This window comes from Hibiscus syriacus, unplaced genomic scaffold, assembly GCF_006381635.1.
Source record: "Hibiscus syriacus cultivar Baekdansim isolate YM2019G1 unplaced genomic scaffold, ASM638163v2 tig00110482_pilon, whole genome shotgun sequence".
Lineage (NCBI taxonomy): Eukaryota > Viridiplantae > Streptophyta > Magnoliopsida > Malvales > Malvaceae > Hibiscus > Hibiscus syriacus.
In genome coordinates, this window is record NW_024062758.1 from 2,530,376 (window position 1) to 2,602,464 (window position 72,089).

The 72,089-nt window shown below is 31.9% G+C and overlaps 6 protein-coding genes, 1 non-coding gene and 2 pseudogenes across 9 annotated transcripts; 4 read left to right on the forward strand and 5 right to left on the reverse strand.

Moving 5' to 3' along the window:
* Positions 1–586: 586 nt before the first annotated feature.
* Positions 587–4,932, reverse strand: LOC120128741 (annotated as a pseudogene).
* A 3,229-nt stretch (positions 4,933–8,161) lies between these two features.
* TRNAH-GUG lies at positions 8,162–8,233 on the forward strand. The gene has a single exon. It is a non-coding gene; the product is annotated as a tRNA-His (tRNA).
* A 2,264-nt stretch (positions 8,234–10,497) lies between these two features.
* LOC120128768 lies at positions 10,498–11,216 on the reverse strand. The gene has a single exon (XM_039146401.1). It carries the CDS (start codon positions 11,182–11,184, stop codon positions 10,690–10,692), a length of 495 nt encoding a protein of 164 aa, XP_039002332.1. The 5' UTR covers positions 11,185–11,216; the 3' UTR covers positions 10,498–10,689.
* Positions 11,217–16,417: 5,201 nt separating this feature from the next.
* On the reverse strand, positions 16,418–33,888 carry LOC120128818 (expansin-A4-like). Of its 3 annotated transcripts, none has more exons than XM_039146442.1 (4): positions 33,658–33,888; positions 33,251–33,569; positions 32,837–33,151; positions 16,418–16,432 (listed from the first exon to the last, which is right to left on the reverse strand). In XM_039146442.1, exons 1-3 carry the CDS (start codon positions 33,803–33,805, stop codon positions 32,842–32,844), a joined length of 777 nt encoding a protein of 258 aa, XP_039002373.1. In that variant the 5' UTR covers positions 33,806–33,888; the 3' UTR covers positions 16,418–16,432; positions 32,837–32,841. The 3 variants fall into 3 exon arrangements, with proteins under 3 accessions (XP_039002373.1, XP_039002374.1, XP_039002372.1); XM_039146443.1 differs by lacking the exon at positions 16,418–16,432 and adding an exon at positions 18,706–18,716; XM_039146441.1 differs by lacking the exon at positions 16,418–16,432 and having other exon boundaries at positions 32,560–33,151.
* Positions 33,889–35,459: 1,571 nt separating this feature from the next.
* Positions 35,460–36,035, forward strand: LOC120128655. The gene is made up of 2 exons (XM_039146299.1): positions 35,460–35,546; positions 35,643–36,035. The coding sequence occupies exons 1-2, from the start codon at positions 35,460–35,462 to the stop codon at positions 36,033–36,035; spliced, it is 480 nt and encodes a 159-aa protein (XP_039002230.1).
* A 9,179-nt stretch (positions 36,036–45,214) lies between these two features.
* Positions 45,215–48,181, reverse strand: LOC120128656. The gene is made up of 3 exons (XM_039146300.1): positions 48,175–48,181; positions 47,396–47,492; positions 45,215–45,869 (listed from the first exon to the last, which is right to left on the reverse strand). Exons 1-3 carry the CDS (start codon positions 48,179–48,181, stop codon positions 45,215–45,217), a joined length of 759 nt encoding a protein of 252 aa, XP_039002231.1.
* Positions 48,182–48,397: 216 nt separating this feature from the next.
* LOC120128920 (telomere repeat-binding protein 3-like) lies at positions 48,398–52,329 on the forward strand. Its single transcript, XM_039146530.1, has 10 exons — positions 48,398–48,544; positions 49,137–49,277; positions 49,406–50,246; positions 50,360–50,569; positions 50,661–50,723; positions 50,817–50,896; positions 50,982–51,226; positions 51,347–51,664; positions 51,840–51,903; positions 52,108–52,329. The coding sequence occupies exons 2-10, from the start codon at positions 49,197–49,199 to the stop codon at positions 52,318–52,320; spliced, it is 2,115 nt and encodes a 704-aa protein (XP_039002461.1). The 5' UTR covers positions 48,398–48,544; positions 49,137–49,196; the 3' UTR covers positions 52,321–52,329.
* A 6,104-nt stretch (positions 52,330–58,433) lies between these two features.
* On the forward strand, positions 58,434–59,127 carry LOC120128998. Its single transcript, XM_039146602.1, has one exon. It carries the CDS (start codon positions 58,589–58,591, stop codon positions 58,853–58,855), a length of 267 nt encoding a protein of 88 aa, XP_039002533.1. The 5' UTR covers positions 58,434–58,588; the 3' UTR covers positions 58,856–59,127.
* A 9,245-nt stretch (positions 59,128–68,372) lies between these two features.
* Positions 68,373–70,118, reverse strand: LOC120128997 (annotated as a pseudogene).
* Between the last annotated feature and the right edge of the window lie 1,971 nt (positions 70,119–72,089).

Genomic DNA, 72,089 nt, shown 5'->3' on the forward strand with positions numbered 1-72,089 from the left:
AAAAAAATCTAACAGAACTAGTCACCTCGACGTGACGAGTTCCTTTTTATTTTTTTCTTTCTAACTTTAAATTCACATAATAATATGATAAAAACTAATTTTTAATAAAACGTGTCATCTCGAGGTGACGAGTTTCACAGGAAATATTAAAATATTGGACTCGGAATATAAAAAATTATATTAAATAAAACTCGTCACCTCGATGTGACAAGGTCATCCAGGACTATAGAAAATACCGTAAATCTCAAATTAATTTTTGAAGTGCCTTATTGAGCCAAATAATTACAGCTCTATTGAGAAAAAAACCCCAAACGTGTGACCTCTTTAACTACAGTCCAATGCTCTCCACCAGAGAACCTTTCGTTTTTCATGAATAAAAAAAGGTAAATCCATATATAGTAATGGCGTGGCGGAGGCATAATGCCTAAAAATATACATACAACCAGGATGGAACTCAAACCTGATATTGAGGGCAAGGAATATTTAAACGTTAAAATTGGGAAGACAAAGGTTAAATTGGTTAATATTTAAATAACTACTAATTTCATGAAGTTTATGCTCATATGTTTTAGAATCTTTCGACCGAAAGCAAAAGCTATTTATACATTGAAAGAGAATAATGTTACACTTTTAAGAACCCCCAAAAGAGAGGCTGCAGTCGATGGCTCGCATTGCAATCTTTACACAACCCAGAGCAGTGCCCCGATCTTTACTTCCAAAATCGTTTGAATCCAGATGTTTAGCCGAGATCGATTGGTTTCCAACAAGGAGTTGTGCGCAACGGGATCAGAGTCTCAAAATACACACAGCCAGAGCAAAACCATCTATCTGCCATCAGAGTATTCGATCAGAGCTCACCATCCCATCAATATTCTTCTTACTCTGTCCACAAGCTGATTTCGAGCTCGATTGCTTGTTAATGGAAATTCATGGCTGTCGTCTAAAAGAAATCTGTTGACTTCCCACTGGCGATCACTAGCTGAATGTCTTCCAATTTCAGCCTACGTAAACAGTAAAGAAAACACGTTCACATATGCTAACGTATATATATTCAGCCTTGATATGAGAAAAGCCAGAACTAAAACAATAAATCCCGAATGTAAATCCTTACCGAGAAAATGCACATCCCTAGCATTTTAAGAGCCAATGTAAAATCGTAAAAAACTCGTGGCCTTCCCTTTCCAGATGACTCCACAGGGTTAGCAACCAAGAGTTCAGTATCAGGGCCTCGGTTAACAATAATCACTCGGAACGGATGAAGCATCTCCTCCTTTAAACGAGGACATAAAACATTTTGACGCTTGGGGTCCACAATCTTTTTTCCATTTGCTTGCCGAATGAAAAGGTCCAAATTCCGGTAGCCTTTCACACTTGAAGAGAATCTACCATGAGCGATCTACATGACAAACAACCATGTATTGGTAAAATGCAAGCACTGCCAGACAATAAAACCAAAAAATGTGTATCAAAGCTTACATCATTATCAAAAGAAATACTACTGATTCCGTCCGAATAAATTTAGGGAAATAAAAACATCCCATTTTCATGGCTTTCCAGACAACAAAGAACCATGATAACAAAGGCACAATAGAGATATACAGGAGAGATCAGAATCTAGAGATTGATTAATACTAACTTGATTCCATATATATTAAGCACGTCACAACAAGGTCGATACTTTTCATCCTCAAATGTAACTCTAAAGAAGCTGAATAACAGCAATCTCATGACTATTACCTGAAAATAAAAGTCTTTTGACGTCCTCAAAATGTCGTAAAAAAGTCCTTTCTGATCAACACATTGTATTTGAAGCAATGTATGAGCAGGGCTCAACCAATTATCTAAAGTAACACTGGCCTTCTTCAGTGTCATCAGATTTGCGCTCCTTTGAGCTAGCTTCTTTGCTAGCCAACTCATAAGTAAATAACTCTTCTTCAACTGCTGGAGAGAGAGACGGCAACGCCTTCAGGCTCTCATATTCAGGCCCTGCCAACTGAAGCTCGAAGCTGATACAATAATTCCCCAAAACAGCAATCAGATGCTCCTCGGTGTCTTCTCGTCTCTTCTTTGTATGTAAAAGTTCCCTGTAGTGAAACAGTTATGCATAAACAACGGGTAATAAAAAATTTTCCACCAGGTTAAGTAGACCTAACTCGAGAGACAAGAAGGAACATCAATTGCTTTGTCATATGGTTAATAAGTAACCTTTTTAGTCCAAACTATAACTTATTGAATTGTTGGGCCTAGTTAATTAACTTGTGTAAAATAAAAAGGAATGTCCATTTTCTGAAAGTTTAAACCATAAAACAAGTACACGGTATTACTCTGTTTTGATCGTGTATATACAAATCTCTTCAGCACTACATCTCATCTCGATCTCAGCTAAAAATTTACAAGATCACAAATCTTAATCTACCAAATTTGACCAATGAGCAATCTAAAACCAACATTCATAGAGGTCCAAAAAAGAAATTTAAGCAGTAAAAACAGAAATTAAACGACAAATATAACATATCATGTCATCATAATGACATCAAAGCTTTGCTTGGTAGAGTGAAAATTGGAAGGATAAAAAATTACAGAGGTAGAATTGGTGTGTTTGGTAGGAAGGACTGAAAAACTGAAAGAAAATTACATTTTCTTTCCATTTAATGCTTGGTAAGGAAGAAAAGCGAGGGTATAGAAAAATAAGCTTTGAAAACTACATATTCACATCCCTCTCACATTTTCTCACATCTTTCCCTTCCGAATTGGAATGATTTGTTTTTACTCATGAAAATGGAAAATTATCCTCCTCATTTTCTTTCCTCTCACTTTTCTTTCATGCCATGCACACTCAAAATTTATTTTCTTCCCATTTTTTCACTATCTGCTTCCATCCTTCCCTTTTTCCACCCAACCAAGCAAAGCCTAAGGTGACATTTGGTTCGCTGGAATGTTTCTGAGGGAATTAGAATCGGTGAAGGAATTAGGATCTGTCAGGAATTGGAATTCAATTCCATATTCTGTTTGGTTCGCAAACATGTCAGATGAATTTGATTTCAATAATGTAAAATGACAGTATTACCCTTATTCTTCTTTTTTTTGCTTAATTTTAGTTTGTTTTATAAATTACATGTAGCAATATATTATAAAAATTTTAAAAAAATAAATTTTAATTTTATTGATTGATTATTCATTTCAATAAATTATAAAAATCATACTAATAAACATCATAAGTTAAAATCATCCCAATTAGAGATGGTCATGGGTCGGGTTTTTTGTCCACACGACCCGACCCGAGAACAAGGGAACCTCCATCCGAGACATGACCCGACCAAAATAAAGTTTCACCCGACCCGAATATATGAATTAGAAACCCGACCCGAAATAATAATAAAATTATTTTTATTCAATAAAAACAGTGACTTAATTGGGAAAAGATATATAGAGAGGGGTATTATTGTAGTTATTCCTAAATATATAAGGTAAAATTATATATTTTTTGGGTCGGGTCAGGTATTTTTCACTCTAAACCCGAACCCGACCCGACCCGAATATCACACTTAAAAAACCTGACTCGACCCTACCAAAATAAAGTTTCACCCGACCCGACCCGAATATATGAATTATAAATTCGACCCGACACGAATATCACACTTAAAAAAACCGACCCGATCCGACCAAAATAAAATTTCACCAGACCCGAATATATGAATTAGAAACTCGACCCGAAATAATAAAAAATATTTTTATTCAATATATGAATAAGTTACCAAAATATTAATGAGGGTAGCATAGTCAAATTTCAATTCCCTCCAATAAGGGAATTGAATTCCATCATAGAATGAATGGAATTCACTTTCTCTTATTTGATGGAAATAGAAAGTTGAAGCCATGATGGATTCTAATTCTCTTGGAAAACTTGAATCAAACATGAGAAAGTGATGGAATTAGATTCTAATTCCTCTAATTCCAAGAGAATCATGCCAACCAAACGTCGCCTAAGAGTTTGTTATGCATTGCTGGGTTAACAAGAGACGACTCAAAACAAATTATGCACCCAATACAGACAAGAGTCAAATACATGTTATACAAAGTCGAAGAAAACAAAATTTGCAGCATTTCTTTATAACATAAACACTCACATCCCATCCGCGATGAAAAACAAGTCAATAACTCTTCCATCCGGCGTTGTCATAACTTTCATTCTTTAAATTGAAAACTCTGAGGTCTGAAAGTATTCTGGTAACATCTATACATAAGAAATAAATAACATCAGTTACCTACTTATCTAACTAAACATTACAAAAAAATAAAAGAATTCTTGGTCCCTAACCGTGGAGTAATCCCTTGCGGTCCAAGCAACAGAGTTTCAACAAATAAACGGAAGAAGAATGGGTTGAGCTTTCATTTTCATTTCCATTTCCATTTCCTCCTTGCTGATAATTTAAGTGAAAAAATGGAACCAAAATCGAAGGGCACATCGACAACAACCTATTTTTCAAGCTTTCCCAATCAATCTTACACGAATTCGGAACATTGGGAACCAACCAGAATACAATGCAACACCATCTACCATCCGTCGAAAAATCTAACGACAATCAAATAAAAAAAGGAAGAAGAAGAAGAAGAAATTAATATTATCAGGTTAATTTAATTTTTTTAATTAGAGAAATTAAAGGTACCTGCTCGCGTAATTGAAAGCCCGACTTCGAGAAGGGTGCGGCAAAGATCGCATCCAAGACCGGGCTTGTCGGGGCAATTAAAGGTGACGACGGTGGGATCCGACGGGTCTTTAGGTAATTGGATTAAAACGACGTCTTCACTTAGAATACCCATTGCCGTCTTCGTCTTCAGCGCCGGCGTAGTCAATGTCGGCGAAGAGAGAAGATTGGGGTGCTACGGCGGCGGGGTTTTTAGATGGTTAAGAGTTTTGGAAATAAAAACGGAGGGATGTCTTTTTAGGCTGTTTGTTGGGGTTTAGGTGGGACCCTCGTCTATGGTTATCCACGTCATAGGGTGACGTGGTAACACAACTGTTGTTGGATGTTAGATGGAAGGGTGCTTTCGTTATTTGCAATCGTGAGCTGTTGGTGATGAAGGTGCGGGGAATCTCCGCTGGATTTTAGTGGCCGTGTTATAAAATTATCAGCTTTAAAAATATAAATACATTTAATTTATTTACGTTTAATAATTAATATATTTATAAAGTTTATTTATCGATTCGTTGATTTCTATTTATGATTGTTTATTTTTTATTAATATTAATAGATACAGAGACTAAATTAAACATGAGATTTAGAGTTTAAACTAATAAATTTAAGGAATTTAAACACTTAAATATCGAAAGTTTTATATTTATATTTACTTGTATATTTTTAGCAGGAAAGGAACAATATAAATCACAGTAAAAATTCAAAAGTACTCGGGTTATCTTCAGGTTGGTTAGGGCTGTTGACTTGGTGTAGGTTTGATTTGTGGTGCACGTACTCTGGTGTTTTTCTTTTGGATAAAATTAAAAAAAAATCAATTATTCAAAAATAATACTATAGCTGGATAAAAGATTGAATGAATTGGAATTTACAAAAGAATTTTGAATATATTTTATAATATTTTTAAAATCTCATGTAAGCATTACTACTTATTTTAAAGTCGTCTTTTTTATACGACTTTGATTTTTTTTTCTTTCAGACTTTAGGTTATAATGAAATAAATAAAAATTTTACAATCAAAATAAAAGAAATGAAAAATAAGATTAAAATATAATAACTTACAAATTTTATTCAAAAGAAGAAAATGCACAATATATATTTATACAAGTACAAATCAGATAGGATAATGGCTTGTGTATAGACAATGTTTTTCTTTCATTCTAGTTTTTTTTTTTTAATTTCTTTCATTGTAACCTCTAAATTTAAAAGAAAATTAGAAAATCATCTTCTTTACAAACGATTTCCTCTTAGATTTTCTTTAAAAAAAGTTAAAATAAATTTGTTAAAAATATATGACAATTTTTTATAAGTCGTCAAACATACACGAAGACTTTAATGACTACCGTAAGAAATACCTCGAATTCTCAAGTAAACATCAACCAGAATCTTGTAACTATTTTTTTCTAGCCGAAATATTACTCCCATTTAGTCTATACTTTTATTAGTTCTAATTTCGACTGTTTTAGTATTTCAATGCTCTTAAAGTTTAAGTTTTAATCTATGTACTTTATTTTCATATGATTTGATTCTTCTTTTATATTATTATTAGTATATTTAAATTGATAGCATTTTATTTATGAAATAATAAAAATGAAGAATAAGATATATAATAATAAAGAGATGGTTGTATATATTAAAAAATAAAATATTTTTAATATTTTCTTCAAAATTTGTATTTATATTCATCAGGAGTAGATATCAAATAAAATTTTAATCTTAATACACATGAAAATCTTAATAATAAAGTATATTAAAGTCTTATTTAGTACATATAGTTCTAATCTTATTGCGCATTCACAACTAGCAAATATTCATAATACCCATCCTTAGATGTCCACTAAAGATAATGTATCTCGTTAAATTCTTATTAAAATAAAAATCTTGTAGGAAATAACAGATATTACTTTGTAATCACTTTAATTTAATCAAAATAACATTGTGAGAAAGAAATATTGGTGAAAGAAAAAGAATACATATAGCTTTAATACACATGTCATCTCACTCAAAATCTTACTAGAAAATTTTAGTGGGATAAAATTTCAGTTAAAAGAAAAAATGCAACACACATAAATTTAAGATATAACTTCAATTAAGAAAAAAAAATACAACGCATTTATTTTCTCTTATAATAACATCACATAAGATCTTTGAGTCTTCGTAAATAAATTTTAAATATAATGTTTAAATGTTGAATTATACAATATACTAATAAATAAATCTTTTAAACTGTCATTTATACGATTACAAAATATAAAAATATTATTCTAATCTTAATAAGATAATAAAATGAGAGTGTCTTAAATTATTTAGAAAGTTTGTGTGAAGTTAAGAAAAATAGGCACATAAGATCAAACCCAAACCACATGGCTTAATGGTCATTGAATAGGTAAAATGGTACCAGTTGAGATAGAACCCATGCACAAACTTTCCAATTTCAAACAATATAAATAAGACGTAGAAAATTATAAAACAATATTGAGGTAATGACTCAACTTCCCTCGAATTCCCTCGCATAGCTCGCTCAGTTGCCCTCGGATGCCCTCGCATAGCTCGTTCGGATGGCCTCGGTCGGATGACCTCGGATGCCCAGCGTGTTAGGACGTACATGGCACATGCAATCTCTTGTAGCTCGCCGGGAAGACATGGCGACCTACGGCCAACACTGTGGATTTCACCTTATTTGAGCAATTAATCTTGGGAGTGCTTTATCTCGTGTATTAATTTTTTCCAGAACATTATCTCGAAAGTTTTACCGTTCAAGAAAGCAACTGCTATTAATTTGACTTAAAACTACACATAAATTCAAGCTCATAAATTACTTACGGAAATTTTCTGAGTATTTATGAAAGTAAAAATTTTAGAAAATTATTTATGATAAATTAAATCGTAATTCATTTTTTAGAAAATTAAAAAAAAAAGATTATAATGACTAAGAGAATAAATTACATTAATCATATATTTTCAGTCAAACAAACACTAGAAAATAAAAAAAATATTTTTTAAAAAGTCAAATACAATGAAACAAACCCTAAATATAGGAATGGATCAAGGGATGTGGTCACACCCCTCTATAAATTTTTATTTCCCTTATATTTAAGTTTTTTCTTTGTATTTTTATTGTTTTTCTAATTTAGCACCCATAAAAAATTTATAACTTTAAGCTTTCTAAAATATTCAATATAACTTTTTAAGTATGTACTTCTAACAAAAATTTGTGTCGATGCCTATTAAAATTAAATAAAATGCTAAATCATCTATCAAATGGTACATGATACATGATAATTCCTTAATCTAACTTATGAAATTGTTAACTCCATCTCTAACGCACTTGATAAATCATCTATGTATACATTCGATTACATCATTTAAATTAATTTGAATGAAGCATCAATTTATTAACTGATAAGCAAAGTCAATTAAAAACTAAATAGAAGAGGGTACATTATTTGGCCGAGAAACATCACCCGGTGGCTGTAGTTTAGTGGTAAGAATTCCACGTTGTGGCCGTGGAGACCTGGGCTCGAATCCCAGCAGCCACAATCTGTTTTCTTTTTTCTCTTTTCTTTCAGAATGGAGCTCTCAACGTCGTCGTTTAACTTTCGAAGATACTTCAAGCAGAATACACGGGACAGGACTTGGCTGTCATTGAAGCTCAAACGAGTTTTCGACTGATAACCAGTTTCTAGGATTATTCTTCTTATAACTTTTTAGTGTTCGTGAGTTTTCAATGACCGAATATTTATGTATTTGTATTGAGAATTTTACATTGTACTTCTATTTAAGTTAGTCTACACTCAAAAATAAAAATAGTTAACCAATCTAAATTATATAAACAAACTATTTTATTCTTATTTATGTCTTGATTTTTTCAATAATTCACCCCACATGCATGGTTCAACTAACGGAATACTTAACTAACTATTTATTTTTGAAGTTTACAAACTACTAAATTTGGTCATTGTGAAATTGTTTGGAATTTATAGTAAACAAATAATTTTTATCCAAAACAAGTCAAACATTAATTACATGAGTGCCTAAAAGAATTTATTAGCTGTAATATTTTTTACAATATTTTATGATCCATTTTTATTTCCCAAATTAGCCTTGTTCAAAATATTAATCCAAAACCCAACTAAAGTGTGAAAAAAAAAACATAAAATTTATGAAGTCGCGCTTCATGATATGCGCTTTTTCACCTTGGCGTTAACTTGGACAAAATCATGTGAAGGCGCGCCTCATTATCCATGCTTTGTCAGATAAGTTACTAGATCGATAATATTTGGAGATAGGGTGTCTGACATGTAATGTTTCGTTGTTAGGATGTTATTAAATTGCCTCTAAATGTTTTGATATGAGAATATGATGAAATAGAGGAAGTTGTTTCACCATCCTTTGTTTATTCTCATTTGAGAAAGTGTAGGATTTGATTTTGGTCCATTTCTTTTGTTTTGCTCTTCAATAATCTTTCCATATCTGATCTATGCTGAAGCTCATTCGTTCTGCCATTTCTGATGTTTTATGTTGAGGTGGATGATGAAACTCAACCTAATTTGCATTCAACATTTATAGATTGCCAAGGCCTGCATAACAGACAATGATATCGTATACCCTTTCACTTGCGTTTTAAACCCGGGATGGGTGGTTTATTTTAAAATTATTATTTGGATCAAATATTAATATTTGAGACGTGATTATATATTTGTCGACTACTTTAGATTTTTTTTGTACATAAAAAGTTTAGGTAAAAGTGGTTTTCCTAATTCAGTTTTAAGATATACTTAAGATCCAATTAGGATTTACATAGAAATTTACAGATTGCTCACCAAAAGTGGTGGTGATAGAATTCGAACTTAACCTTACAAGTTCAAATTCCTGAATCCCAACCACTTGTATCAATAGCTAGACTACTTAGATTTAGTTATGAGAAAAATTAAAGATCATCAAAATATTATTTGCGCTTCAAATTTAATTATATACAGTTGAATGAATTTATGTATAACTGGAAATGGATCGCAGCATGATTAATCCCACAAGAGCAAAAGAAAAAATAATTTCTTTTATTCGACTTTTGAAACCATAATCAAAGCTGCCTTTGAGTCCCCATATTCATGATTCATTGAACATCTTCAATTTCAAGCTCTGATACTTTGAATATGATCACGAACTCCCTTCAGACACCTCTATCTCATTATTAGACTTATTTAAATTACCTCAACATAATGGTAATTCTATTAAAAAAGTTCGTGTTTACACTCTTACTAATTATTATCTCTGAATTAATATTCAGATGCAGCAATGTTATAAAAAGATTTAGATGATAGTGTAAAAAAATAAAAGAAAAAATGAATAAATTGATAAAATTACCTCAGCATCATAATAAGAAACATGCTACTGCTGCGAGTTTAAATGCATTCACTGAAATTTCTGATCATAAAACTGATGATTGATTGTCTCTTGTTCCCATATGTAATGGGGTAAGGAGGAGGTAAGATAGTAGACTGCCCCTAACACTAGGTTGAGAGCATCTTCCGTAGGAGACTTCCAAATTATAAAATGCCTTTCATGAGACTCGATCCCACGACCTTAAAGTTAAGAACCTTATGCTCTATCAACTGAGCTGGATGATCATTTTCAAATTTCTGATCATAAAACTGTGAATCAAAAAAGAAAAGTTACAGGTTTATTCATACTACAAGATACACATTTGTTGAAATAGAAATTAATAGCATCAACATGATCATCCAATAAATAAACCAATCATATAAAACAAAACCAATATTCAAAAACCTAAAAATTAAATAAAAATAATTATAAAGATTAGTGAGCCATGGGCCATGGCAACCGGAGGGGAATAGTTAAGGCTTCTCTGGTTAGGCAATGCAAGCATGGCAGTATGATCCAAGAAATCCTTGAGTTCCACAACCGATTGTAAAACACTTTTCAAATCATCGGCACGAGAGAAGCCCAGGGTTCCCACTCCTCTCACCGCATAACATTAGAAAGTAACGTACCCTTTTCTGAACTTAAACCTGGCCATTTCGAACCCTTTTAGCCCCCTTGTCAGCTTCTTGTTAACTTCCCCCAGGGGTATCTCCGGCGGCCAGATTTTGTCCACCGCTACCTTCATGGCTTCCGATTTGAAAACGAAGAGATCCACTTTGGATTTCTTGGTGCCGAGGCCTAGGTCAGCGTGTGCCACGCATGGTGAGCTAAGATGGTTGAAATTTGTCGGCAAGAAAGCGGTTATGGTGGGGAACGGGAGGTTGGTGTTGGATTTGTTGAACAATGGTGGGAAATCGAGTAGTTTAAGCAGCTCCGGTGGCCTTGCTCGCCTGATCGTGAAGGATTTCACGATGAACTGCCCGCCGAATCGTAGACCCTTTACTTCGTTGCTTGGCTTGAAAGAGAAATCCGATGACGGTGCTGGTGATTTGGCTGCTTGATCATTGGGGTGCTGATATTTTTGCTTCTTGTTATTCTTCTTCTCCATTGTTTTTGTGTTTAGTTGAGCAAAGGTTTTTGTTTTGGTGTGATGGCAAACCAATCCAAGGCTTTTTGGGTGGTCGAGTTATTTGCCTTTTTTTTTTAAAAATCACCGGTAATTGGTATATTTATCGATCTAACATCGATCATATTATATTTTTTGATCTAACACCCGTAGCACTAAAGCGCGCTCTCTGTCCCACGTTATATGCTGATTTGACGCCACGTGAGGTATAGCGTGCCCCCTGTACCGCGCTATACGCTGACATGGCTTATATGTGGGTATAGCGCGCCCCCTGATCCGCGCTATACGCCACGTTTATCTGACACGTGGGGTATAACGCGGCCCCTGATCCGCACTATATTTGTTTATCTGACACGTGGGATATAGCGCGGTAGAGGGGGCGCTATGCCTTTAATTACCCCTCAATCCTCCATATAAATACCTCATCCTCTATTATTTTCATCACACCATATTCTCTCAAATACTATCTCTATTTAAGGTATATTTTATAATATTTTTAATATTATGTATTTAATTTATTTAAGCATTTTACTTTATTTAATATTTTACTAATATAATATTTTTACAGATATATAATGGAAGACGGTCTACTTCGCTTGGATAGAAATCATATATTTCGACACTTTGCTGATACGGTAACATTTTAACGTTTTAATTTAATTTAAATTATTTGTAATAATTTGTTGATTTATTTAATGCATGATTAAGAATTAATTTGTGTAATTATTTAATTTTAGGAGAATGACCGTGTATTAGATCATTTTATTAGGAATCTTAAGTTAGTGATACCTAGTTGTGTCTTGTCGTAATTAGTAGAGGCTGGATTTGATTACATAGGTAGATATCAGAGTCACTGTAAGATAGAACCAGACCTTATTTCTGCCTTAGTAGAGAGGTGGAGACCGGAGACCCACACATTCCATCTTCCGTGCGGAGAGTGCACGATTACACTTAAGGATGTTGCTATGCACCTAGGGCTTCCGGTGGATGGATATGTGATATCAGGGATCTCGTAGGGTTCCTGGACTACTTTGTGTCGGGATAATCTAGGATGTGTCCCGGAAAGTTTTATCGGAGGTATGATACCGTTAAATTTGTTAAATGCCAATTTTCAAGAATTGAGCGCAGACGCCTCTTAGGATGAAGTTAAGATGTATGCACAGGCATGCATACTACAGTTGATAGTAGGGTTGCTGACGCCGGACAAATCGCGCAACCTAGTTCACTGCATGTGGTTGCGATATCTTAGCGACTTTCGTCTGGCCGGATCATTCAGTTGGGTCTCGGCAGTTTTGGCTTTGTTGTACAGGGAGATATGTGGAGCCATTGACTACAGGCGTAATGCTATCAGCGGATGTCTCCTGCTGCTGCAGTTTTGGGCATGGTATCGATTGCTCTTTTTATGTCCCGTTGTGAAGAATCCATTCGTATTTCCACTACTTCTGAGGTAATTATAAAACTGATTTTGTATATTAATAATTTTATACAGCGTATAATAATTTTTTTCCTTGAATAGGTGGTCTACTGATAGGAAAAATCATCAGGAGCTATCTGATGATTTAGAAAAAATTAGGGTGCTAATCGATTAGAAGGCTGGCACACAGATATGAATTTTAATGTTTAAAAATCGATTTTATATTATAGTTATATAATTAGATTATTATTTTGATAAAAAATTATATAATATTTGCTTTAGTTTGAATGGGTGACATATTGTACTGATGATGTGAGGCGGAGATCCCACCTGAGTTGAGGGGCCCATCAGATGTTTGGATGGCGATGGTCCCTCTGATCTGTTATGCGACCGTCGAGTGGCACTCTACTGATCGCGTGGTCCGGCAGTTTGGTTGTTTTCAACCAATTCCGGAAGCACCTCGTAATATGGATGAGTTGCATAGCTTAGATAGACGCGGCAAGACAGATACAGATTGGCTGGTGAGACATCATGAGTGGGTCGTGTTGTGGGAGGGTCGACATCGGCGCCTTCCCCGTAGAGAACCCATTTTACTTGACCTATTGAGTGTTGCTGAAGGTTATTATGAGTGGTTCAACAGTAACGGGAAACCGTTTCTATTTTCAGATGATGCATGAGGGCAGACCTTTTCACGATGTCGACAGAGACATTCACCGACACAGCACCATCGTCCCCCGACTCGTGGACGGAGAGCAGGTGCTTCCGGTTCATCCTCAGTTGCACCAGCAGGACCTTCACAACAACCACCACAGCCATTTATGATGCCGCAGCCATATATGATGCCGCCGCCTTTCCATTACCAGATGCTGTCGCCGCCTTCACTTGGTTTTATGACCCCGTCGTCACCATCGTTACAGATGACCCCTCTTGGAGGCTATTATAGGTCTATGTTTGTAGATCCAACTTGGGGTTCATATGCTGGATATCTGGCGGGTTCAGCCTCATCACCCATGGTCGCAGCACAGACACCTCCTGTACAGTTTTCACACTCAGCGATGTCTGGGTTTTATGAGTTTTCCCAGTTTTCACAGGCCGGTGGGTTAGTCAATCATACACCTCCAGGGTCCTTATTCTATGGAGGTGCTTCATCATCATCAGCTCCTCATCAACCTAATGTACTTCCTCAGGACGACGACGACGACGATGGTGATGACAGCGAGGAGTTAGAACCAGTGATACGAAGAAATCCTCCTCGAGACCGACAGCCACCGCCCTGCAGAACACATTCGCATCACAGGCATCGATAGATTTTTTTATTATATTTGTATTTACTTTATTTTGTTAAATTGTAATTTTTTATTATTTCTCATTTAATACTTACTTTATTTTGTTAAATTTGTTAGACTTTTTTTTAATGTATTTCAGTTAATTTTGTTTATTACCATTTAATATCAGTTATTGTAATTTGGTTATCATTTACCATTTAATTGTTATTGTAAGTTTATTGCATTTAAAATTATATTTAAATATCAAATTGTTATTAGTTTGATAAAATTTAATGATTGTGCTTGTTTTTTAATCTTCATCAACGATTATCGAATGACATTAACTTGAAGTAAATGCAAATCAAAGTACAAGAATTATTATTTGATAAACAAATACATCATTTCCTCATCAATTGTTACTTGATGGCAACAAAAGTGGACATGTTTTTCTAGTGTGTCCTGGGTTTCTACAATGCCCACATCTTCTGTCTTGTCTAGATCTTTCTCGAATATCTTTCTCGAATATCCATATTGCAATGAATTCGATTGGATTTTGGAAGACCACGCTCCCTCAATAAACTCGGGTTTGGTACAATTGAAAGCCAATCATGAACCTTATCAGGGTCTTTATCATTACCTATGGGGGGAAACTCAAATTCGTATACCTTAAAAACTTCAGATAGTAGGTATACGGGATCCACAAAACGGTTATAGTCTTGACGTGTATGCGAGCAAGCTGCTATCACATGAGAGTATGGATACTTCATAGCTTGAAAAAACCCGCAGTCGCACGTTTTGTCCCTTAGATTTACTCTTAACGACATAGCTTCAATCCCTTGAAGAGGTCGCAGCAACTCTGTGACACGAAACATTTCATGCCTTCTAGAGAAGCTTGTTACAAATATTACATTTGATGCAACAATTTTTTTCTGTAGATCTGCAACTAATCTAGGGTGATAGATATGACCGCCTTGCATCCAGGTTTGAGCTTGTCCCCCGAGCTTCGCAAAAAGCGCCCCCAAACGAGAATATGTAGTCTTTACCAAAGCCGCTACTGGTAAGTGACGTGCACCCTTTAAAGTTGAATTGATTGTCTCTGCCAAGTTGGTCGTCATGTGTCCATATCGATATCCACCATCATATGCGTTCATCCACATTTCTTTATCAATGAGGCTGATGTAATCGTATCCTTCCTCGTTCTTCGCCCTCAAATCTTGAAGCATTGATTCAAACGTTCGAGGAAGTAGTCCGTAACCTGATCAAAAAATGTATAACTTACTAACTTGCTTTCTTTGCAAAATTAAAACGATTGAAAGAAAACAAACTACATCAGTTTCACTTACCCATGCGCACAATTAATTGATGCTCATCATTCTTCTTGTACCTTCCATGATAGTTCACAGCAATGTGTCAGAGACAATACTTATGTTGGACAAAGGGTTGTTGTCACATTGGACCCAAAAACTCCATTGCTGCTTTGATCCCAGCTCCGCGGTCTGAAATGACACAGATGTATGAGGGATTATTTTTTCTCCAAATAATGCAGTTTGATTATTATTTCCCCAAATGGGGTGAAATCTACAGTGTTACATGGTTGCATAGGATATCTCGGCATCTTTAATAGAAAATTTCCCATACAAACCACCCTTTGAAAATCAGTTGGAAATCTCGGCGTTTTTAGGGTGAATTCCCTTGTTGGAAATCCCTGCGTCTTTAGGATTTTAATACAGAAAAAAAGTTGGCATTTTTATACAAATATCAAGAAATTAATTACTTGTTATATTCGTAAAATTTTCTGAAACAATGCCTAATAAGTAATTAACTTATGTTAGGGTGATATTTAGGTAAAAATGCCAACTTTTTCCATTCATTAAAATCTTTAAATATGATTTTAAAAATTATTTTATAACTCGATAAATTTTTATTTTATAAAATAAATACTTGATATAAAACTTTATAAAATTATTTATATTTTAAATTACTTACCCTCAAAGTGGTAATTGGTAGACATAATTATATTGTGTAATTTCATGCAAAAACTAAAATTTGTCGAGTTATAAAATAATTTGTAAAAGTATTTAAAGATTTTAATGCATGAATAATTTTATAAAATATTACGGATCATCATTATTTTGAAAAATGATTTTGCAGAAAGACGCGACACATGCACCGCATAGGATTTGAAAAAATAAATACTAGTTATAAAAATTTTATAAAATTAGTTATATTTTAGATTACTTACCCTCAAAGTTTTCCTAGACTATATTATACGCATATGATTTTGAAAGGGTCAAAAACACATCAGAAAGTGTCAAGTGGTAATTGATAGACATAATTTTATTGTGTAATTTCATGCAAAAATAAAAATTTATCGAGTTATAAAATAATATGCAAAAGCATATTTAAAGATTTTAATGAATGAAAAAAATTGACTCTTTTATACAAATATCACCCTAATAAAAATTAATTACTTATGCATCGTTTTAGAAAAATTTATGAATCTATCAAGTAATTAATTTCTGTTAAGGTGATATTTGTGTAAAAATGATAACTTTTTTTCTGCATTAAAATCCTAAAGATGCGCGTGAAGGGAAAATTTTCCTAAGACGCCGAGATATCCCATGCAGCCATTCAATACTGTAGATTTCACACCACTTAGGGAAATAATAATAGAACTGCATTATTTAGAGAAAAAATAATCCTCATACATTATTCCGACCATTTTACCTTAAATTTCCAATAACTTTAAAAAATAAGAAAATTTGGGCAAAAATCGTGAGATAATGGTGTTGAAAAAAAATTCCTGAGATAATGTTGTTTGAGAATTATTTGCTGAGATAGGACGATTGCTACAGTTCGGACGTTGGTCACCAAGTGATCCAGGCAATGAAGGAGGTCGCCAAGCCATCCTGCGACCTGTGCATGCGCCATGTTGTAGGTCGCCATGCACGCCATATGCATGCCTGCCTTGCATCTTTAGAATTTCAATATTTTTAATATAATGTTCATGTCATGGCTTTCACGTGCATGCTTCATTATTTAATTAGATTTGTTTTATATAGTATTATTTTTATTATTAAATGATATATGTTTTTATTTTATTATTATATTAACATTAATATTTTTTATAGTATTGATATATGTTTTTTTTTTACTTTTTTAAAATTTAATTATTTAATTAGATTTGTTTTATATAATATTATTTTTATTATTAAATGATTAACTTTTATTATCTAATGATTTTAAAAAAAACCTATTAATATATTATTATGTGATATTAATCTTAGATTGACTACCAAAATTGTGATGGTTTGTATAAAATAAGATTGGCAATAAAGAGGCAAAATTCTTGAGATAATGCTGTTGAAGAATTAATTGTTGAGATAGGGCAATGGTATGTTGAGGGCAATGAAAGGGGTAGAGGATAGTGATATCTACCATGATGGTGGTTACAGATTTGGCTTTTTATAAGAAGAAATTGATTGGAGGGAGAATGGTTAAGATTTAGTGTTTAGGGTTTAGAGTTTAGTGCATAGGGTTTAAGGTTTTTAGTAATAATCAAAATATTTTAGAGTTTAGGGTTCGTAAAATCAATAGTTACTGATATCTACCCCTTTCATTGCCCTCAACATACCATTGTCCTATATCAGCAATTAATTCTTCAACAACATTATCTCAAGAAATTTTTTCACATCATTATGTTAAGAATTTTGCCTCTTTATTGTCAATCTTATTTTAAACAAACCATCACAGTTTTGATAATCAATCTAAGATTAATATCACATAATAATATATTAATATGCTATTTTTTAAATCATTAGATAATAAAAGTTAATCATTTAATAATAAAAATAATATTATATAAAACAAATCTAATTAAATAATTCAAAAATTTTAAAAAGTAAACAAACATATATCAATACTATAAAAAATATTAATATTAATATAATAATAAAATAAAAACATATATCATTTAATAATAAAAATAATATTATATAAAACAAATCTAATTAAATAATGGAGCATGCACGTAAAAGCCATGACATGAATATTATATTAAAGATGTTGAAATTCTAAAGATGCAAGGTAGGCATGAATATGGTATGCATGGTGACCTACAGTTATGGCGCATGCACAGGTCGCAGGGATAACTTGACGACCACCATCATTGCCCGAACTACTTGACGACCAATGTTCAAACTGTAACAATCATTCTATCTCATCAAATAATTCTCCAACAACATTATCTGAAGAATTTTTTTTCTACACTATTATCTAACGATTTTTGCCAAGAATTTGAATATATTTTAAAGAAATGAAATGTAAAAGAAGTGGGTACATTTGATTGGGAGTGCAGGTTGCAGCAGGCATAAGGGCGGCTCACCTCATTCATTAAAGTTGATTGACTCTACTTATAGCGAAGAAAATCCAAAGGTTCTGATTAGACCAAGCCGTATAAATTGCTCCCGCATATTGGGCCACCCATGGGATCCTAATTACCCTGCCAGGCCCTTCTTGTCCCCTCCATTTTATTTTCTACATTTTTAAATGCAAAATCATTTCAATTTCCAATTTAATTATTATTTAAATGTACAAAACTTTCGTTTAAGGGTTTTAAAATACAATGTCCAACTTCGATTACTGAACCTGAACATGTCAAAATTTGTATTTTATTTGGTGGATGTAATTTCAAAAATTGCCATAACATTCCTAATAACTTTCTCATAATTTTAATAAGCATTTCCCATTTATATCAATTCTATTTCTAACAATCATATCTAACAAAAATCTCAACAAGAAAAAATACCCAAAGTTATCTTAATTCTTTAAAAATTCTCTAAGTTTCAATTTGAAGCAACATATTTTAAATTCAAGATTATTAAATTATGAAAAACATTTAATTTAAAATTTTATTTATTTTATGGACATTAAATTACAATTCAGTTAATATATTGGAGCAGAAATGAAAGTTCCTCTGCATGAAAACCACCGACATTACCCAAAATCCATGGCAAAGCAACAAAAGTCAACAATATATTTAAGATCTGTGAGAAATTCTCTCTTTTTTAAGAAAAAAAATTATCACTTATTTTATCCTTTAGTTTTAAAATGTATTTTCAATTCCGTTCATCTCAGGATTTAAATGTGTATTTTTCTTTAAAAAAATAAATAAATTCTTTAAATTGTAATTGATTGCTGTCAACACACATTTTCGTCCTACTATCATTCAAACTCCTAAAAATAGGATAGAATTTTGCTAGGATTCAAACTCCTAAAAATAGGATAGAGTTCTACTATTATTTAAACTCCTAAAGATAGGATCCACAAGCATTATAAATAGTCATTGTAACTCACTATTGTAATACATTCGGAGGAGGATATACGAAATACCAAGCAAAAAATTACAAACAACTCGTAGCCATTTTTCGAAGCATTTATATTTTGAAAGGTAAAGTTCATACCTTCGCATGTTATTTTTCCTTACCCTTGCTGTGTTTTGATTTCGAAAGAAAACTGAGAGAAGTGTTTTTGGCCAATGAACGAGAGCGTTTTCGAGATCTATTTTTGTAGATCTAGTCCTCGAGGCTTGTGTTTTTGAAAAACTATTCGGATTTTTATAAATGGGTCGTGTGAATCCGCGTGTTTTGTCGTTTTTTTCTTCGATTGGCTTTTAATTTTGACCCCTAATTCATATTTTATTTTAATTTAACCATTATTATTTATATGTATATATTTAATTATATTTTATTTATTTATTTATTATAATTTTTTTTCATTTTTCTTTGCATTATATTATATTATTTTTCTATTATATATATATATATATATATATATATATTATTTTTTTATCTATGTTTACTTATTTACTATTTTTTTACTATATTTTCCTAACGTTATATATATATATATATTCTTACTTTATTTTATTTTATATTTTTATGATTACTATTTTTTAGTTAATATTATATGTATATTTATTTTTTATTTATTTTTTTATTTATTATTATTACTATTTAGTATTTTATTATATTATACATACATTTTTATATTTTTTATATATTTTTTATTATTTTATTTATACTATTTATTTATTTTCATTATATTTTTAGTTTCTTTACTCTTATTATTATTTTTCTTTTTTAAAAAAACACTTTACCTTTTTTATTTTTTTTGTATATATATTTTATATTCATTTATTTTATTTTATTCAATTTCATTTTTTTTTCATCCAATTATTTTATGTTTATTATTATTGGTTTCATTTATTTCATTGATTTACTCTTTAGTTTTGTTACTTTATTTTATTATTATTATTTTCTTTTAAAATCTTATTTTTAAGGGTACTTCCGTAAACTCATTAAGGGTAAGTAATTCGGATCAAATTTAACCTTTTAATTTAACTTGCAATTTTCTTAATCAAAGACAACTGGAAATTACGTAGTACCGAAAGGACGGTTCAAGGGTGCTAATCATTCCTTGACCGTATCCGACTAACGAACCCGACACATCTTTGGAAAGACGCAGATCAGGTAAGAAATAGGGTTTCCGATCAACCCATTTGTTTTAAATAAATGATCGGTGGCGACTTCAATCCACATTTTTCAAGTCGAAGCCCAATTTCGCGGCCCAACCGAAAGACGGTGGCGACTCCGCTGGGGACACAGGTAAGTGAGTCAGGCTAAGGTAATTTCTAGTTGTCTTTTTAATGAAAATGGTAAGTTTAAATTTTAAGGTAACATTTCGATCCTTATTACTTACTTTTGATTATATTTTCGAGTAAATAGTTGTACTGACCATTTTTTAATGATTTCAGCCCTTAAAGATTTTTCATCTAGGGCTCTAAACCTGAGCTCTGAACCCTATTTTAAGTATGGGTAAAAGCGACGCCTTCGTGTGAATTTATTCACCGTGCGGGCCTAGCAAGTAGCCTTCGGAATTCATATACCTTATGTCTTCGTGTGAATTTATTCACCGTGCGGGCATAAGGGAATGTGTCCTCTCGAGTTTAACTTAGTCCACACAAGCCTGTGATGGGTTTAGGACTAAGGGTCTGGCAAGCCCAAAGGGGCACCGGCAAGGAGAACTCGAGTACAGTTTTTAGAACCTAAACTGGGAGACCATGGAGAATCAGAGCCTACCGCAAAACCACATTTCCGAAACCTAGGATATTTTTACCTTAACTATGTCTTTTTTTCCTTTCGCCATTTATTTATTTATTTTACTAATATTTCTGCCTTTGCGTTTGTTTTTTTTAGCATTTGCATCATAACAAGAGGCTATTGATCCTTAAAAAGCGTTTGTTACACACAAAATAATCTGAATTAATGGACAAAGGTGTTATAATACAAGAGATTAAGAACGCCGAGGCACGACTATGGTCCGAGATGACTCAGAAAGAGAAGGGAGACAGTCTTCAGGGGAACTATGTGTCAGAGCTGGTTAGCTATGCCTCTGTTAGCCTGAAATAGAATGATGTCCAAGAGTTGCGAAACATTTGGGACAGTTCGAAGAATGACAGAAAGCAGAAGTTCAGCCAACGATATGGCGATATTGCCCTTTTACTTCATGTCAAGACTGATGAGCCCCTGCTCCGAGCACTGAATCAATTCTGGAACCCAGGATATAGTTGCTTCACCTTTAACCGAGAGGACATGGTGCCCACTATCGAAGAGTATACCACACTACTGCACTACGAAAGCATCAGACTAGAGAAGACATATATCAAACATATCAAGGGTCAGCCTTTAAAGAACGGACTGTCCAAGATTATAGGGGTTGATGAAAAGTGGGTGACTGATCGACTCTGACACAAAGGTAGCGGGGAAGGAATCGAGTGGATCCATATAAAGCAACTAATGAAGAACCACCCTGATGAATGAAAGACTATAGATCTTTTTGTACTGGGTCTGTACGGTTTGATCATCTTTCCGAAGACCTTGGGGTGCATCGACGCAGCTGTAGTAGAACTATTTGAACAACTTCCAAGGTGAGTCAACCCAACACCGATCATCTTAGCCGAGACCTTTTGGTCTCTTAATCATTGCAGAAGAACTGGTGGAGGAAGGTTCATTGGATGTGTTCAGTTCCTTCAAGTCTGGATTTACAGCCATTTCTGGAAGACTAACGGGGTTGTCTACCGCCGATTCAGCACTATCTATTCACCATTGGGAGAGTTCATCACTATGAAATGGCATGAAGGCACTTCGAAGGAAGAATGGATGAAGGTATTCACTCATCTTCAGGACCGGGATATTACTTGGAGAGCCCCCTGGTTGTTCCTCAGTGACGTTCTTTTCTGATTTGGGGATTCTAACACTGTGACCTTACTTGGACTTTGGGGTGTAGTTGGGTATGCTCCGTTGTTGGCACTTAGACAGTATGGGGCACGTCAGTTTATCCCAGAAACATACAGATTATCTACATCAGAGTTTGTGTATCACAGTGACAGTTATAAGAAGAGGATCAAAGAGGCAGCCGAGTCATGGAAGAAAGTATCCCGGATGGATGTCGTGGCTGCCAGAGATATGCTTACTCAGATTATATGGAGTGACTAAGATTGATAAAGAATGATAGCATCCCGATGCCAGACTGTGAAGACACCCGGACCATGGAGGAACATCTCAGGCCTGTCCCTTCTGAACTTGAGATAGTCAAGGCAGAGTTTGAAGCTGTGAATAATGAGCTGAAACAGAGAGTTAAGGAACTTGAAGCTGAACATTATCAATGGAAACTAGATGTCGATTCTCATAAAGATAGAACATACAAACTGGAAAGAGACTAGAAAAGAGTCTATTTTGAGCTTGAAGACTTGAGAAAGGGGTACCAAGATAAAGTCAAGGATAACTCCTGAGAATCCAAATGGTTGATATGGAGAAACAACATGAGAAAGATGGTAAAGCAATAGCTTCAAAAAGCAAGCGAGTGAGCTTCAGATAGTGCCCTTCGACGGGGGTTTGCAGTGGTGTTTCCGTTGGGAGCAAGCACAACAAAGGGTGAAGGCCAGAGAGGTAGTTATCCGAGATTTCCTGGATCGAGTACAGAAGGCAGCTCGCCATCTACACGGCCTAGCAAGGGAAGCTGGAGTGGTCCGACAAGGCATACTACCAGTGACAGATGAAAACAGAAGACTTGTCAACCTGTTGGAAGCTGTTCGGGGTCTAGAGGATTTAGTCCGAATGTACCTTTGATTGTTTTTATGTCTCTTACAAGATAAAACATTTTTGTCGAAATAAGGATTATTTATAATAATGGGCACTTTTCTGGATCAATGCCTCGAACATTTCATGCATTTTTTTCATTTTGCGTTGTGCATCTACATTTCATTTTTAAGCATTTTCATAAACATGAAATTTCTTCATGGAGGATTCGATGAAGTGGTTTTAACCACACGACACCACATGGAAGCAAGATTGTAACATCAAAAGAAAAAAAACTGAAAACAATACAGTGGGAGCCTGATCATCTAATTGTAGGACAAAGCCTTCCAGGATGATCTAAGAAAAGAATCCCCATATCCTAAGGGCTACGATATTGAAGCTGTTAGCTGTTACCACATAAGAAGTCTCAAACATTCCTCTGAAAACTGTAAGGCGCTTGCCGAAGAAGGGGGCATGGCATATACCATTTACACTTAGAGGATTGTTTTGTTTGAACACGTCTTTGATCTTTCATGTTTGCTTAATCTTTTAAATGATTGAATTTATGCTGCTTTCTAAGGTGGAGCAATTGAACAAATTTTAATCTTTAGTTCTTCGAATATTAAATGAATTAATAATTCTTTTAATTATTCAAGAATTATAGATTTTTGACACATGGAAAGATTAGACCTTTCTTACCATATCTCAAACCCCAAAATAAAATACCTTGATTGTTTGCCCAAAACAACTCGTGGTCATTACCAAAAGACAAAATTTTGACATTACCTCCTTTTAAAATTCTTGAACATTACCTTTATCTTTTTGATACACTCATACCTTTCTTTGAGTCAATAAGATCACACCACTGTCATTTTTAGACTCAAAAATAACCTTTCTTACCATTAAAACCCAAGGCATTGAGTTGTTCATTTTAACATGAGCATTCTTCTAAAGAACCAACTTGGGGCATCTCGCGGGGAGCCTGAACATTGAGACATCTGGGAAAAAAGAAGAATAATTCATTCGAAATAATTCTATCATACATTAATTACACTGTTTTCATGTGAATAGAATTAATCTTGAAAATATATCCCCCTGAGGATACCTCTTATGTGAAGATTTACATGTATGAAATGATGAACGACTTTTTTCTTTATCCCTTCACAACAAGAGAAAAAAATATATCCCTTGTGTCCCCTTTTGAGCCTGTAGTATTTTTCTTCTGATTCAACCCTAACCAAGGATCACCCTCTACACTAGGGGGCAAGGTGGAAGAAATATGCTCACATGAGCGAAGACATTGATTCAGATGAGATATCAAAAGGTGAACCAAATGCCAAGTGCGAAGATTCAATCAGAACAAAAAGGGCAAAAACAAAAAAGAAAAAAAGAAAAAAAGAAGAAAACAAAAAAAAAGAACAAAAATCAAAAAGAAAAAGGGACAAAAAAACACATGCAAAGATTCCTTAAAGACAAATGGTACATCAAGCTTCAAACTATGAGATTGATCAAACACAATCATTCTCGAATCAATGAATCACTTCACTCGAAGATCATAGAGTATCAAGAGAGAGAAACATTTTGAGCAAGATTGAAGGCATCAGAATGAATTGATCATTGGTTCAACACCCTGAAACATTTGTTTGGGCCTATTTATCCTTTTCTTTCATAACCATGAACCCTAGCCTACATTACGTGCCTTAAAAGTCCATTCTAATCATACATGGATTTCTAAACAGAAGAGAATATCTTCATATTTCATCCCGCCCATCAGGATTAATCTTTGTTTGCAAAAAAAAATGTAATTAATGCATGGTAGAGAAAAATAACAAAGGGGGTTCAAGACGTAAATCCTGAATAACGTCTTGAAACCAAAGGAGGATTTGAGTTGAAAACCTAAAAAGGCGGCTCGAATATAAAAATTGTGCAACTGAGGCGATCACAAAAATTCCCTGATAACGCATCGCACAATCCAAATATGACTATGAAAGCTGGGAGTCGGATAACACTTCCAGTAGATGAGCATGCAATCACCCCATCAAACCTTTGAGCATCAAATGCCAAACCTTTGACCAAACACAATAACCTGAGACCTTTTTATCCTTTCCTTACTTAACCATTTCCCAAAGATAGCCTTGATCTTGTCACATGTCAAATAGCTATAATTTATTGAAGGATTAACATTGTAATTAAACATTTGATAACCAATGAACTATAGTTTTATAATTCGTCTCAATTGAAAAACCGTGAAAGATACAATATTTTTCAAAACTTTTGATTAAACATTTTTCGAAACTCTTTATTGATATTTTCAGAACTTTGAAAATAAAAGAGAAAGAAAAACATTTTTTTTCAAACAAGACAATCTCTCTAGAATGGATCTTGGTAAATGACATGTGACTCTTAGACACAAAACTCATGCTCAGAATCAATGTTGAAGCAAGAAATAAGGAAAATTTGGGGCATCTTTGGAGATTCAACATCAAATATTGGGGCATTTTTGGATATTGGGGTATCATTTGGGGATTCAACATCCTAATGCAAATTATTAGACCTTTTTCAAGAGATAAAATATAACCAATTCATGTTACATGCATCTTATGCATACATTTTAGAGCATCATATTTATCATTTTCCACATACATAATTTTTTGCAACTTTTAGAGTCAAGTTTCAACTTCAAGACGAAGGATACTCGATTCAAAAGCACCTTTAAAGATTCATGTTGGTTGCTTAACTCAGCAGCAAGAAGCTACACTTGGACCAACTTGACAGATTGAAAGTTTCTCTCGAAACAACACAATTTGCTCGAGAGTGGATTTCAACTTCACGAAGAATGACATCTAACTCGAAGCCAAACTTCACAATAAAGGGGTCTCCACGATTTCAACTTCACGGCAAAGGGAATTGTGTCCACCCACAACATACAATACTTGGATTTCAACTTCACGACGAAGGATATTCAAGTCAAGGCTCAACTTCACAACGAAGTGGCTATCCGCGATTTCAACTCCACGACGGAGGATATCGTGCCACTCAAGACAACACAAGTTTAACTTCACAACGAAGGGATGGCTGGTTGTCAACAAACAACTTCCCAAATTAAGAGCCAATTTCAACTTCACAACGAAGGATATTGGACTCCAGACAACGCAAGTTCAACTTCATGAGGAAGGGACCGCTAGTTGTCAACAAACAACTTCTCAATTTCAGAGCCAATTTCAACTTCACAACGAAGGATATTGGACTCCAGACAATGCAAGTTCAACTTCACGACGAAGGGACCGCTGGTTGTCAATAAACAATTTCCCAATTTCAGAGCCAATTTCAACTTCACAGCGAAGGATATTGGACTCAAGACAACGCAAGTTCAACTTCATGACGAAGGGACCGCTGGTTGTCAATAAACAACTTCCCAATTTCAGAGCCAATTTTAACTTCACAGCAAAGGATATTGGACTCCAGACAACGCAAGTTCAACTTCACGACGAAGGGACCGCTGGTTGTCAACAAACAACTTCTCAATTTCAAAGCCAATTTCAACTTCACAACGAAGGATATTGGACTCCAGACAACGCAAGTTCAACTTCACGACGAAGGGACCGTTGGTTGTCAACAAACAACTTCCCAATTTCATAGCCAATTTCAACTTCACAGCGAAGGATATTGGACTCGAGACAACGCAAGTTCAACTTCACGACGAAGGGACCTCTGGGTGTCAACATACAATTTCCCAATTTCGGAGCCAATTTCAACTTCACAGCGAAAGATATTGGACTCCAGACAACTCAAGTTAAACTTCACGATGAAGGGACCGCTGGTTGTCAACAAACAATTTCCCAATTTCGGAGCCAATTTCAACTTCACAACGAAGTATATTGGACTCCAGATAACGCAAGTTCAACTTCACGACGAAGGGACCGCTGGTTGTCAACAAACAACTTCTCAATTTCAGAGCCAATTTCAACTTCACAACGAAGGATATTGGACTCCAAACAACGCAAGTTCAATTTCACAACGAAGGGACCGATGGTTGTCAACAAACAACTTCACAGCTAAGGATATTGGACTCGAGACAACGCAAGTTCAACTTCACGACGAAGGGACCGCTGGTTGTCAACAAACAATTTCCCAATTTCGGAGCCAATTTCAACTTCACAACAAAGGATATTGGACTCGAGACAACACAAGTTCAACTTCACAACGAAGGGACGGCTGGTTGTCAACAAATAATTTCCTGATTCCAGAGCCAATTTCAACTTCACGACGGAGGATATTGGACTCGGAACAATGCTACTTACTTGGATTTCAACTTCATGACGAAGGATATCCAATTCCAGGCTTAACTTCACGACGAAGGGGCCACCTGTGGTTTCAACTTCACGACGAAGGGAATCGTGCACACAAGCATCATCCATCTTTATATTGGATTTCAACTTCATGACGAGGGATATCCAACTCAAAGAAGGATTATCTGTCAACAAAGACCTTCGAGTTCGACTATGCTCAACTCCAAGGCACATCATTTACAGCATAACTCAAGGCTAGGAGGGTTATCTACCATCAAAATTGTTGAGTTCGATTCCATTCAGCTCGATGACACATCAATCACACTACTTTCTGGTTGCAGTCGAGGTTTTCAAGTCGAGAAGAGGACCTGGGTTAGCCGTGCCTGAGTGACAAGCAACCATTTTCAAGCAGCATAGCTTAAGTCAAGAAAAGCTATCTGTCAATGAAGATTTTTGAGTTCGATTCCGATCCAAGGTCTTTAAACCGATAAGAAGACCGAAGGGCAACGGGAAGCCACGTGCTGATTCAAATTCCGAACTACGGCTTCAATTTCATATTATTTCAAGATGAACTCGACTTCACGATGGAGGAGTCATCCGTAACTCAATTCGACAGGGAGTTATTAAAACATCAGAGTCAATTTTCAACTCCACTAAACGAAAAGTGTGTCTTTTAATCTTTGCCCTATCCCCGTTACACGACTATGGGCAAAGATGGGCAGCTGTCAACACACATTTTCGTCCTACTATGATTCAAACTCCTAAAAATAGGATAGAATTTTGCTAGGATTCAAACTCCTAAAAATAGGATAGAGTTCTACTATTATTTAAACTCCTAAAGATAGGATCCACAAGCATTATAAATAGTCATTGTAACTCACTATTGTAACACATTCGGAGGAGGATATACGAAATACCAAGTAAAAAATTACAAGCAACTCGTAACCATTTTTCGAAGCATTTATATTTTGAAAGGTAAAGTTCATACATGCGCATGTTATTTTTCCTTACCCTTGCTGTGTTTTGATTTCGAAAGAAAACTGAGAGAAGTGTTTTTGGCCGATGAACGGAGGCGTTTTCGAGATCTATTTTTGTAGATCTAGTCCCCGAGGCTTGTGTTTTTGAAAAACTATTCGGATTTTTATAAACGGGTCGTGTGGATCCGCGTGTTTTGTCATTTTTTTCTTCGATTGGCTTTTAATTTTGACCCCTAATTCATTTTTTATTTTAATTTAACCCTTATTATTTATATGTATATATTTAATTATATTTTATTTATTTATTTATTTATTATAATTGTTTTTATTTTTCTTTGCGTTATATTATATTATTTTCTTATTATATATATGTATATTATATTATTATTATTTTTATCTATGTTTACTTATTTACTATGTTTTTTTACTATATTTTCCTAACGTTATATATATATATATATATATATTCTTATTTTATTTTATTTTATATTTCTATGATTACTATTTTTTTAGTTAATATTATATGTATATTTATTTTTCATTTATTTATTATTATTATTACTATTTATTATTTTATTATATTATACATATATTTTTATATTTTATATATATATTTTTATTATTTTATTTATACTATTTATTTATTTTCATTATATTTTTAGTTTCTTTGCTCTTATTATTTTTTTTCTTTTAAAAAAAACACTTTACCTTTTTTATTCTTTTTGTATATATATTTTATCTTCATTTATTTTATTTTATTCAATTTCATTTTTTTTTCATCCAATTATTTTATGTTTATTATTATTGGTTTCATTTATTTCCTTGGTTTACTCTTTAGTTTTGTTACTTTCTTTTATTATTATTATTTTCTTTTAAAATCTTATTTTTAAGGGTATTTCCGTAAACTCATTAAGGGTAAGTAATTCAGATCAAATTTTACTTTTTAATTTAACTTGCAATTTTCTTAATCAAAGACAACTGGAAATTACGTAGTACCGAAAGGACGGTTCAAGGGTGCTAATCCTTCATTGACCGTAACCGACTCCCGAACCCGACACATCTTTGGAAAGACGTAGATCAGGTAAGAAATAGGGTATCCGATCAACTCATTTGTTTTAAATAAATGATCGATGGCGACTCCAATCCACATTTTTCAAGTCGAAGCCCAATTTTGAGGCACAACCGAAAGACGGTGGCGACAATTGCGAATGCACATTTTAAATAATACCAATGAAACATTTTGGAATTAGTTAATTACATAAGCCCTTAAAACTAGATATGAGAAAAAAGACAACACAATGAAATGAATAGTTCTTGAGATCCTCACACTTTTATAAATAAATAAAAACTAATCTATTTTTTTTACTTTTAATAAGGCCTTTAAACCTAAGAAAAAAATAAATGTTATTTTTTCAACAAAAATAATAGATAATCGTTGTTTTAGCATTGACATGATAGTTTATGAAGTTGTTCGTAACGATACTTTTTTTTAAAATTATTTATATTTATTTAAGCCTAATGATTGGACCTGTGGGTTAAAAATAAACACCAAAGCACGAACTTGACTTGATTAGGTGGGCTAGCCCATAAATAGGTGTATTTAGCATGCACGTGATTATGATGGCCTAGCCCATAAGCAGGTATATTCTGGAAAGATGTTGCCTACTGAGGGCATTGCTCGTTTTTAGCATGAATATGACCGGCGGGTAGGGTTTATTAATCAAGCTCTTTCCTTTTGTATGAGAGTCAAATTATGAAGTGAAAACAAGTGCAGTTTATGATTGTTAACACTGAAGGATGGTATTGAGTTGTTCATTTATTTACAAGCACAACACAGGAAGTTGCCTCCCATACTCATCTCTAAGCGAAAAGGGCTGTTAGTAAGCCATGTGAATTCAGTCCACATATGTGGCTGAGCTGATATTGGTATTTGATTTATGTTTTATTCATGTAAGATATTATAGATATTCCCATTGTTTAGATTTTTTTATTCGAAAGAATAAAGGAGGAGTATTTCAAAACATACATACGAGAATAGTTGATAAGCATAAAATCCCACCCCAAATATTCTCACTTGTTTGTTGCATCAAAGAATGAATCTGACACCATCCAACCAAAACTCAGCCAAACTTTTTTTTTTTTGAAAGTAATTGAACTTTAACATCAGTCTAGGTTACTTGACCATTAATATTTTACCTAAATTCAACCCAACTTGATTTAATTATAAAATACTAATAATTTAGTTCAAATTAGAGTTTAAAATGAAATATCCCAAACATAAAATAATCTAAAATATGAAAAATACAGATTGAAATTGATCCAATTCAAACTTGTAATTATCCAAGTAACATGTGTACGTATTGCATGCCAAAACAAAAGTGATAGAAAGTACATGAATGCTATCCTAATTTCTGTCTCGGCCTTGGGGAGTCCAAAAAAGTTTTCCAATTGCAAATTACACGAGGAATCCAATGAGGCCTTTCGGCTATGAAAGAGAATGAAGAATCTATCTTTTCTCCATAAAAGATTTATGTCACCATTTTTTATACTTTCGTAGTAGACGAAAGACAACTTGTTAAAAAATTCCAAGTCTTTCAAATCTTGTATATACAAATTAAATAAAGAATAAACATTTTTAGTTTGATAAAGGGCAGCTTCGCATGGTTTTTGAAAAGTCATTTTTAAATGTACGGTAGAAAATAATTTTTTAAAACAATGTTGTTTAGAAGTATAGTTTAAAATTTATCTGTCTTAGATTGTTGTTAAAAAATGATTTTGAAAAGATAAAATGTCCATTATAGATATTATGTTTTAAATTAAAATATAAAATTTAAATTATATTTACACTTATTGATACTATAATATATAAAATATATCATTTAAATTGTAATAAAAATATTAAAAAAATATTTTAAGATAACTCATTAATTATAATAAAAATGTATATTATAATAACTAACTATTAATATTTTAATATATAAACCATGATTTTTTTTATTTTTAAATAATTAAAATAAATTATTTTTTAAGGATGTTAATATTTAATTATTAAAATAAAATGATAATTGAGTGGAGTCCATATATTAATAAGGGTAAAATTATAATTCTCCCAAATGTAAAGTTAAAAATGAAAATATTATAATTTCTAGCTTTTGTGGCTGGTTTGAAACAATAATAATTTCTTTTTATTTTTTATCCGTTTGACATAGATTTTGCGATTTAAACGAATTTTTTTAACTAAAAATACATTTAAAAAGTCACACCAAATGGGACAAGAACAAAACTCTATTATGTTTTAACATATTCAAAATAAAAAAAAACTATTTAATACATAAACTATGTGAACTAAAATTTATATAATATTATTTACTTAATAGTTTAAGATTTATGATTTAATATTTTAAACTATAAAGTTTATGTAAAAATGAGTATGTTTTATAAATTCTTTTTCACGGATCAGATGTATTAAATAATGAATTAAAAATTAAATCTCCAATGAAGTACATATAAAAAATTAAAATAATATTTATCCATTTTAAAACTTTAAATTCTTATATAAATAATTTTTAATATATTTACCATTTAACCATAAATAACATACCCACTAAATTTATAAGTTTTAATTAATAAAATTATTTCATTCAAAATGACGTATTAAAAAATTAACCAATAAATACACTCTTATATATATATATATATTATTTATATAATTTTTTTACAATTAAATCTGTCAAATATATCTATCATTTTTGAAGATTAATTTTATTATTTTTCTTATTTTATATAACTTGAGATTAAATTTATGTATTAAAATTATGTGTTTAATAAATATATAACAGAAATTATGCGAAATAAAGAAGAAATAACTTGATACATTTTCATATATGAGAAGTATCACGTGCGTCAGCCTATTATACGGCGCTACAGGAAATATTATTATTATTTTTTTAATATTTATGGCAAAAAATTTATCTAAAACATTATTATTTCTACCAGAAATATTATTATTGAACGCTTTATCGGGTTTGGTAAAGCGCTACCTAAAATATTATTTTTTTACCGAAAATATTAATATTTAGCATTTTATCGAAAATATTAAAAATTATTAATATTTTACGTAAAAAAACAATATTTTAGGTAAATTTTTACTAGAAACATTAAAAAAATACTAATATTTTTTATAATATATTTCTTTAACTTTATATTAATATTGTGGTACGGCATAACTTCCCTCGTATCACAAGTAATCTAATCAATATGCAAACACAATAAACATTAGTAAATGACAGTTTCTTTCATTAAATTAAACATATAATAGAAAAGAAAAGTATTAAAGCTGCGGGCTACAACTTCTTTCCAAGCCACATCAGCCCCCGTTACATTCAACTTTTTTTAACTCTCTGTCTCACCCTTTCACCCAAGGAAAGAAGAAGTGAAAAGCCCATTACAGGAAGAGGTAACAACCCACTTTCACTCACCGTCAAAAGTCAAAACAATCTTAAACACGCACTTTCCCTACCAAGTATTTAAACCCCAACACTTAAAAAAATACATGTTTTAGACCCTGAAATTTTTACCCGTGAAAGTTTGACCAAACTGCCAATTAGAAGGGACAATGTTCCACGACGTAGAAGTTCTACGATCACTGCCGGTGACCCTAAATGAAAGAGATTGACCGACCAAAACGGCGTTAGATTGCCAGTTCTGACCCCAGTTTCGGCTCAAGCTCATCCACCCTGTTTTGGAACCTTTAACGCTTGCCCTCACGATGTCACCGGAACCAGCCACGTTGGTGATTAGAACCAAGTTGAAGTAACGGAAACCGTTGATCGTGAACCTTATTCCACCCTTCTTCCGGCATGGCACCCTGACGAAGAAGAAAGAAAATTAGTTTAGATGGATTCTTGTTCTGTTTGTTTCGCGGGAAAAGTGAGATTAGAGACTTGAAACAGGGGAAGGTCTTTACCTGCGATAAGAGACGGGGACAATGCCGGCACGGTACTCGGCAATCTTAAGGAACATGGGCATAGCGAGATCGAAGTGAGGACGAGGGGGGTTACACCATCCGCCATTATCGCTGGGCAGAGCATAATTTGGAGGGCAAAAGTTGGTTGCGGTTATGAAAATGGAAGGGCTGCCGGAATGGCACCATTGTGGTTCACTAGCGCATTTGATCTCAAAACAGGCACCGCAGCTGAACCCATTGTTGAAAAGAGCAGTGCTCAAAGCTGCTGTGTTCACTCCATAGCCTTGGCTGTAAAGGTTTCCATAGCCACAAGCTCCACCTAAAACTCACCAAAATAGAATTATTTATTTGCAAAAAAAAAAAAAACAGGGTTTAAGAAATTAAATGGGGGATAATTTGTGAAGTACCCATTGTCCCAGAAGCATCACTGCCACCGTAGAAAGTGGCATGGGCGCTTTGCCAAGCACCGCCGGAGTAAACACCGGGGATTCTGGCTTCAACAGCTTGGAGAATGAGGAGCAAAGGAATCAGGCCAGTAATACCCCAGAATGACATATTTGACTAAAGAAGCAGAGTGAAAAAGATAAAGGATGAATTTAGGTATGAAAGGGGGTGATGAAGAGAAGGCGAGTGTGTGAAGTGGTATTTATGGTGTGGGGGAGAGAGAAAAAGGGAGGGAACATATAACATAACATTGTCAATAAAGTGGGAAATTTTGCGCATCCCAGATTGTGATTATCTCCTTAATTTCTGCACTTCTGTTCTCTTGATAATTACAGCAGTCAGATTTCCTCCCCCTTTTTTTTATTTCATATTGGCGGTAATCCCATTCAAGTTCAGCCATATTAATATGTTTATTTTACAATAGTATAATTTAGAAACAAATTTCACATTTTATTTTGTTTTTCATCCCAATAATTGTTCAACCATGATTCAATATCACAATTTATTTTGTTTTTGCAAATCTCAACAGCAATGATTGTTTAAATTTTTATTTCAAACTCCTACGGCGGTAAACAAAATCTAACGAAATAATGAAGTGATTAAATCCAAAGTTTTCCCTTTCTTTCTTAATGACACGATTAACCAAATTGGGATATGGTGGAATAATGGGCATAAAAGAAGTTTGGTGGTTACCTGCCCGGTTGATATCAAATTGGCTTGCTTCAGTTACAAGTTGTGCCACTTCTTTCTTTGCCTACCTGCCCCCAACAATATCTTCCTTTCCTTTTTCTTTTATTCCATTCCCTCTCTTTTTAAAGCTTCATCAACATACACATTTGCTTCACTTATTCGCTTATCACTACTTTTTAATTCAATTCTATAAATGTTGTAACAATCAAAATATTAATTTACTTAATTTTTAAAATCAATCATAAAATTATATGATTTTCTATTGAAAAAATAAATAAACAATTTATTCCAATGATGGTGCATTGGTGCCCATCTTCCGTCATCTAATGCAACATTTATTTGGAACAAAAAATATATTGATTTTATGAAGAAATGCATTTAATTCATTTATGTGATTGGAAGATTTCCCCTCCATTAAATTGTTCATTAGCTTTAATCAACGGTATAAACCCGCGTATGCATCTTTATAATTTTATAAATATATTAATTGATTATACGATAAACTATATCATATATCATTAAATTTAAATTTAAATTCTAGTGTCTAACAACTTTATTAATTGATTATATATTTTGAACTATACTTAAAATCAACTTCATTTACTTTATGTTATAATTTTATAAATATATTAATTTGATAAATATTATTTATATTATAATAATAAAATATTACTTATATAATAATTTTATAATATTTATAAATATGTTATTTTTCTATATTAATTTTATATAATTATATTATAAAATTACAATTATAAATAATAAAATAATATTTATGTAATTTAGTTCCAAAGAAGGCGGTGGATCGTGTCTTTATCCTTTGGTGTCCTCCCCGAGAGATGATCTTAAATTTCATGTGGATGGTGCAATGAAATTAGATGGTAGTTCGGGAGGCATTTTGAACCCATCGAAATCTCCTCCATGTTTCTTTGATTTGGTTAGTAACTTCGCTGCTCAAGTTCTTAGAAGTTGGGAAGCGAATTAAACTCCGAATAAAATTTGGAATATCATCCGTAAATTCCAAGGCATACCCCGGATCAAATTGTTTATGTGGCTTGTTTGTAAACGTAAGATTATGACGAATGATGAGCGTGTTCGTCGCCATGTTACGGATGATCCGAGCTGCTCAATATGTGAGGCTGCTTGTGAAGATATTGACCATGTTTTAAAGTGGTGCTCAACAGCTTTTCAAATATGGAGCGAGTTGGTTGTTCCTAACAAAATACATGAAATTTTGTCCATGGATACGGTGTCGTAGATAGCTATGAATCTTCAAGACGGTTTAAAGTTTGCTAAGAATCCGAATAATTGGTCGTTGCTCTTCTCGGTAGTTATTTGGAATATATGGCGAGCTCAGAATGCAAAAGTTTTTGAAACTCCTTTGGATGGAGACGGAGCGATAATTGAACGGAGTAGTAGGCTTATTCAAGTCACTCTTCAACCTCAAGTTGGGGTGTCTCCTTCTGCGAAAAATAACGCTATTATATGTCGTGGTCCGGATAGTTGGACGGTTCCTCCGGCTCCGTGGATCAAAATCAACGCAGATGCTGCTTGTAGCGGGACGGATAATTATGCTCGGTGTGGGGGAGTTGCTCAAGACAGTTTAGGAAATTGGATTTTCGGGTTCTTAAAATTTATTGATGTCTGCTAGGTGTTAGATGCGGAGCTTTCGGTGCCTATGTCGGTCTGAATCTCGCTTGCGATTCATGTTTCAGGCAAGTTATTATTGAACTTGATAGTATGGAAGCCTTAAATATTTTTCGATTAGATTATAAAGGTACTAACTCACTTGGATGGCATCTTAATGAATTAAGAAGGCGAAATTGGAGTGTTCGTATTAACCATGTGCTTTGCAATGACAATAAAGTTACGGATGCCTTGGCCAAGGGCGCTTCTTTTGACAACCTAGATCACATTGTTTTTGTTTCTCCCCGACGTCGATAATGAATTTGTTACATAAAGATCTTATGGTGTCTAGCTAAGTTGTTAGCTTGTTTTTCGCCTTTGTTTTTCATGTTTCTTCAATGTATTGGATTAACATATATACTCTTTTCCTCCATATAAGTTAGGGGGATTTTTAATGAGACATATATTAATCTTTCTCTTGTATGATTTCATCGTTAATGAAATTATACCTTTTACCGAAAAAATGTAATATGTAGTTTAGATAATATATTTGTACTCTTAAATTTAGGGATTTTTAATGTTTTTCATGGTTTTCTATTATATGATTTCCTCGTTTTTCGCCATTGTTTTTCATGTTTCTTCAATGTATTGGATTAACATATATACTCTTTTCCTCCATATAGGTTAGGGATATTTTTAATGAGATACATGTTAATCTTTCTCTTGTATGATTTCCTCGTTAATGAAATTATACCTTTTACCAAAAAAAATTATATGTAGTTTAGATATTATATTTGTATTCTTAAATTTAAAAAAATATTTTGAATGGAGAAAATTAATATTTTGAGTATTAAAATGGAAAAAGGTAAACTTTAATACAGAGAAAATGTCGAGGAAAAAAGGTAACTAGGCACAGAAAATAAAGAAGAAAACGTGAGAAATGGTCAAATAAAAACAGCTAATGCATGCATGTGTTGAAAATTTAGTTTTCAGACGTTAATTTTGGAGATTATTTTCCAAAGAGAGAAATTAAAGAATAAAGATTCCCCAAAAACAGCAAAATTCAAAGGAGATCAAAATTTGGGGTAAAGGGACCGTTAACCGCATTCATCGGGCCACGTATTACGCCGTGCATTAGCCGTACGTTATAGTGGACTCTAGTCATAGCGTTTTTTTTAATAAAAAGTACGTGACACTGTTCAAGAGGTTTTTTCTCCTCACACTCATCGGATCGATTCGAATCATACACTTAATTTTAATGAGTGAATCTTTTAATATAAATTTTTTATATACATAAAAATTCAAACCTAAAATCTTACTCAAATATAATTACTTAACACTTAAACTAATTTCTACCAATGAGGTTTTTACACTTTCATCACACTCGATACAGGTGTGTAAACTTTGAAGTCAAAAGTTTTTCGTTTTCGTTTTTTGTAAAATTAAAAAAATGTCAAATGTCAAGGATTTAAAACTTTTTTTCCTATCAAATCCACTTCCAAAAGTTCTCTGGTGAGTTTATACATACCATCAAACCTAGACGTGATAGCCATCTGTCCAGTTTAGAATACAAAGTGTATTTTAAATGTAGAATATAATTTTGAAATTTTCAGTTTAATAATTAAATAAGAATGCATTAGTTTCTTGACTCTGTAAAACTATACCGATGAATAAAAAAATCAAAATGGGTCATAATTAAATTTATTTAAAACATTTTTATTAAATAAATAAAACATTCTAATAAGAAAATGAAAATAGAAAACAAAAATAAAAATAAAAGGGAAAAAAGCAGGTAGGGCAGGTAAAAAGCATGTAATTTGATGAAAATGTAAAGAGGAGGAACACGTCACAAATAAGTCATAGCTTTGTTGTTGAACCACATCTCCCCCAAATCGTAGGAAGAGATTTAGAGGTTGAATGAAAGCGTGATCAAATTAACTTCTTCCAACTTAATTTTGCTTTCGCATGTGATCACCCCACCAAACCCCTCATTATATATTAACCATTGTTGGTCGGCCACGATTCAATTTGGATTTTCTTTTAAAATATATATGTTCATTTCAGACTTTACTTTTATTTTCTATTAAATTAAAGTTATTAAAAAACTTTTTTTTATAACAATTCAATTTGAATTACATTTATCGTGCTTGAAAGGTAGACCAGCTTATAAATAAGTACATCTACTACTACCTAATATGGTTATATAGAGAGACAATTAAGATTCATTTTACAATATCAACTTTTTAGTGTCTTTAGGTTAGTTAGATTAATTAAGTTTAATGGCTAATATAAAAATATTTAAATTCGGAATAATTGTTTTTCTATTAAAATCTTTTCATTTTTTAACATTAAAGTTAATCATCAATTTTACTTATCTAACAATCTAAAAAGTATATAAAATTTAAAAAATTTATGTTGCTTCAACTGATTCTCTCTCTACCAACCTCTACTTCAAACCATCCAATTAATTTTCTCATTTTGATAGGTATTCCTAGTCACTCTAAATTCTAAATTTAATCATAATCTTAGCTAGAGAGGAGGGGAAGGGGACTATAGGAGAAATAAGAGAGTGCTCCTACCTTAAAGATTATGAAGGAACAAAGATTAATATCTTAATCAACTCAACGGTCAAATATGATATATTTTTTAATAATTTAGGGTAAGTACAACATACAATACAATATATGTTCAAATATAACTCTCAATATTTCAACATTGAACCTCACACCCCTAACACTTATGGTGCTCAAACTCGGGTCCTAAATAACAACAATTCCTTTACCACGAAGGTCACTTGGCTCGTGCTCAAATATGATATTCTTAAATTGTGATAAATTTAGTTGTCAACATGATGTTATGTTCTATTATTTATACTAATGTTGATGGTGTTTATTTTTAACCTTCGATAATGATGTTTATATATAGAATAGTTTGGTTAAAATTTTAAACTATTTTCTTATATAATTTAAAAAAAAACTAGCAATACAACTCAAGCAATACACATTTGAATGATTATTAATTGAACTAAATATTAAAACATAAATTTAAATAATATATAAAAATAGTATATACACGACAAGACATAAATTAAAACAAAATTAAAATTAAAATATGATAATACTTGCCCATAATAAGATTTAAAAGTATGATTTTGAATATTCCTAAAAAAGTAAGGTTACCATCCAGCCAAATTCTCATTGGCATAAATTACCTTCTACATAGATAACGATGATTGATAGAGACGAATATTGTAGTGGACCGGTTATAGAATCTTTTGGTCGCGGGTATCAATTGCGCTAAGAAATCACATTAGATATTACGAACACTCCCTCAGTCCTCCATATTTTGAACTTGTTTAATTCTTGTAAATGGTTCAAACTTTTTCTCAATCAAAATTTTGCGACTTAATAATTGTTATTTGGATGAAAATTATGTGAATTGAAGTAAATTATAAGATAAGTATAGATTATTGGCTTAGTTTACGAAGTAACGTATTTACGTATATTTTAAGTTAAGATGAGATCAAGGCAAAGGCTTGGTATAATTACTTCTCTCTTTTTATTTAATATGTGTCCTACGCCTCAAGTACTTGTATGATTTAAGACATAAGCCTCAAAAAAATCCTAGATTTGTCTCATTGGTGTGTTGCTCGTCTATTTTATTTTTGGTATTTGTTGATCATCGACGACACCAATTTTATTGTTAGTTGTAGACCGTTGGTATTTTTTATTGTCTTTTTCTTTTCTCTATATCATATCTATAATTTCTTTTGTTTTTTGATTTTCAATAAATATGCCTTTATGACACGTTTCCATTTACTTTAATGACATATTTTCGTATGTTTTTGGCATATTTTTCAATTATTTGATATTTTTTCATTTATTTTTAAGGGTTTATTTGACACCACCACGACTGATCAGGGTGACGCTTATATGATATCTTGTTGATCTTCCCTGATTTAGACCCTCAGATTGGATGTGAATACTCGATTTGCGTTTGTGGATAACTTTTCACATCTCTTGAGTCTGATTTACTGTTTGTGTGTGGTCTTTCAATAGTTTGATCCCCTTTTTTCATATATGTTTGTATCTATATTTGTTCAAATTTCTTGGTTAGATTTTTAATCTTTCCTTGTTTAGTCTTTATGTGATCTTAAGTTGCTAGTTTTGTTTCAATGAAGATTTTTTTTAATTATGCATAATTAATTTACGATTGCATTTGTAAATCTTTATTGTAATTTGGGACTATTTTGAATAAGATGGTTGTTTATATATATATATATATATATATATATATATATATATATATATATATATATATATATATATATATATATATAAGAATTTGTATGATTTAATGGGTACTTTTCAGAATTAAATTAGAGTTATTATTTATTAAAGAGTTAAATTATATTTAAGTAATTGAAACAAGTAGATACCCAAAAAGGAATATTTAAAAGAAAAAAGAATATGCGAAGTGATAATGGGTGCAAAAGGCAATTCAGTTGGTGCAGAGAAGTTGACGGTTAAAGATAAAGGACTTGTCCTAAATTTTCTTTACATGTATGAAATATCATTTAAGGGTTTAAGGAAAACTTTGTTAAAGGCCTACCATTTTTCTTTTGAGGAAGAACAGCCATAGATTTAACCAATCATTTCGAATCATGTATATAAAAGAATGGACTATATCTTTCAAAAGGGTCAATGGCCCTAAATAAATATCTTTCATCTTCTGTGAAATATATTTTGAATTAGAGTTTAATTATTTTTTCCTGAAAATATATTTTAAGAAATTATATGAAATAATATTAATAAATATGATCAATTGAAGAGAGTAATGAGTGTTTGTATGACTTATTACACATGCCAAAGAGAGGAGAGTGATTATATAATTAAAAAAATGTTAGTGCCAAATTCCTTGTGCATAAACATAATGCATGATTTGTGGAAGAACAATGGGTGGTTCTTTTAGCAGACCAGTTGGTTGGATGAAGGGACCATTGCCCAAACTGTGTCTCTTCTTTACTAGAACAAAACATGTTCCAGTGCGTTTTCCCGAGCTAAAAATGGTTCCTAGTTTCTTCAGCAAGCAAAATTGGAATCATATCTTCAACTTTCTTCTTTGCTCTTTTCCACGCAATATAATTCAACACACATTCTTTCTTTTCTTTCTCTATCTTTGCCTTCCACTTTAACTTTTCGAATGTTTGTTAATCTCTCTTAGGTTGAGTCGCAATCGATGTTTAAAATCTTAAGTTCAAATTATATAAACGAGAAAAATAAGGGTTGAAAAACCTACTTTTAAAATAAGATTTGATTGCGTTAAAATGTGCAAAGCAGTGTATTATTCCTTTTGTGCATTTATATACAGTAAGGACTTCCTAAATAACTATCATATAACAAACTAACAAAATTATTGACAGCAAAACTAACAATAAATATCTAACACTCTCCCTCAAGTTAAGATTTGAACATGTTTTTAAATCCTAACTTGGATTTCAAATAATTGTGTTGTTGTATACCCAAACTCTTTGTGAGCAAGCCCGCAAGTTGATCACTCGATGATACGACAACATCATCAAGCAATGGACCGAACCATCTGAAATTTGTTTTTGACCCTTTTTTCAAATTTTGTTGAAGTCAGTTTGTTATTTTGCTTTAAAGGGGTCAACGCAGGTTCAGTTCCTCCAAACCGGTTTCTTCTATAAGCTCTACTGCATATTTTGCAACTTTTATTCAACAAATCCTTCAATTGATCGAGGAAATATTCGTCACTCCCTGTCATTAGCAAATCATCAACATATATCAATATAACTACTAGTTTATGTAAAGATCCCCAGCTGTCCTGATTAACTAACTAGTTCATCACTCCCCGTTAAAATGTGCAAAGTAATTTTGTGCTCCTCATGCACATTTAATTTACAAGGACTTCCTAATTAACTTTCATATAACAAACTAACATAATTATTAACAACAAAATTAACTCTGAATATTTACAATAATATTTAACACATTGATTATATTTTTATTTTAATTAAAATCGTTGTGATTATCAAATACGAGAAAATTTTCGACCAAAAATGTTTAAATAAATAGTTTTTATGTTAACCCAGAGAAAATCTAAGTCACTTTCAACTTGGAACTGATTCCTATCAAGTTGAGAAGAATTTAAGGTAAAACTCTCTTAATATATAAAAGCGTTTTGCATGTTTGAACTTGTATTTTATCATTCTTTTGTAAAAACTTGAACCAATAAAGTGTTTTAATGAATCTGAAGTTAATTTAATTGATTTATATAAACACTTTAAAATTAAATTTAGAATTAGAATCTAAAGAGGGGTCATTGATAAAAAAAAAACATATTCTTCCTAGATAACTCGGGTTCAAACGTGTATGAATTTATTTAAAAAATATAAAAATAAATAAATTTATAGTATAGGTCCCAACAATTTTTGATCTTTTAGACTCCTCCCATTTGATCTTCGGCAGTCTCACTTAATAATTGAAGCTTAAAGTTATCAACTAACCTAACCGCCATCAAAAGAGAAAATGGCCAGAAGATTCATGTTATCGTAGTTGTTCATAAGCCACGTTAACCATTTTTAAAAGGAAAAACAATGCTTGGGCTGTATTAAACAACACAAAATCCAAAAAGAAGTGAAAATCACCTACTCGTTAAATCTAACTTGAATAAAGGCATAATTTTGCTTCTTATTTTTTTATGTCATATTAATTTAGCCTATCGTTTACGGCTAATTAATGAAGTTTGATCCATTGAGACAAATTATTTGGCAAAACGCCCATCATTTTTAGAAAGAGTGAAGTTGATTCTAAGCAAGAACTTACATTATTTGTACGCATATAGTATTAATATATATATTGTCAATGATACAGCATAACAAGGCATTATCACCACAATTATTTGATTTATTGTTTTGTATCATCATTCTAATAGCAACAATGATCGGGATTGTCCCGTTATCAACAAGTTCATTATGCGTCACGCATAGCAAATAGGGTCACTCACTCACTTGTCGAATGAGCATTTAACTATAATCAGTCTTTAAAGTTTGATTTTAATATTTCCACTTACATTACAAACAATTTATTGAATTAGGGCTGTAAATGAGACGAGAGACAGATCACGAGCTACTCAAGATTGACTCGGTCAAAGCTCGATCAACACTCGAATCGAATGAACTCGACTCGAATTCTTAACGAGCTACTTAATACTCGACTCGAAAAGCTCGCGAGCTAATCGAAAAAAATATTATATATTAATTTTAGATTTTTTAAAATTACATTATTAAAAATATATTAAAAATACGTTATTGATAATTATAAAATTTTAATATAAGATTTTTGTAGGTTCAAATTCGAGTTCGAGTTCGAGCTTGAATCGAGCTCGAGTCTCGAGCTTCGATCGAGCTCCTGAATTTTTTTTGAGTTCAAGCCTTTTCGAGTTCGAGTCGAGTTTCAATATTATATTTCGAGTTCGAGCTGAGCTTAATAATTTTTAGCTCTCGAGTTTTTGAGTCGAGTCGAGTCTAGTTTTAAACTTTTCGAGTTCGAGTCGAGCTCAGCAATACTCGAACTCGACTCGGCTCGTTTACAACACTATATTGAATGATGTCATTTACGGTTAATATATAGAATTCATATTTCTAAAAAAAACAAATTGCTACTTAAAGATGATAAAAAAATTACTGTTTTTAGTTTTCGACTGCAAGATGAGATGTGGATAACTTTCCTAGATACTTCCAATTGGATTTAATTAAATAAAAGAAATTTGGCAATGTAAATCTGTATTTTAAAGTCAACCCATAAAATTTAATTGTGATAACACTTGTGAAAATCAATACGAAAGTTGCTACCTTTTTGTATTGAAGAGCCCATGATCCAATCCCACCTTCGGATTTGGATCACAGTATGATGAGTTACTTTCCTTACCAATTCAATGTGGCCTTTTTCCTCTCACAAAAATTTATTTGTTCATTTCTCTATACAATATTTGAACTCACGGTTTTCTTGTCAATTATCATCCATAAATGGAAGATATCATCTGTTTAGAGATGTTCGAATCTCACACCAAAACAACAACAGTACCTCCACTCTGATTAAATCTCAGTCAATGATTACAACCCTTTTACATTAGCTAAGAAAATAGGTTGAAACATTGAATGAAACGTCGAAGCTTTCTACAGGATGTCATAATTGGCATTTATACATTTGCAGTTGCAGTGTGTGAGATGCAAATCAAAATCAAAATACCTGCGTCTGAATTGTAATGGCCATATTCCATAGGCTTCTTGCAGTCTTTGAATTCTTCCATTCTGGATTTAATCAATTTCTTATCCATAAAAGTGAAGAAAATTCAACTCTCTTTAATGTGTATTTGGTGCTTTCACATACTGTCATTCGGCACAAAAACCTGTCTTGGTCCGAATCTTATGGTTAAGACATGGGCCTATATAAAATCTTGCGAACCGAATCTAAAACTTGTGAGTTGATTTGAGCCACACCTAAATTCAGAGCCTTTTCCAAGTTACAACCTCTATGGTACCAGACAGTTGGACCCATATACAGTGAGTTAAAAGTTTGGGATTAATTTAGAACAAGCATCATAATCTGGGGATAAAATTAGAGTATTTAGAATTTTGAGGACCAATTTAAAATATTTATCATAATTAAGGATGTGTGACATAATTTAATCTTTTAAATATTTGTGGTCTTAAGGATAAGTTTGTGATTGAGTGTAGTCAAAGTTAAGCACCTGATGAGTAACGACTTCCTAGAACTTGAATCCGGCCAGTATAATTAGTGAATTGAGAAGTTAATCCATTAATAATTAGGACAGTAAATATATTGTACGGGTACTTGTAATTAATTGAATCGCATGCTAATATATGTAAAATTTGATCATCTATATTAATTTACTGATTAACAAACAAATCAACAAGAAAATTGGAAGAAATTAATAGCATTATGTAAACATAAAATAAGAAAAATAAATTATTACCAAATAGTAATTTTAGTATAACGTATCCGCCCTCCCCTAGTCGCTCTCTTTTTCTTTTTCTTTTACTTGAGTTTGTCTTTTTTTTATAAATCAAATCAATTTTTTATTATTATTATTTTTTGGATAAGTAGAAGTTTATTCATCTAAAAAGAAGCAGCAAGCTGCTACAAATGACATCAAAACAGCCTAGATTAATCCCCAAACTAGGCTCAACCTCCTATTAACATCATCCATCTTATTCATATGACATCTATACAATTTAATCCTAACAGACTCTCTAATGTTATTTACAATCGTATCAGCAGAACGAATCACACCACGAAAATGCTTGCGATTACGTTCTTCCCAAAGAAAATAAACAAAACCAGTCCACGCGAGCTTTAGAATATGAACAAGGAGGGATTTACCCTTCAAGTTTGAAGTCATCCAATGCATGGCATCATCCCAACATGTTAGCATCTGTAATTGGAGACCACAAGCATGCAGAATGGCTTTCCATATCACCCTTACAAAGGAACATTCCAAGAACAAGTGGTTTTGAGATTCTTGATCATCACCACACAATCCACATACATTAACAGTGACAATGCCAAACCTTGCTAACCTGTCTTTGGTTGGCAATCTATCGAGAATCACCATCCAAGCAATAATGGAGAATTTTGGGATATGAGATGGGAACCAAATAAGCCTATGCCACCCAACCTTATCCCTCCTATCACGAATATGATCCCAAATCCAGCCACCCTTGATCTGTGACCAAATAGAAACCGAAATGAACAATCTTCTAGCCTCCTCTCTAAGTTTAATCAGCTTGTTGAGGATCCAACTGAAATGGGGTTTTCTGTCAACATTCCAATAGTCCAAAGATTTGAAGCATGTTTATCTCTAATTTTATTTAACAAGCGACAACATCAATTTTAATGTTGATTGTCAACCGCCGGTTCTCATTTTTTTTTATTTTTTATTTTTTAATAAAAAAATTATTTGTAACACGTTTATCTCTGCCTTTATAGCATGTTTATCTCTGTATTTGTGATATGTTTATCTCTGTGTCTGTGGCATGTTTTTCATTTTTTCTTGGTCGTTTGATCGTTCTTTTATTTATGTTTTCTTAGGGTTAGATTTGACGATGTCACAACTGATCAAGATGACACTTATTTGAAATCTTGTTGATCTTCCCAACTATGGACCTTCAGATTGAATTTTGATGTGTGATTTTGCGTTCTAGTTTCTCACGACACTCAACTTTTATTTGTGATTCTCGATGGTCTTCGAATTGTTAACCGTCCAAAATGCTCCACATCCAACTACGATGGTCGGTCTTTGTTCACGTTTTCTATTTCAAAGGTTACTCCACATTTCTTCTCTATGTCCCTTCTTATGGCACACCATTTTCTTTGTAATTATGTAACCACCATTTCAAATTTTCACTGTCTGATTGACTCGAACTCGAAAACCTTTCAAATTTTCATATGTATGATAAAATTCAATGAAATCATATAAAGTCCTCCACTTTAGCATATTCATATCATTCTCACTGTAATCTTTTAATTCATTCCCAATCTTATCCCATATTTTTCGTCAATGAAGTTGTCAATTGTCTTCTCATTATCTATATGTTTGTCATCATCAATAGGATAATTAGTTTGTTCTTCTTTAGTATAAGTTTCACAATCTAATTCATTGTTGTATCCATATTTTTCCTGATTATGGTCATCTTCATCCTGATTATAATTGTCAAACTCTATAATTTGAATTTTGGTATCTTCATTATCAATTATCTCGAAAAAAATTTGTATTTTCAAAAAATAAACAAAAGCAACATTATTAAAATGGTGAATGACATGTAATTGCATTAATACAAAATTGTACAATTCAAGCGTACCGTACCGATACACTTTACTAGAGTATTAGTACACATATTTGAAATAAATAATAGTGTACAATTATTGTACCAGTACACAACCAATACTGATACTCGAATATCTGCGTACCGATACACATGAGCCAAGGTATCGGTGGGACATGTGGGATTCTTTACTAAATTATCAGTACACATATATGAAATAAATAACAATGTACAATTATTATACCGGTACACAACCAGTACCGATACTCGTATGCCCGCGTACCAATACATATAAGCCATGGTACCGATACGACCTATGGGATTCAAATTGGGAATTCGAAATTGGATTTGAAAAATATGGTTATATGGTTCAATTGTTCAAATTGATGTTCTAATGTGAGAATTATAGTACTCAATTAGGTAATTAATGTTCCATAATTGGACTAATTAGAAAATTAGGGTTATGGTTATGGTTAGGATTTGGGAATTAGGGGATTAGGGTAAGATGATGGGATGACGGTCGCCCCACACTGGCTGCAGTAGCCACTGGCGGTGAAGGCGTTAATCGTCGGTGAGGTTGCACCCACCAGTGACGGCTTGGATGGCTGCTCAAGTCTGAAACAAAATTTCAAAAATTAAAGCTTATATGATTGGATTGGTTGCGCAAACGACTACCACATCGATGGGATGAAAGATAAAGATTATCTCGTCGACGGATGATGTTACCGACAAAGATAGCGGGAGCTTCATAGTTATGAAAAAATTAGGGTCTTTTCACTTAGGGGTTAGAATTTGATTTAATTATTATTAAAATAAGATTATGAAAAATAATGTAATTAATATTGTATTTTAAATCATTTACGTTTAGATTTTTAACTAATTTATAATTATACGTTCAGTACTTATAATTTTAATGTTTTATAAATGAAATTAATGGTGTTCATCGATGCTCATCAAGCATGATAAATTTTCTTTATCTAATTTAACGATTAAATGTTTAGTTCTCTGTCAAAAGGATTAAGATTCAATTCCTTTATGGTATTTTAGTTAAAAGAAAGACCAACTTTATAATTACAAAGTAATCTAAGTTATTAATAAAAATATTTATTATAATTCATGATATCAAATTTAATTAAGATTTTAAAGAATAGAGTAGATAATAATAATTAATAAATTATTTATCTAAGGAAGCTTTTATAAAATATGATTGGTCCACGTAGCAGTACGATATGGTTTTTAGATTCAAAGAAAGGATTAAGAACCGGTCACAAGCAGAAAGAGGAGGGGTTTTAGTTACCGTCCATTGCCAGTAAATCATCTCGAATCCACCGGTCGATCCAGTTTTGTGGTCAAAGATAATATGGGTTTAAGCACTTTCTATTCCATTTATTTATTTATTTTCTTTGGTGGTTTTTCTTTTAAAGGGTTTTATCTTAAAATTTCTTTCACCTTCCAAACCACATTAACTAAAATAAAAATAAAAAAATGGATCTTGTTTCAAGGAATTTAAATTGAATTGGATTTGAATTTTTTTTTCTTTCCCCAATCTTTGTTTATCAGGAAATTTTCAGGGATTGTTATCAGGAAAATTTTCATTTTCTTTACATTCTTTTCGGTATATATGTATATTGCCATTTAAGAAACTGGAGATCATTTCAATTTGAAAGGTGATTTATTGGCTTGTCTCATTCTAATGCTCAAATTGTGTTTTACATCAGTGAATTTCGATTCTAACAGTGCTTCGAATCAAGATCTGATCTGTTTGTTAGTTTGGTTGGTAGTTATTAACCATGATTCATGGAAAATTTAGAACTTGGGGTCAATGAGGTTTATGGGATTTGGATTGAAAGATGCACTCCTTGTTAAGAGGAAAAAGAGAGAAAAAGAGAGAGAAGAGAATATGAATTCGACCCTTAGTGCTATAAGTTCTTGTTTGACTTTAAGAGTTTCAGGCAATTTAATCATACTTTTGGTAATTTACTTTTAACGATATTTTGAATTTGATCAAAATTAACGCAACTATGTTCTTCTCTTGATGCTCTGTTTTGGGTTTTTTCATCTGAATTTGATTGATTTATTTTTAAATTCCGGCCATTCGTTTTGTTTCTGGCTTTATGGATCAGCTAATCTAATCATTCATAGATAATGCAAAATTAATTTGATTACTTTTTTGTAAGTACGTAGCTTGTGTTGGTTATCTTTGTAATTTGTGCTGATATACGGTCCATTTCACTTTTTTTTGGATTGGCTTATATACAGAGAACTTGAATCTGGAGAGATTAATGGTTGATAAGTTGGATTATCATACATGCCTGAGATATGGTGTTTAAGAAGAGTTTAGATTATGGATTTAATGCCTTCGGTGTCTCGACTGTACCCCGTGCCCCTAGATCAATTCGGGTATGCCTTTTTTATATCATTATTTCTTGATCTTTTCTCTTGATTTTCTGCTAAATTTGACTTTGATTGTGTTGAATTTTGTTCTAAAACTTGATGAATAAAATGAAGGGTTTTTTTTTTGGTTTCAGAGGAGGGGTCAGAGTAAGAGGACAGTTGATGATAAACAAATTTCCGCTTTCGAATTGTTAGCTTCTTTAGCAGGGAAGTTATTGGAGGAGAGTGAAAGCTCTGCTGCAAGCAATGCATCCGAAGGACATGATCATGTTTCTATAGATAAAGATGTTGTTAAACAGGAAATTGAGTACGATGATAAACAGTTAAAAAGTGAATGTATAGAGCATGTAAGTTGCGAAGAGAGTGTTGTTGCCTCTGATTGGACTACTGAACACAGTGAGAACCTAAAGGAATTTAAACATTCTGAAAACAATGCCATGTTGGAGTGCACTTTGACAAAGATGCAGCCTGCTTACTCGGAGCAAATTAAGGGTAATTTAAATTCTGCAATTTGCAAACGAAATGTAGCATATGGGAAATTTCCTGGTGATTTAGATGGTTGCTCCACTAATTACAGGGAGTTGTGTGATGGTATATGTGACAATGGTGTTAAACAAGAGCAAGAGGCTAAGGTTTTGGAATCTGGGCCTTTTTCTATTGCTAAAAATTGCTCCAAAAAGGATCCATTAGAGGCGTTTATGAAGTTTCCTGCACCCGTCAATTCTGAAAGGGATGTCAAATTGCCATCACGTAGTGGTTCTCTTCCTACTGCTTCTTTTTCAAGGCATAGGAACGATATTAAGTTAGGTAGTGTAGATGATGATGAAAAAATTTCTAGGTTTAATAAACTTAGCAACAGGTTCAATGCTTCTAGGCCTCCAACATGCATCGAAGATCAAAGAATAAGGAAGTTGGTTACATCCAAATACTGGAAAGTGGCTCCAAAATTGAAGGATTTTGAACATTTCAGAGCTGGTGAGAGTTCCAATTTGTTTTAGAATTTTCATAGCATTCTTTGTATATTTTCCATTTGTAATTGAAGTTCATGTACCGTCTTCTTGCTGATTTTGTGTTTCTTATATTTTTAGATGGAGGAATAAAGCCTCTACATCGCAAACGGAAGACATACTATAATTATGACAAATGTCAATACGACACACTATATAAAAGGAGGAAGCTCCTTGACCATAGCTCAATAGTAACTTCTGATGGGGGGATTGGTAGCAAAAGTGTTCCTAATCCACCTGAGAAGGTTAAGAATGAAAGTAAGAGTATCTCAGTGGCAATGTCGCAAGGTGGTGCTTCCCTACTGAAATTTTATTATAATTTATAGATTCCCAGATTGAGATTTTAACTAGTCTGACTAAACCATTTTATTCTGCTGTGTAGCATGTGAGACACCCTCCTTGCTTACAGGTCACCAAGCATCCCACAACTGTACTGATTCTCATGGTATTATTCTTTTATGTGTTACCACAAAATACATATGGGTGAATTTTTTCTGATTTTGGGAAACTCTTACTCAAGGTTTGTTCTTTTGTACAGTAAAACTAAGCATCAAGTCCTTTAGGATTCCAGAACTTTATATTGAGGTGCCAGAATCTGCAACTGTCGGTTCACTAAAGGTATAGGAATTACATATTGTTATACATTTTCTCATTTAATTAATTCTCAGCTTCTAATATTAGTGGTGTACTTAAATGTGAGTAGAGGACTGTAATGGAGGCGGTGACTGCCTTACTCGGAGGTAGAATCTGTGTTGGGGTACTCTTTCAAGGGAAGAAAGTGAGAGATGACAGTAGAACTCTATCACAGTCTGGAATTTCCTCTGAAGATAATTTGGATGCTCTAGGTTTCACTTTGGAGCCTGGTCCTGCAATAGCCCCTCCACCTTTGCGCTCAGAGGAACCCCTTCTGTTGTTGCCATGTGGTGCTGCCCCTCAAAATTTAACTAGGTGATTTTATCATGTTTTGTGATTGGTTGTAAATGGTAATAAATCTTGGTTTGAATCTCTTTATGTCGCGTGTATGCATTATGAGTTACTTGTACCTTTTAATTGGTGCTTGGTTTCCAGCCCTTTATCCACTCCAGCCCTGGATACAAAGATTCCAGATGTCATAGCTGACCCACCATCACTTACTATTTCAGCGAAAGCTATGGATAGTAATTACAAACACACTTCCTCCCAAACTAACATACTAACTGATCATCTGCGATCGGAGTCTAGAGCTCTAGTTCCAGTTGCTGCAATGAATGTCGAGGCACTTTCTGTGGTCCCTGCGAACCGGAAAATACGAAAATCTGAGCTTGCACAGCGTCGAACCAGGAGGCCATTTTCTGTGTCAGAAGTAGAAGCGTTGGTACAGGCCGTTGAGGAGCTTGGTACTGGAAGGTATAATATCCTATGCTTCTATTTTTTTTTTTTTACTTTTCTCTTGCACCCTCTTTCTGTGGATTTGCTGAAGGGGACAAAAGATATGTTGTTTCCGTTGGCTCATTCATTGAATAGGATGCAGCATGCAAAGAAGTCTGAGAATCTAAAATCATTCTTCTCCCGGCATCTGCAGGTGGCGTGACGTTAAATTGCATGCATTTGAGAATGCTGACCATCGAACTTACGTGGATTTGAAGGTAGAAGTGTTCTCTTTTTAACTATTGTTATGAAGAGGAAATCGACGATGAACAAGAACTACAATGAACTATGACCTTGGAATTTATGTGGATTGGTTACCACTGATATTTGCATTAATCATATGAATCTTTTTAAATACTGTGTTTGCACAACTTGGATATATCGTCGGAGTTGGTCATATCGGCTGCCACTGTTGTTCCCAGGATAAATGGAAAACATTAGTTCACACTGCGAAAATATCGCCGCAGCAAAGACGGGGAGAGCCGGTACCGCAAGAACTGCTGGACCGGGTGATGGTTGCTCATGCATACTGGTCTCAGCATCAAGCTAAACAGCAAGGCAAACATCATGCTAGAACTTTGAGAATTACAAACTCTCAAGCTGATAGAAATGGAGTTGCGGTCGTCTCAATGTAAACAAGAAGAGAGGTAAAGAAAACATTGACCAAGAACAAAACATGTACGAAAGGTTCAGATTTTATGTAATATTTTCTCACACGGAAGTTGATTCTTTGCCAGCTTCTAATCATGAGCCATTGGCATGATGTAAATGATTGGACCAAACATGATGCTTTTTAACCTCATCCATAGTACGTTTTCTTCTTTATTCATTTGATTTTCATTTTGTAATTCATCGATAATAAAATTCAAATAAAGAAAATGAACAAACTGTTTTTCTTCGATTTACTTTATATAATATTTCACTTGCATTTATTATTATTATTATTATTTCCTCCTGTAATTGGGCAGCATTACTTTTATAAGTTGAGAATTATAAAATTAAAATTATTTTATCTTTTTCATGGATAAGTTCTAATCATAAAATATAAGTAAATTATAATTAAAGTTTAGGATATATTATACTATTTCTCACTGAATTTTACTCTTTCTCTTATTTTACTCACCGTACTTTTTTTTTATTATGCTCATTGAACTTTACAGATTGAATCATTTTGCTCACTCTGCCGTTAACTCTTTAACGGTGTTATGACTTGGCACAAGCATCGCATCAAAACGAGTTGTTTAAAAAAAAGTTAAATATACACCAAAACGACGTCGTTTCAAATCTTCTTCTTTCCCCCAATTTTTTTCCCTATTTTGTCGTCGGCCACCGCGTCATTTTTCTTTATGGCCATCATCTACCGTTATTGATGGTAGCTGTCCGGTCTCAAAATTTATGGGTTGGTTCGTCTCAGCCCCCTGAGTTCAAATCTGGTGGTTGTTTCACCGGAAAATATCCTAAAATTCGTGAATCTCGATTCAAATGTTTCGGCTTTCTCACTTTTAATCTCCAATTCATGGACTTCGAAGCAAGTTCCGATAAAATGAAGATCGAATTTGGACTCAAGGTGTCGAGGCGAAGCGACCCATAAAATTTGAGATCGAGCTTCCACCATGTACGGCGATCGACGATGGTCAGCGATGACGTTCGACCACCTTCTATTTTTATTTTATAGTTTGGTGAATAAAATAGGGGAGATAGTAAAGTTCCGTGAGGAACCGTGGAATTTACCCTTTATATTTTCAATTATTTCTATATTAAATAATAATAAATGACACACCATCACACCATTAGAGAAATAACAGTGGAGTGAGTAAAATGGTATAATTTATAAAGTTTAGTGAATAAAATAAAAACATAAAAAATACAGTGAATAAAATAGGAGAGAGAAGAAAATTCAGTGAATAATTGTATAATTTACCTAAAATTAAAATAAACAAAAACTTTATTTTAGTAACTTTTAAATTACGACAGATTTTCGCACCAAACCTATTTGGGGATAAGCAGGAGGAAACTTGTCTACATTGATGGTGATTAATTTATTATTTTTACATCATCGCATTGGGATCGATAATCGAATCTTCCTATAATATAGTGTGTTAAAAGTAATTTGTGATGATCCAATAGTGTGGATACAGAGTAGGTTGCTGTTCGCTGCACGTTGCACCATGTGATATTGTCACTGTGTGAATGATTGGTCCAAACACAGGCATACTCAGTTCTGTAAATGATTTTTTTATTAATTGTTTGGAAATCATTTATTTATATTTACTTATTAAATTAATTAAATGAGTATAAATAAAATTTTTAAACATAAATGAACGAATATAAATAAAGATGTATTTAGTTCGTTTATGTTCATAAATAAAATTATTTCTATGAAAATTCATTTAAGGGTAAAGTATAGTAATGGTCACTAATTTTTTTAAATCTTTCATTTAGGTCCCCTAACTTTTAAAACTTTTATTACAGTCCTCCAACATTTAATGATGTGTTGGCAAAAAATATTTAATGACATGTCAATTATTTCTTATTTAAAATTAGTTTATTAAGTATTTAATTTTTATATATGTGCCTACCTTAAAATTAATTTGTGCTAACCTAAATTTTTTTGTGTCCACCTTGAATTTATTTATGCCCAAAAGATAACTAAAATTGCCTATTATAAACATTATTTTAGTTTCGGTTTAAAAATCTATTCATTAAGCCCGAATCAAAATAAAACAAAAAAAATATATGTAGTTAAAACTCAAATCAATATTAAACACAAATTTAATATACAATCTAGATACAATACCCTTAACTCCAATAACAGCTACAATTGGTCAACCCAACCCCTATCCCCTCAAAATTCACTTTGCACCCAATACCAAAAAAGGACAAAAGCATTACTTATTCTCATATTTTAACGGATGATAAGAATAATCTATTAAAAAAATTGTAACATAACCTAAAAATCAGCAAAAAAAAATAGTCTACAAACCTGCAAAAAAATAGAGAAGAACTAACATAAGAAACTAAAATAAATAGAGCAAATTTAAAGGTAAGGTCAAACATTTATTGATATTTTCCAGTGACGACGAACATCTCTGACCATTAATTCGTACGGTGAGCAACTTTATGACAGCGAGTGGACAAAAATTCTCTGAGATCACATGAATCAAACGATGATGAGTAACTTTCCAAAAATCAAAATATTATATTTCAATTAATTAATATATATCGAACATAAATTTATAAATATCAAACATAATATTATATATATATATATATATATATATATATATATTAAATCAAAGAAATTTTTTATGCATATTAAATCAAAGAATTAAAATTTACAAATATTGAATCAACATATAATCAAATCACTAAATCAAATCTATATTGATAACATTAATTAATAAATACATTTTAAAAATTAAAATAATATATTTGAATCAATCAAAGGATTAAAATATATAAATACTTTTGAATAATTAATAAAAATATTAATATTACATATCACAACATATTTCTTAGTGAACCATGACATTCTTAGCCCCATCACCTTTAATCTTATTTTCTTATCGTGGAAATGTTTAAGGCTCCAACAACTTCAACTTTAGTAACCTTTTAGGCGAAACCTAAAATGTTAATAGTATTCATAACATTTACCGATTATAACTCATTTTCTTACCATGTATAACATTTTAGTGGAACCTGTTATGTTACTCCAACTGATAACTTTTCAGTTTTGATTTATAACATTTTGTACTCGTTTTTAATCAATTACCTTTTTTTACCGGTCACGCCATTTATTAACCTTATTTTAGGTGCCTCACAGCAGAACTTCCCATTATATGCAACTTGTTTTGTATGAGCAATCTCTAGCAAGTTTTGAATACATTACAGGTCGACATTGTTGCCTCATTCACCTAGGGAAGCAAGAGAATAAACTCAAGTTAAGATAAAGGGACTGGACCAGGATATACCCGTCAAGTCATATCGGATTTCTAACGAATACGAAAACAAAATCTTTATTGGCGTGCAGTTACATGCATCGATGGAGAAGAATTAATAATATCAAGTTAAAAGTAATTTGTACAAATTAATTAATATTTTAGTTATTTATTTTAAAATAAAAGATTTTCATTAAAAGATACCAATGTTGAAAATCCACTATATAAATATATAATTATCATTTACGAGATATATCTTGAGAATATTCTAAAATAATATATATATATATATATATATATTCATAAAATAATCTAGATATTTGTAATATTTGATACATCTTGAATTGTCTATAAAATATTCTCAACATTTATAAAATTAATAGCTAAAATGTTGGCATGTATCAACAATCCAATGAACACTAAAATCTATAAATATGAACAGGGGTAGAGGTAGGCCTGACCTACCTAGACCTTGTCCCCTCCTATGCCCAAAAGAATTTTTTATATACTTTCATATATTTAATTTTAATTTTATTTAATTAAAATTAAGTTAATTAAAGTCTTGTTTATTTTAAATTTAACTATGATTTTACCTCTTTAAAATCTTAAATTAAGAGTTGTTTACTTCTAATTTATATGATATGATGCTATCTTTCTCGTATTTATTTATTTATTTTTACTATGTGCTTTTTAAATTCAAAGAATTCTTTTAAAAGCATGAACGTAATAGAATATCTTTACTGAGATTTTGAGTTTTTTTTATTATCTTTTTCTACAATTTTTTGAATTTTTTGTTTTATTTATATTATGTTCTTTATTTACTTATGAACTTGTGATTTTATTAGTTGCTTGTTTAGAAAATTTTCAATATTACCTACAAGATTATAATAAAAATTTAAAATATATTTCTCATATCGTATTTTATTCAATTAAAATATGAAAATATTATATTTTGAACTATGTATTTTTTACATAAATTTTAAAGTTTTTTTAGAACTTTTAGTTATACTAGTTTTAATTGTAATTAAATTTTTAAATCGAAAGATTATATATGTAATTGGCCCAGTCAATAATATTTTTTTGGATTCACCACTGAATATGAGATGAGATTTATTATTATTACTAGAGTAGTGAAGAGTATATATACACCCTAAAATTTTGATTGTGTATGTCCTTTGATTAATATATATGTGTTCACCTTGAAAAATATTTCTAGATCTGCCACTAATACAAATCCAAAATGTTAATTAATAAAATTTCCATGAAGCTTACTTTAATTTATAGATACTAAAATATAAATCTTCAACGTATTACACATGAAAACCTTTCAAATTAAATATCCATACAACTTATTCAAGTTGTGAATTTAATATCTTGAAACCGTGCATGTGAAATAAGTAGTGGTTCATATTACATACATTGTTTATATTATGGTGTATAACTTTGACTAGTCTCAGATCAAGGCTCACAGAATTGTTTATATTATATTTACAAGCATCATAAAGATAAACATCTTCCTTAAGATTCTGCCCCATAAAATGAAGTTGTTTAATTTAGCATTTTACTCAAACCACAATTCCCAATTTTTTTCTCCAAAGTAATCATTTTCTTTTGAGATTTATCATTCTTTTTAAAAATAAAACCAGGCAGCATAATTAAGAAGGGCATGCCAAAAACACTACCTTAGAAACAAATACAGTAGTGAACTGCATGTCTAATCAATCATCCTCAAATAATATCCCTTAATTTTGTTGTTTAATTTTATATATAATCAAGTGTGATATAAATAAAGCACATTTTATAAGCATTAAAGTAAGTACATGAGAATTTATTGAGCAAAGAAAAGTCAATAGTCCCTTAGAACTATTATTTCGTTGCTTGAATGTGAAGCTAAGGACCTGAGAATTTATCGAGTGATTGTTGATAAAGAGGAGTAATGTTTTTTTAGACGTTATATGTTTAAGTAGCTGTTTCATAGGATATAAACATGGTTAATAACTAAGATTATATTTAAACGAATATTATAATTTAATCATCTCAGATTAAGAAACAACATAAAAATTCCAATTAAACTTTGAATAGCATTAGTGCACTTTTTTTTATTCGTTAACTAAGTACATAAAAGATCTTTATAATAATTTTATGTTATTCATGTACTCATATGGTACATGGTATTGTGAAATGGATGATCCTATCTCTGTTTATGCCATGCATGCATATAACATAATACATTGTATATTGAGAAGTTTATCATGCTTACATATTTATGATCAAGAGTACCCAAGAAGAATAACTAATTCCTCAAGAACTAGTATTACCGAACATATTATTTGTTTATTCTTTTACCACAAAAGGTTAAGAGCATCAAAAGAAACACAAAACTCATAAACAAACAAATGACAAAATGACCTAAGCTATTCTGCACTCGACCTTTTTCACCTTTTATCTTTTCTCTACAATAAATACTCATATTTTCTTTTTCAACCTTGATATTTACAATAGCTCACTGAGATTTGCACTCAATTCCCTCCTTTTATCCCACTCTTTCTTACTAATAATTTTTTATTTAATAGTATATGTAAATGTAATCAATATATTATTATAAATATTTGGACTACATTTAAGAGCTTAATATAATATTTTTTGGATAATTAATATAATATTTTTTATATAGTAAGAAATATATAAATTGGTGGGCCTCTGGACGCAAAGAATCCAAGATGATACCCAATGCTACGCCCATCTCCTTTTTTATTTTCATCCTCTTTCAACTTTATTATAAATGCTCACTCTTCTCTCAGTGTCTCGCCAACAAAACACAAGGGAAAAAAACTCTTCCTTTTAACTCTTTATTACTCCAGGAATTCACTCAACTGTTCAGCTTCCAAAAGGGTACTAAGAAAATCCAGAAAAAAGAGAGGCCGGACCATTGATCATCTTTAAGAGCTCACCTGGTTTTCTAGAAATGGCTTCTTCAAATCTGTCAACATGTTCAAGTGCACCACCAAGTTTCTACTTTGACGAGAAATGGAAGTTGTCGAAGAAAGAAAGTTCATCGACTTCAAGAAGCCCTCCTTCATCTTCTTCTTCTTTCGTCATCAAGAATTCATCTGCTTCTTCGAATAAAAGATGTGTTTTTACGAGAAAATGCGCCAGACTAGTGAAGGAACAAAGGGCTCGTTTTTACATCATGAGGCGTTGCGTTACCATGCTTATTTGCTGGCGTGATTAAACTGATTCTTGAAAGCATAAAACTGGCCTCCTTTGGCTCTTCTTTGAGATGTTTTTTTTTTCGCCATTTTTTTCTGGGTTGATTAGCTAGCTTTAGCAGCTGTGTTTTGGTTCATCAATGGCATCCAAGCACGCAGGCAAGAAGTAGTAGATATCAAGTTACATATATAATTGTATATAAAGAGGGTTTTCTTTTCTTTTTCTATTTGTAAGAGGATTTGAATCTCCATAAAAGGAGTATGGGTTCTTAAATCGACTGTTACTTTCATTGAGATTAATGTAAGGTAGAGGAAAGCACAGTATAGGTTTCTCCATTTATTTCTGTTTTACTTTTCTGGGTTTTGTGATTGTAGATGAGATCTAATTTCATATTCAAGCCTTGTTCTGCTTCGGATCTCGGTGTTGTTTGCTGCATACACAGACTATTATTTTTCAATTATATATAATTTTTTAAGGAGTGTGCAATGTTAGTGACATTTGAACGTGATGGGGCAGCTAAAATGCTATTTTCCCTCGACTTTTGAACCTTATATTCTAAAAAATAGTAATTAATCCACAGGTTTCATATCAAGTAAATTATTATTTCAAGAGGTATTGTAAAATTAGCAGTAAATTATTTTTCTTTCTTATTGTCTGCATGTATGTTTTATTAAGTTGTTCCATTTTATATGCACGGTTTAGATGTAAGAAATTTTAAATAATTTTTAAGTAAATTATTATTATTATTATTATTATATGTCTGAAGGTGTAAATTTGAACCGTAATTAATCATATAACATTTTTTTATCTGAGATGAGAGAAATTTAGATAACCATACTAAAAATATTTTAAATAGTTGGATTTGTAAGAAGAAAACAAGTAAATATTTTGTTTGAAGAATTAAAAAAAGAAGGAATTTGAGGTGAAATTAAACGGGCACAATTTTCTATGTATCCGTCGAAAGGAATCTAAATGTTCACATTATCTCGCAACTTTGAGCTTTGACCGGTCATTGGACCACCTCGATCTCTTATCCTCAAGAGGGACATATTAGTAAGTTAAAATTATTTATTTTTAGGGTAAATAATAAATTTAGTATCTAATGTATCTTTTTGTTCTGTTATGACACTTCAATTTTATTTTCTTTCAAAACTACGCCTAACGTTTGACTTATATTTTATTTCAGTACTTCTTTAGTTAAAAACTTAATGGAACTGCCGTACTTGATTTTTTTTTAATAGATAAATTATATCATTCATCACTCAATTATCTTTTCACTCTTATTTTAGTCATCGAAGTTTTTTTTTTTAATTAATCACTTAACTTTCAAATTACTCATATTTTATCATTCTAACTTATATTATTATTAATATTTTCTATGACATTATTATTTATTAATATATGATTAAAATAAAAAGAAAAGAGATAATGTCAATGATGGTGGGTGACAAAAAAAAAGGACAAATTGGAGAGGATGCAGTGAGTGTTTTGTGATTTAAGATTTGTGGAATATTTTTGGTTATATATATAGTTTTAAATTTATTTTTTTATTTTAATTATATATTAACAAAATAATAATAAAAAGTTTAATGTCATAAAATATTAATAAAATAAATCAAAGTGATTAAAACATGAGTAATTAACATTCTCTTTCTACGTTTGGGAATGAAAAGTTGGGTTACGGAACCACATTTCTTGCTTAATTTCAAAAGCTCTTGATCCAATGTCACTTGGCTTTGCTGATAGAAACTTAGTGCCGTCATTTGTTCCCTTGCATTGATTTGTTTTATTTCTCCTCGTAAATTTAGGTCCCTTTCCCCCTTATCTTTTCGTTTCTTGCTGTCATATTTCCCCCATGGCATGCGTTTTATAGGCAATCAATGAAACATCACTCAAATAATTAGGTCAAGATTTGAACGTCAAATGATTGATTTTGAGCTTGGCGTGCCACATGGGACCCTAAGAATATAACAACAAAATCATCAAGTAAGAGAGAAATTGGAGGCACATTTCTTAACTTTTTATTTTATAGGGAGGGCTAGGCCTCAATAGGTCAAGTGGGGGAAAGGAAGATATCGGTCACCCTACAAATCTTAAATAAGATCATTAGTATCCTTGATTGACATTTATATGAAGATTCCTTTTATTATTACACTTTGGATAACAATGACAAATCAATCCTGCTTTTTGTTGTCTATCGACGGGTTTATCAATTGTAATTTGACCCAAACTCATATCCACTTCCACTAAAATGGCTATAAATCTTGCTTTTTGTGTAGGTAATTGATTATGGAATCTTAGCTTCTGACCACAACGTACATAAAACTACTAAAATATTCAGCATCAATGTAGTTTTATTTGGTTAAAAAGATTACGAAAATATATTTTTATATTATAATGACCCATTCTATTTATAATTAAACAAATGTATTTGTATTTATAATTTTTACATATCGTATTCAACTATTGATCCATTATAATTTAGTGATTTCTAAAATAACTTATCAACTCTATTTGAAAAGAATAAAAATAATCTAGTAATGAACATGGTAATTCATTATACATTCTTAGCTTCTGACCACAACGTACATAAAACTACTAAAATATTCAGCATCAATGTAGTTTTATTTGGTTAAAAAGATTACGAAAATATATTTTTATATTATAATGACCCATTCTATTTATAATTAAACAAATGTATTTGTATTTATAATTTTTACATATCGTATTCAACTATTGATCCATTATAATTTAGTGATTTCTAAAATAACTTATCAACTCTATTTGAAAAGAATAAAAATAATCTAGTAATGAACATGGTAATTCATTATACATGTACTGCTTTTTGTACATTAAAACTATTTTCCATACTTTTTGACAGACAAAATATTGAAGAATAAAAGGAGGATAAAATTTGGTGATGGGGTGGTCCATGGTTTAAGGAAAGCTGCCATTGTATCCTATTATGAATCACTATCATTTAGAAGGATCAATAGATTTGGGTCCAAACCCTAAAACTTGAAAGTGCTAAACCAAACAAGGTGTTAACAAAAGTAAAACTATCACGGAGACTTTTGTGGGCCTAGCCCTAAACCCTGAGAACTTCCCTCGTTTGGGGCCGAAAGCTCTAGGAAATGGCACAAACCTTTTAGGGGGCGTTTGGACGGGGGAATGTGGGATTTTCCCGGGAATGGAATCCACATTCCCTCGTTTAGTTTGGCCGGGAATGTCATTCCCGGTAATGTTTTATTACCAATAGTGGATTTTTTGGGGTATATTACCGGGAATGTCATTACCACCATTCCCTTAGGTATTGTAACATTACCGGCGTTTTGGACTAAAATGCCCTTAATTTTTTATTTTATTTTCAAAAATATCATTCTTCTGTCAGTGAATAATAAAAATTATACGAAGGTTAAATTACAAATTTATCCTTAAATTATTTCAGATTTACAAAAAACAAATTATAATTAAAATTTTATATTAAGTTCATGGGTTAAAATAAAATTTTAACCTTTCATTAAACCTTTTTTATATTTTTAATTTTGTAAAAAAATATATATAAATATTATGAATTTAATTTTTTAAAGAAAATATATAAATATTTTACAACGTGTAATATTATACAAATATATATATATATATAATAAGGACAATTTGGTCAAATATACATTCCAATATTCTTTTATTCCTTTAACCAAACACGGTAATCTTACATTCCTGCTAAACCAACCAAACATAAAATACAACATTCTCGGTAATCCTATTCCGTGGTAATCTTTTATTCCCACTGATAATCTTACGTTCCGTGAACCAAACGCACCCTTAAAGCATTAGGGCATTTACGGAAAAGATTAATATTATATAATAATTTATTATTAATAGCAGTGATTTTTAGTTTAAATGGTAAAAGTTTTACTACTTTCAAACTTTTAGGTGTTACACAATTGTCGTCATTTTGAACAAAAATATCCTTGAAATGATAATTTTTTATATGGGTCATTCTCGATTTTTATTCTTTTTATTCAAAATTATAAATATAATAATAATATCTTATAAAGAGTTTAATTTAGTAAAATATTAATAAACTTAAGTAGTCAAAAATATTTCATAATTTTAATATTTAATATATTATTCATTTATAATTTTATGAGGTAAAAAATAAAATTATTGTAAAAAGTAAAATTATTTAAAATAATATCTAAATTTGAGTTATTAAAAATAAATCTTATAAATTGAAAAAATATTTTTCTCCACTTGAGACCAACAACATTATTTTTTTCGTATTATGTTATATTTTATATAAATAAATATGATATTTATAAAAATTATTTAAAAATATAATTTTAATTTACTAATTATATTAATTACATGTTAAATATATTTTTCTCAAAAGTTATATATAATTTACTAAGATATACATCCAAATAATCTTATATTCTTGCTAAACATACTAATCAAAATAATACAATATTTCTAAGGTAATACAACATTCTAATAATCTTATTTCTAGATGTAATCTTATATTCTAAAGATAATATTATATTATGTGAACCAAACCACGTTTGGTCACGATACACCCCTCAAATTGCAAGTATTCCCGCTTGGCACCTCCTAATTATGCACCTTTCGAGTGGCATCCAAACCTGCTCAATATTTGGGTTTTTTTTGTCAATAGGGCAAACAATTTTATTAATTAGTAAAATAGGACATATTAAAATTTATTTTGGGATCTACGATATTTGTTACAATATTTAAGGAATTCGTCATGTCGAGATGATGAGTTTCGATGAAAATTATATTTTATTCGAATGATTAATATTTAATTTTTTTTGAAACTCATCACCTTAGTATGACAAGTTTCATTAAATAAAATTATTATTTTTTAATTTAGAGTGTTTTTATCAAAAATAAAAAAAATATGAAACTTGTCATGTCGATGTGACAAGTTCCTTTGGGTTTAAAATAAGTAGTTTTTTATAGTCGTTGGCCATATCATTTTGAAGAAAAAAAATCATTATAAATAGTAGTGGAGTGAGTTGATGGATTCTATATGAGAATGAAATCATACATTTGTAGGAAGAATATTACGAAAAAATTTCGAATGGTCTATTTGGGTATGATTACGCAAAAATAGATGATTCGGATTCGAGCTCGTCTTCAGATGAGAAGTGAATAAATGAGGCAATGAAGTCGATACTTTATCAAGATAAGGAGATAAGGAAACTTGAAGAAGAGAATAAGGAGATGAAAATTGAGGAGAAGAATGAGAAGATGAAGTATCAAGATTTACCGATTTGACGTAACAAATGACTTATAGAGATGAATAAAAAAGAAAAATAATAGTGTAGAAATTGAGAAGAATAAGACGAAAAGTTGTTTTTATGTTGAAAAAATGTTTTAAATATATGTATGAATTTGTGTTTAGTTAAAAGTTATTTATGAGTAGTTTGCAATTATGTATGAAAGGTTAAAAATGTAGATGGTTAATGATTTTCATAAATTATCCAAAAAATAGTACAACAAACAACACAGAAATAGAATTACAAAGGTTTTATCGTCTTGCTTGATCTTATGGAAGATATGGATAATGCTTCATGTTGTGGTCTTCACCTCTGTAGTGACCACAAAGCTTTGGTAGACCTTGCTCTTGTTGAGGATCATCTATATCAGTATGAATTCGACTAGATTCATGTCGATCCTTCAACTTACTTCGTAATTATGGATTTGACAACCATTCTTCAGAAATTATTTACGGGCATCGATGATGTAAACATAACACCATCATCAATTTGCATAATTTGATCATTTGAATGGACAAATGTAAAAAAATTATTAGTCATTGCGTGAGAAAAGTTTCTAGTGGTTCAATGAAGTAGTAGAAAGTAAAAGTTTTGTGAAGATTCATATAACATAAGTAAATTTAAAAGAAAAAGAAGTTATCATGAATGATCATTCAATTCAATGACAGAATCTTTTCATTGATATATCACTTTATTTCAGATTCTTTTTTTGTTATACACCATTTAATAAACAATGACACTTTTTAGTGTCCAATTACTTTACTTCAAAAAAATTTCAATGGTATATCACTTCATTTCAAAAAAAAAATTTAGTGATATATCACTTTATTTCAAAAAAACTTTTCAGTGATATACCACTACATTTCAGAAAAACATCCTTTTCTCATTCAACATTTAATACACAATGACAAAAACTTTTCAGTGCCCGATCACTTCACTTTAAAAACTTTCCAATGATATATCAGACAAGGACTTGTATAAACTTATTTTTATATATTTTTATTTAATATTATGTAGTTTTTCATAAACCTATTTTTTGTTATATCAGTCCGTTCTATAAAAAGCGCTTCTTGAGGGCCTATCTGAGGGCCTATAAATAGGTGTGAGTCGAAAGCTATTTTACTTATTTAAAGCGGAAAAACATCTAAAAAATATTGAGTCTTTCATTTCCAAAGCTTGACTTTTTTCCTAACATGACTACTATTCTTGTAATTGTTTTTAATGATTGTAAATCTTTAAGCGTATCTTTGAAAAAAAAACATTCAACTAAACGAGTTAAAGTTGGCAATAGAAAGAAAGGTTCAACTCGGAAGCTATAGAAGAATATCTTCATTATATTATAAATTGCCACTATCATGCACGAGATTTCATCTAAGCGATGATGTCGAATTTGTTGGTATGATTGAGACATACAACTATCATTTTATATCTAATGTCGATTTGTTTGTAAAGTTCCCCTGATGTCGACATTGAGGATACTGCTTCCAGATCGAATATCTCACCTACTAAGAAAAATAATGAAGAAACATAGATATATGATGGATATATGCAAGCATGGTTCCAATATGTACGTGAATGACAACAAGAAAAAGCATGGAGAATTTAAGAAGTGAATATTACTTCTGACGAGTCTACTGATTACGAGGATTAAAACATCATAAAGAATAGTTGTATGTTTATGATTTTATTTACTGTTCAAGGTGTGTGTAGGTTTGTTGTATTTATGTCCTTAACGTAATATGTTAAGTTTGTTGTTTTTATCTTCTGAATGTAATGTTTATGGTTCATTGTTTTTATCTTGTTATTTTTATCTTCTTAATGTAATGTTTATGGTTCATTGTTTTTATATCCTAAATGTAATATTTTGTGGTTTAGGGTTTAATGTAATATTTTTATAAATAAAATTTATTACAATCTACTTAACTTTTTAGTGATATATCACTTTATTTCAGTTCTTAATAAACCATTAAATACTTTGTATTTATAAAACCTTAACATGATAAAGGAACTCGTCACCTCAACATGACGATTTCTATATTTTCATATTAAAAAATGCTACGAATTTGAAAAAATATTAAAAAAATATCATTTGAATGGAGTTTGTCACATCGATATGACGAGTTTCAAGAAAAATAATTAAATATTAAACTAGACGAATTGATCGAATAAAATATATATATTTTCCATTGAAATTCATCACCTCAACGTGATGAGATCCAATAACACTATAGCAAATGTTGTATGTTCCAAAATAAACTGTTACATACCCTATTGGGCTAATTATTTTCTACCTTTGCTGCAATTTTGCCCAATATTTGAGCACAAGACTTCTCTCATTAAACAATGAATTGTCTATGAATTTAACGCATTTAGGCCCAAAGCTCAATTTATTAAACCTTCAGTTTTTGGGTAAATTACAAAATTGATCATTTTCATTTTCATTTTATATATTTTTCATAATCTATTTCACAATGTACACATTTTACATATATTATTGTTTGAATCCAAAATCTATAAAGAGATTAATATTTTTTTACCACTAAGCTCACTTGATAAATTCAATAAACCTTCAAACTTAGCTCCTCTCCCGACCAACCAAAAAAATGATTAATTAGCTTAATCCTAGAAGAGCAGTTTAATTAGGGATAGGAATGAGACTCGAACCCGACGTGTTCCGATCCGATCGGGTCGGGTTTTTTTTAAAAAAATTGGGTTTAGGTCGGGTTTGGGTTTGTAAATGTGATATTCGAGTCGGGTCGGGTTTAGGGTGAAAATACCCGACCGATCCAAAAAAATATAATTTTATCTTATATATTTAGGAATAATTACAATAATACCCCTCTATATATTATTTTTTTCAATTAAATCATTGTTTTTATTGAATAAAAATAATATTTTTTATTATTATTTTGAGTCGAGTCAGGTTTTTAAATTATATATCGGGTCGGGTCGGGTCGGGTCGGGTCAGATTTTTAAATTATATATCGGGTCGGGTGAAATCTTGTTTCATCTAGGTCAGGTCGGGTTTTAGGGGGAGAAGTTATTGTTCTCGGGTCGGATCGAGTGGACAAAAACCCGACCCATACCCATCCCTAAGTTTAATATTTGTTTTATGTATAGGAGATTGATTATATAGATGAAATCAAAAAGTGATATTAATAGTAAAGAGTGAAATGTTGTTTCTAAGATCTTAGGTGATATAGATAATATCATGTATAAGATGTATGTAAGTTTCATCTAAATTAAAAACATAACAAATATTATCATGATGCCACATTAAAATATTTAAAAAAATATTATATAATTTTACAAAATAAAATTACTGTTATACAATTTCATAATATTTATACGATATATATATATATATTTAAAAGTTATCATTATAAAACAGCCAAATTGAAACCTGCCCTTTGTGACCTCTACAAAGATGCAAAACTTAAAGTAGTACATGAGCAGTATTATCCATGTGCAATAATTTAACATGCATGCCTCCAATGGATTTATTACTTTGAACATAATTGTCAACATCTCATAAACCCTCCTAAAGGCAATAAACAGTCAGGTGGACAGCTTAACATTACAGTTATGTTGGGACTGGGAGAGAGACTGAATCACTATATGTGATCCTCTTTGATTCTCTTGTCTCACTCACATTTTCATACAGCTCACCAAATTGTTGTACTCAATATTCTAAAGGCTTAAAGGTTAAATACACTTTCAGGATTTTAAATTATACACAAATTTATTTTTGGTGTTTAAAAATTTTTCTTTGAAAATAGATGTTTAATGTTTAGGTATCTATCATTAAAAAAATCATTAAGGGACACGTATCAAGTTCAATTTTTTAAAAGAATATTTTAATTTTTTTAGAAGAATAAAAAATATTTTAATTACATTTCTAATTGTGCAGGCAAAGCTCATCAATTACTTGCTTACCTAGTCTATGTTGTTTGATTTTGGGTGTGAATGTTATGTGCCTAACACTAGGAACGAATACAATATTTTAAAGGTTATTTTTCCAGCTGCATCATCTATCAGAGTAGAGTTCATTTTCTAGTGAATCTATTCTTATCCAAGACTGATTCAAAGCATATTTAATTAGAACATATTCCGACTTAAATTTTTTCATCGTCTAGGATATTATAGACCATGATTTCACACCAATTGATTCATTCTGTCAACAAGAAAATAATCATATTATGTAAGAAATGCAATGAGCTTAAACAGCCATAGCTGACATACTTTGAATACCCAAGTCAAAAACGTTGAATAAACTAGGAAGTCTTGGATGTTCTGCAATTAAAACCCAGAAAGGCAGTCACAAGAAGCTGATATAATTAAGTCAGAACGCTCCATTTCAAAATGCCAACATCGGCTACGAAAAGATTCAAGAATCAAAAAGAACCAAAATATGTAACAATCACTTGTTCATTCATGCCAAAAGCACCAGGTAGCAATTATAAATAATGAAGAAAATAATCAGACCAAAACTAGACATTAAACTGGGTACAGGTTATCTGCTACAAATTTTTTTCCAATTCAAAAGCATTTGCTCCAAGCCCCCATATCTTTCTTTGCTTTTTGTCCCTTCATTTATTTTCCTGGTACTAAACCTTCTCTCTTAATTCACAAAAATCATCAATTCTTGACAAAAACATGTGAATTGAGATGAAAAGAAAAACCCATTTGATCCTCTCTCTTTTCTCTTCAGTATTTACAAGTGATATGAGATTTGACAATCATGGAGTTAAAGTTATTACCTTCTTCGTCTTCTTCCACTTCTTGTTCTCCCATTATCAAGATCCAGAACCCAGCCTCTTCTCCTTGGAGAAGCACTAAAAAGCGATAATGATGTACCACTTCTACCTATCCTTGGAGAAGAACTTGGACCACCAAAACACCCAAACAAATTCCTCAAAAACCTTCCAAAATTCCCTCCTCTTTCCCTCTCTCTCTACTCCGCCATGAAACTCGCCGTGGCAACAACCCTCCTCCGCCGCTAAAACCACCATCCATCTCCGTATAAACAACCGGAACCTCCCTATTCTCTCCACCTGAAAACCTCCCCACCGCGAATCCTCCACCCGGTAATCTCCAAATGGACAACCCCATCGGGACCTCGTCCAATGAGTTTAAATCTCCGTCTCCCTCTTCGCCCAAAGCGGCAGGCAATTCATGGCGGCAAACGGGGCAGGAGTTCTGTAACTGAAGCCAAGGAAGTATACAGTTTGAATGATACAAATGGTTACAAGGCATGTTCAGAACTTTGGTTCCCAACTCGAATTGTTCTTTGCAAACCGCACAACACAGTTCGTCGTGAATATGAGTATCGTCAATTTCCACCAATGGCATTGCTTCCACCGCTGCTTTCCACGCCGGCGATTGGTTGTAACGCCCGATGTTTAGGATTTCCATTTGTGATAGCTGGTCAATTAATCGATCAAACCCGGAATCTAACAGAAACTCCGACATACTCGCTGGTAACTGCCGCAAACCTGACCCACTTCCCTCGTCATAATAAAGATCGAACCCCCTCAGGTTCCGTTCAACATTTGAACGATCCTCATCGGTTGAGGAGGGCGCTGCCCGATCCGCTACGTAGGACGATGACGGGATTAAAAGGATGACGACCGCCTCCGTTCATCCGGATACGGCGGAGGGAAGTGGTGCCGGGAGTCATATAAATGTTATTGTTTATCGCGGCCGCGTCACTTCCGAAGCGAACGGAGTTTACGTGTAGAGCACTCGCTGCATGATGATGGTTATCGATCTCTTCCATGAACCCACCGTCGCAATCCGGGCAACTGATGGAACCTTCATTAGGAATCCGTACGAGTCGATTGCATCGGTAACACCAGTACGACGTCGTCTCTGCCATACAGATTACAGATCTAAAAGAAAAATAATAATTTAAGAAAGGAGAAATGAATACTAATTTTCGAAAAGGGCGAACATTTTCCCTTTCGGCTGTTTGGTTTCGGAGAGGAAGAAAAGACTTGAGACCATTTGTTCCTTTATATAATATATATCGGTGAGGCCAACGGGATTGCCGCGTTAGCGTGCTACGTACGCGGTAAACTTTTAGTGACTTGGACCCTTTTAATTGGTCTATTTTAAACGACCGTTTAACAAACTACAGGGCTAAATTCATTAAAGTTATTTTTCAGTAGCAATATATAAAATAGTAATTATAAAACTATATCATTAGTTTGTTTTAGATATATCTAATAATGTACATTAACATCTAATAATTCGTAATATCCAAATTGAATTAGTCGGTTAATAGATCGGATATCAGTGATTAATTTAAAAAAAAAATTAATTGTAAACAATGTAAGCATCTAGAAATTTAAATAGATGACTCTTCATTTATAATTTATACGTACATTTGAGAAATAAACCAACTTATTTTTGAACGTTTCCTTGCATGGGAAGAAATCTACCTTTGTTTACTGAGATTTTTTTTAAATCTTCTTTTATTCATAAAATAAAAATGAATGGATTTACACGTGATGCTGAAAACATTAATCCAGACTCTCCTTAAAGTCTCTGTCTATACCACTTTTTTATTATTAACCCACAAAAATATATACATGTTGGAATTGAAAGCAACAATAAAAAATGTTAAAACGAATCGATTAATTAAAACTACTCTTGTTTTAGATTTATTCAATTTTTATATTCCACTACCATCCATTTAATTCTACTTGTAAAATTATCAAACTCTAATAATAATATATGAAACAATTTTCTTTTAATTAATACTAGTGAAATTCAGCTTATTAGCATAGTCTAATCAGCTATTTGGAACCATGTACATATGTCCCTTTGTTTAATGCCATATTAGTCGACAATAAGGCATCAAACTTGCTACTTAAGTAATTTAATCAACTATGGCATATTACCACCGTATACCTATAATTGTCAAAATTTGCCTTACCAAACAAGATGATTATTTTTGTGGGTAGAAATTAGACGAGAATAACAAATAAGATGACTAAGTTCAGAAAGAGATGTAAGAAAATCAAATTTCTTATCTGAAAAAATCTAACCATAATTAAACGTCAAATACAAATTAATGAAACCTGTAAGCCAAGTGTTAAATAAATAAAAGATAAGATTGACCCTGACGGGTAGTTAACCATTAAAATTCTTTAAATACAAATTTATTACAATCATAAAAAAATAATTCCATATTAAAAGAAACCGTATGTCTCTTAGACCAATCAATAATTAACTTGTTAATCATGTGAACACATCCTTGTACTTTTTTTATTAAACACATTTGTTCTTTCATATTTATATTTTCCAATTGTTTTTGGGCCACTAATGATGTTGTAATATTCATGCAGGCCATATAAAGTTAGATGGAGATTGTTATTATTTTTTCATAAACATGTATGGATTCCTTTTCAGTTATTCATAATTTTATATTTATAGACGTTTATTCATTTAAGTTAATTTAACACCAAGTAGAAGCTGCTTTGTATTTTCATAATGTTGTCCATGCGAGTGTCGCCCTCCATTTTCCTTCCCAATTGTCAAGGTATTTGATGTTTCTATACATTGGAGGCCGATGATCATCCACCGTTCACCACGAATCCGCTCAACTAGAATCCATTGGTGTTTGTGCTGGATTTGGAGCACAGTGATTTCATCATCTTGAAAAAATAATGTTATTCTATCTGAATCAGAGTGGGGGCTGATACCAAGAACAAGATCAGGTGGATAATAGTTCATTTGGTTAAAGAATCTATATCCTCTTATCCTGTTTCAAGGAGTCTACTGCTGTTTCCTGTCCCAGTTTGCTTGATTAGTGTATATGCATACTTGAATCCTGGTATGGTGTCCGGCCACTACTTTAGTTTCCTAATCTCAGGCGGGACTATAATTAAGAATACCATGTATATGTCACACCAATGAAGTTTCTGCTCCTCCGAGACGAGGAACCCT

Bases quoted from the DNA above. Each gene is read 5' to 3' on its own strand.
- LOC120128768 (XM_039146401.1), bottom strand. From the start codon at position 11,184: ATGGAGAAGAAGAATAACAAGAAGCAAAAATATCAGCACCCCAATGAT.
- LOC120128818 (XM_039146442.1), bottom strand. From the start codon at position 33,805: ATGTCATTCTGGGGTATTACTGGCCTGATTCCTTTGCTCCTCATTCTC. The intron at 33,570-33,657 runs GTACTTCACAAA...GGTGAGTTTTAG, and splicing joins TGATGCTTCTGGGACAATGG to GTGGAGCTTGTGGCTATGGA. The intron at 33,152-33,250 runs GTAAAGACCTTC...CTTCTTCGTCAG, and splicing joins GTCCCCGTCTCTTATCGCAG to GGTGCCATGCCGGAAGAAGG.
- LOC120128655 (XM_039146299.1), top strand. From the start codon at position 35,460: ATGACGAATGATGAGCGTGTTCGTCGCCATGTTACGGATGATCCGAGC. The intron at 35,547-35,642 runs GTTTTAAAGTGG...ACGGTGTCGTAG, and splicing joins CTTGTGAAGATATTGACCAT to ATAGCTATGAATCTTCAAGA.
- LOC120128656 (XM_039146300.1), bottom strand. The intron at 45,870-47,395 runs GTCATCCCATCA...GAATGTTGACAG, and splicing joins GCAGCCAGTGTGGGGCGACC to AAAACCCCATTTCAGTTGGA.
- LOC120128920 (XM_039146530.1), top strand. From the start codon at position 49,197: ATGGTGTTTAAGAAGAGTTTAGATTATGGATTTAATGCCTTCGGTGTC. The intron at 50,247-50,359 runs GTGAGAGTTCCA...TTATATTTTTAG, and splicing joins TTTTGAACATTTCAGAGCTG to ATGGAGGAATAAAGCCTCTA. The intron at 51,665-51,839 runs GTATAATATCCT...CGGCATCTGCAG, and splicing joins GAGGAGCTTGGTACTGGAAG to GTGGCGTGACGTTAAATTGC.
- LOC120128998 (XM_039146602.1), top strand. From the start codon at position 58,589: ATGGCTTCTTCAAATCTGTCAACATGTTCAAGTGCACCACCAAGTTTC.